Raw genomic sequence first — 59,547 nt, 5'->3', positions numbered from 1 at the left:
GAAACCTTCGTACTCACAGAAGACCCTGATTCACTGAATGGCTCTGAAGGAATGGTCAAGTACAGAAGGGAGTCTGAAGAAGCACCTTATCTTTCCACTTTCTAATTCAAGCTGAGTAGATTTAAAGACAAATGCCTTTGCTGTCCATGTGATGGCACTATTTGAACATGTTTTCACTTCTGAGTGTTGCTGTGTAACTTGCCTTAACAATTATTGAGTTCTTTTTTTTTTTTTTTTTTTTTTTTTTTTTTTTTCCTTCCAGTATGAATTTTGCAGGATAAAAGAACAAGACCATCAGAGCTTGCATAGGAACAGAATGGTCAGCTGGGGCTGCAGAGGAACAAACTGCCAACAAGTAGCCTGGCAGGTGAATGGCAAATTGATAGAATTCCAATCGCATGCCAAGGGAGGGAAGCCAAAGAACCAACAAATAGCAAACTGAAGGTGCCCAAATTCAGACTGCACGCCAGCACCTAAAGCTGAAAGCATGAGAAGTACACCAATGGGAGGAGGAAAAGCACCAACAAATGAGTACAGATTGCAGACTGAGGGGGCACATAAATCAGTTTGCCAATGCATGTGCCCAGCAGCCCAAACAGCACAGCAGCAAAGGGCAGACAGCCTGAAACACTGTGCCAACAGAGAGGAATAGATCACATATGGCACAGAAAGAGGGGGAAATGGAGCAGCTATGCTGTGTCAGCCACCAGGAGCTACATTCTGCTGGAAACCATTTATTTCAGTCATGGCTCACAGGTTATCATAAAACAGTCTTCTGGAAAAGCATAAAAGGATTTGTTCTTTTTTTTTTTTTTTTTTTTTTTTTTTTTTTTTTTTTCTTCAGCTTTGAAGAAAGAAGAGTTGGAGAAGGATGATCCACAGGGAAGCAGTCTCCAAATGTAAAAGTGGGCCTGGTTTTAGCAGCTTTGAGAGAGGTACTTCTGCTGTAACATTAAGTTACTCAGGGGCAGCTGATCCAGAGGTGTTGTGTATGAATACGTGTGTCCCACCATCACTGGTGGGACATGTTTAGTAATGTGGGTATCATGTTTAGTAATGGCTGGTGGGGCCAAATTTGCTGTGCTACAGTAGACACCAAGCCAGCACTCTATAGTTCTTCCCAATGCCAGTCAGTCACTTCTCAGGTCATTATGCTAAAACAATTCAAGGCTCCTCAATAATGCACCGAGGCAGGAACAGCCAATTGTAACCCATGTAGTGGAGCTGTTGGTAGCAATAAATGGAAGCTGGTAAGTACTGATCCCAGATGCAGGAAAAACGGGGCAGAGGGACTGCTGAAAACCAGGTTGCTTTTATTTGCACTTTGTTCCCTCTCACAAACCTCCTTTGTCCTTTGCATTCTCTTCTCACTCCCACATGTTAGAAAACACAGTGCTGTGTCTGTTCCCTTTGCCCATCTGATGGGGAGAACTTGCTGTTTTGTTAGCACAACAGCTGCTTCTTTGGTCAGCTTTCTGCTTGCCTTCCACTGAGATCACCCCTTGTTCTGTGTAGGCTAGGTTATGTCAACCACTGCCCCGGGATAAAATCCTGCCTTGAAAAAAATTATCCCGAGTCAGCAGGACACTTAGCACTGCATGTAACACCATCACAAATGCTGATTGTTGGTGTACAGCAAGCTGGTGGCCTATATTTTGGGTCTTTAGCCAGATGAGATGAATAAAGCAAATGCCCGGAGGGAACCAGAGTAGAAACATTCCAGCTTCACCCACCCATCGGCAATCTTCCCATGGGTAGCATCAGCACGGAGGGCAGGCTTGGCTCTACCCTCACCCTTGCTGATGGCTGAAGGTGGTGGGGTAGCAACTAGCAGCTGCTGGAGAGTTCTCACAGTCCCATGGGATACTTCTGCTGGACATACCCCTAAGCTACTGGAGCTACCATGCTTACGAAGCAAACACAGGGCACACTCCCCACCCTCCGTTATCAGTCAAACCACAGCTGTAATTTCTGGGCAAATAGCTTTATTGCAGTAAGGACGAAAGCTTTCCATATCTCAGTCTCCACCTTCAGCAAAAGTGCAACTCCTGAAGCACACACACAATGAGGCCAGCTCTCCTCAGAGAGAGGACAAGAGAGATGAACACTAACAACACTGGGATGTGGAGATGTACAGAAACAAAGTATAAACCAATAAGATGAAAGCCTGCTTGGAAGTGATTGTCCTGTGTTTTGGTTAACATGAGAATCCCAGCAGATGTATTTCGGTTTCACTCTCAAGGGTTTATCTCCATTAAAGGAAGAAATGTGGAGATTTGCCCTGTAGGGCAAAGGCAGGAGTAATTATTGTTGTTGCTTCTCTTAAAGGACACTTATACTGTTAAAGTTCTGTGCTGTTGTGCTAACCTGAGCAAGTGAGATAAAGATTTGTGACCTAGGATTATCGTCCCTGTTTTACTGAAAGTTTAATGCTCAACAGCCCATGTCTGCCCTGAGCTAGTCCCCAAGTGGAAAATCCAGCAGCAGCACAAATTTTGTGTTGATCAGAAGATTCAAATGCACACTGCCTTATTCTCAGTCAGTAGAAAACATCCTGGTTTTTGATTGCCAGCTGGAAGAAACAATTTGCTGATGGGAAGTGTGAATTCTGGACCAGAGCACCACTCCCCATGCTGCCAGGCAATGGAGTGCTTTCTTTGCTGAATTGATGGCAGGACCACAGCTGAAGACAGGAATGCTGAAAGATGAGGGAGGATTGAGGGAGAAGGGGTCCATCATATTAGCAGCCTTTCTAGCTCAAACATGGGCTCAAAAGCTGCACACAGCAGAGATGACTGCTCTCAGCAAACTACCTCCTTTTTCAGGCCACAGCTCGGCTCTCAGTGAAGCCTGAAGATTGTACTTCAGCAGTAAAAGAGCCTGCTGGGCTTCTTATGAATGGAGAAAGTTGGGAATGCAAAGAGGTTTGCATCCACAAGCGAGGGGCAGAGTGACGTCAGGCACTTGGAAGCAAATGCTGACCTCCACCTTCAGCAGCAATTAAGTCCCTTTTATAAGGGACACCTTGAGTCCTGCTGGACAAAGGACACAATGGGAAGCAATGTGCTGACCTACATCCAGCACCCCAGAATGACATCTGTTGCTGCCAAAATCCCAGGGAGGTGGAAATACCTGTCATTTTGTAGGCAGGTTCTGGCAGAAGCTCTTATCTGGCCCACAAGGTACAGCACAATTAGTTGTTTTATGACAGAAAAATGCCTGGCAAAGTCCTCATGAAAGAGCATGTGATCCGTCCTTACTTATCAGTGATGGAGGAAACAGCAGCTCCTGAGCATTTGAACGCCCGCTTTCTGGCAAAAGGGGGACCTGTCATGGCACTCCCAGTCCCCGTGGATGTCATGCTAGCTGCTAGTGCTGGGGTGCAGAGAGCAGAGCCAAGCCCTGATGTGTGCTCCTGAATGCAGTCATATGAGCAGCTGCAGGGTCAGAGTGACTTGTGCTGTCTTACACCCTGCAGCTGGCATCAACCTGCAACACCCTAAAGGGAACAGCCAAGCAGTCAGTGCTGGCTCATTTACCCACCAAGAGGAGATGAGAGCATTGGATTGAGCAATTAAATTGCTACCATGAGCTGAGCTAACTGCTTCAAAGTCAGTGTAGCTATATCTCTGCTATTCCTGCAGCCAGTCTGGGAAATGTGATGTAGGGGACTCCAGGGCAAACAGGCAGAAGGGTGGAGAGATGGGACATGTTTTTCCCATCCAAAATCCCACATGATGTTTCAAGATCTTGTTAAGAGGTTAAATTAATTGTAATCTCTTCTGGCTTTAATCTCTGCATGCAGGAGAGACAACTGTGTCCTCCTGCATTCCAGTTACCCCCGAGCAGAAAGGTGGGCTCCATCTCAGGAAAGCAGCAGAGATTCCCACATTTCAGTGGGGAACATACAGACTTATTCTCATTACACATTAATGTCTTCTGTCGCTGTGCTAGACATGTTAATCATCACTTCTGCAGCTGGGAATGATGAGTTGCCTGAATCAAGAGATACCCCTGGCCCTCTGTGGTGATCATCCTTGTCATCTTCTTCCTCATCCTCCTGCAGATCTTGATCACTGCCATCATCATAATCTGATGCATTGTCCTTAATCACTTCAACCTTTTCTCCAGCATCTGGATCCACATCGGTCTTAAACCACACAGCTTTGTAGCCATGGTCCCCCTCATTCCTGTCTGTTTTGAGGATAGACTTTACTTCTTTCTCTTGCTTAGTGTCTTCTTTCACCTCTTCCTCTTCATTTTCCTCTTTCTCTTCCAAGTCAAAGATGACTGTGGAAGCTGTGGAAGCCTTTGGGAGGCCATCAATTTCTTCTTTAGAAGAGGACAAGAAAAATGATGGCTGCTGTAGCTCAGTTGTACCACCATTTTCTGAGCTCTCCTGCTCTTTGGCACTCAGATCTGGGTGTTCATCTTGATTGTAAGTGTGGTTCTCATAGCTCTCAGGGAAATCCTTGGAGAACTACAGGAGGAGAGACACCTTGTGAGTGCATTGAAAGAAAATTAAATGAGATGTAGGTGTGTGACTAAAGTTACTCATCTGGCCTTTCTTGAGTATGTGCAAGCAAGACCCTGGACCCTGTTGATGCTGGTGGAGAAATGTTCACTGATACCAAGTAAACATGCTGCCTACCAAGTCCAGATCAAATTTCCTGCTATTAGGCAGGAACTCTAATTTTTCTGCTTGTTTTTGTTGCTGTTCTGTGTTTGTTTTGTTTTTAGTGTTTTTTTTTCCCCCTCCCTTCCTTTCAGGAATAAAAATTAAAAACTTAACAACTGCAACAACACACCCTAAGCAGTTAAACAGTGCTGTTCTTTCTTTACATGTAGATGACTATTAATGTGAAGAATTTGGCCTAGCAAATGACCTTAATGACAGCTTCTCAATCTCAAAACTACTTTAAAACCCAGAGACCATGGAGAATTACTGGGACCATTGGTGATGAAAGATATGTTATTGCCTGTCTATTGTCTAGTGGCATTGTTCCTGCATTTTAGGTGTTCAAGGTTATCTGCCAGCATCCATTTCTTCCTATGCAAACTATAATTTGGCCAGCACTTTGTATTTGAGAATACAAAAGCACTGAGTATAGCAGGATATGTCATATGCATCATATACACTTCAGATTAGGTTAAGACAAATTCCCTAGGTCTCCAGTTCCTAGGTGTCTAAAACTTGGTTGTCTAGGGCCAAGCTTTAGGATAGGATAAGAAGGGCTCTTTCTCTCCACTGTCTATAGAGAAAGGATGTGCAGTGGTTTACACCACAGGCACATGATTCTCAGAGACCACCTCTGGTATGTGTCACATTCATCCCAGATTTTGTGCTCTGTGGAGCCGTGCTCCTCTCCTTACTATGCCTGTTCAACTACCATATGGCTCCAGCCTCAGAGGACAAAAAAGATCAATAACAAACATCAACATCACCAAAGTGATACTATCTTTGCAAATATTGTCTCAAGAATGATTCAGCACCTTCACACAAATGTGTAGTATTTGGACAGCCCATCCATACTTCAAATCCTCCTCAGGTACCACCTCCTACCTCTAAGAAATTCTTAATGCGAGTCAGGTACAAACAAGGCACTTACCTTTTTATTTATCAGGAATTTGACCGTTTTCCCATAATGTTTGTATATCATCAGTCCAAGGAAGACTAAGGTAATCAGCAACAGTGCTGCTAAGATACCACCTAAGATACCCATATCCTGTGCAGTGTATATCTTATCAGAGGTGGTTTTATCTACAAGAAAAGCAAACCAATGTTACAAAGCCTAAAAATGGCAACTAGCTTTTAAGCACAACACTTCATTGTGAGCAAAGCTCTAAACAGTTTTTGAAGGGCAAAGAAGCATCCTGTGCAGTAGAATGTGGCAGTGATATCTTTAATGTCATAGAAGGCCATTCATTTTCTGTCCTGGAAGCAGAGGTTTCTATTAAAGTGGCCACTCACGGAATATTACTGCTTGCAAGAAGTTACATAAAGTGGAAATAGCATCTATTTAAAAGACTATGATGTTTATCCTATTATTTAAATAAGCAAATATGTACATGACTGTATTAGGCAAGCAGAAGTAGAGCTAGGTTGATCTTGTCTCTTCCCACTTCACGCATTTCCACAGCATGCAAAAATGAGGTATGTTTGTATATATGTATGTGAAAATGCAAAGCTTTCTGGAATGTGGAACTTCACCTCTGATACTAATGAGCATGTTAGAATAGGAAATAAAAGCAGAAAAACAATGTGCACCTTGGAAGGAGAGGAATTGACTCTGGCATCAATATGACCAGCCAGGTCAGGTCTGACTTCTTTGTGTATTAACAGATGAGGGTACAATAACATCTTTGTTATGCTGGTAAATGCAAAGGTACTAGGAACCATGTTTATGCCCAAAGAAAGGGATTATGTCATGAGGGTGTTTGTTGGAAGGATTTTTGCTGAATTTCTTATTGTAGTTTCTTTCCTGAAACTGAGTCCTGTCTCCATGCTAGAACTATCAGGCTCTTTGTGACCAGAGGAAAGTCCCTTTCCCCTCCAGGAGAAGACAAGTAGTCGCAGAGCTCCCTAGGACACATACTTTTCCTCACATAGCAGACTTTTAGTGACTCTTTTTAGTTAGTGACTCTAACAACACTGATGGACACATGGGCACTATTCAAGCAGGAGCTAGAATATCAGCCTCCTCAGGAACTGCATATGTGTTCAGCCACTGGTCAGCGTAAGCATATTTGAATGGAGATCAACATTACAGTGGAGAGACAGTAACTTCTTCAGGGTTAATCAGCTGTACTTGTTGTCACTGGGATTCTTTGTTTTTAAGTTTTTCAGCTTCATTTTGTAATGTAAATTAATCTCTTTAAAGTTTAATGATTAATGAAACACAATTTCTTCTCCTGCTGACCTGTTTATGACAATGAACTCTGAGTACCCTCTCTGCATTTGATTGCACCCTCGGTTTATCATTAATATGCTGGTGAGGCTTTAGGACGTCAGTGAATTTTCACTTCTAAATCATGTCTCCTAGGGAGCCACAGCCCACAGAACTGATGTGAAGCTCCACCGCCCTTAACTCCTTCTGTGCTGTGCAGCACCCAGTGCCTCCATCAAAGCTAGCTCAGCTTGGTGGGATGACTCACTCTGAAATCCACGTAGGCTGGCTCTGGCACCAAAGTCTCAGAAACCAGAGGTCAGTGTACAGTCACCACTTCTCGGAAGGAAGGTATACTGAAGAGGACTCTAGTTTCCCCATGTATATTGCGACACTTAGTAAAGCACCTTCTAACCTGTTGCACACACACTCCTTAACACCACCTATTCAAGCTGAGGGTTAAATATCCTACTCTTTGGCCAGGCAAATGGTAATCTCAGCTCTATTTGAGCTATTCCCGGGTGCTAGCTGTAGTACAGAATAAAGCACAAATCCTCTCACAGGTTCAGACCATTCAGTGTAATTTCCCTCTACTTTGTTGTATAGTCACCAGCAACATTATTTTGTGGGGTTTAAATAGCAAGTGCAACATTTAAAAGATGCATTGACCTGTTGGTACATCTGCTTGGAGCATTAACACCTTTCTGTACTGACACCTGAGCTAGCCTTCTGCTGAGCTGGACTGTGTCACCTAAAATTGTGCTTAGGTGATTTTAATGCAGACAGTGTTTTCAACTGTGAAGTGACACTACCGTCAGGGAATCCAGATTTACACCCAGGATCCCACTGTTTCATCCTCCAGTAATCCTCACAATGGTGGTGGTTGTGAGGATGAAGTAATTGAAAAGCCCAACTGGGGCATTCAACCACACATCAGGGAGAAGTCAGTGAAGTCTGGGCATTATCTACTTGCCCTGATGTGAAAATGCACAAGATTGATTAGTCTCCATTCAAATTGTAAAAAGCTTCATAAGCCTCAAATCTAACTGATTTATAAGAGAAATTTCTAAGAAGTACAGAAGTGTAGGCTATTTTTACCTCAGCAAATCCAAATGATAGCTGGAGGGTTATGTGTGCAGCCTCATGTCTATCATTTCTCATGGATCATTTTTCCTGGAAAGGCCTTAAAATCTTGGAGTATAAGAACTTGGTCTGACCTGAGTAGAAAATGCCATGGCTCTTGAGGAAGCCTGGCTTTGTGGGGGTGTGCCTACTTCTGTCTGCTCTTGCATAAGACAGGAAATTATGCTGCAGTTTTCTCTATTTTTAGTCAAACAAGGAGCAAGGATGTACCAAGGTGTCAGGGCAATTCTCCTTTGACATTCTGAGTAATTTTTGACTCACAAAACACTATGAAGATTTAATTTTGGAATAAAAAGATGCTACATCACACAGCACTGCTTAAAGCCTCAAAAGGTTGTTTGAGGCACGTGGTTACCATATCCTAAAGATATCCTTTGAGCATTTTCTCTGTCATAGCCACCATAGGACCCTCCAGTAGATATAGAGTTGGCCTTAGTCCAGGCCCACAGACTTCACTGGGTGACCTATCATTGCCAGTTTGTCCATGAAAGCGGAAGACTCCCCAGTCACCTCACTTTACCAGAAAACGAAGAGATACCCAGCCTACCTGCAGAAAAGATGATCTCCACTGTGATGATGGTGCTCGCCGCCTGCAGACTCACCATATCTTTTGCAACAGCCTGGGAGAACATGGGGAAAAGATATGTTAGGGACTTTCTAGATTTCTATCTTTCTCTCAAGGGAAGTAGTGGACTCTTTGGGGACAAAGTACCTCAGCTGTATCCTTACAATATCTTCACAATATCCCAATATCCTTGCATTGTAGCTGGGGCAGTCTGGTCACAGAAGAAGAGTTCTGAAAAGTCCCTGTCCTCAGCCAAAACCACATTCACCATTTGCAAACAGCTTTGCAGTACAGTGCAATGCTGTGCACAGGCAATGAGGTAGTGTGGGGCAGTACCAGCATGATGTTGGCACACATTTTTGCCCTGCAAGCAGCTGTCTACCCATGTAGCTAAAATATTGCTGTAGTCAAGCTGTGTCAGATAGCTCTGGAAGACATGGTATTGTGCCAGGCAAGCTTTAGCATTGCCATTTGGCACTGGCAGGCAGGTGGGCAACATGAATATGTTCTTAGAAAAGTCTGGAATTATTAATTGCTTCTGTAACTGTCTTGATCTGAGAAAAAAAAAAAAAAAAAAAAAAAAAAAAAAAAAAAAAGAAATGTATTGGATTCACAGATTCACAGAATGGCTGAGGCTGGAAGGGACATCTGAAGATCCAACCCCCCCACCCAGCAGGGTCACCTAACACATGGTGCACAAAATTGCATCCAGGTGGGTTTTGAATATCTCCAGAGAAGGAAACTCTACAACCTCACTGGGCAACCTGTCCCAGTGCTCTGTCACTCTCACAGTAAAGAAGTGCCCTCTCATATCCAGATGGAACCTCCTGTGCTTCCGTTTTTTCCCGTTGCCTCTCGTCCTGTCGCTGGCCTCAGATGAAAAGAGACTGGTTCCATATTCTTAACACCCTGCCCTCAAATATTTATATGCATGGATGAAGTCTCCCCTCAGTCTTTTATTTTCCAGGCTAAACAGGCTCAGCTCTCCCAGTCTGTCCTCGTATGACAGGAGCTCCAGTCCTCTGATCATCTTAGGAGCCCTCCTCTGGACTCTGCCTTGGCATTTTCTCCCTCTGAAAAAAACTTAAGCAGCCCCTGTTATGTACCTATGAAGTCTTCTCTTAGGTGGTATGTGTGGGGAGAAAAAAAAAAAAAAGTTTCTGGTAGGTTTCTCTTTTTGGGTAGAAATTGGGGGATCAAATGATCAAATTAGATTTCATGTTTTCTGATTTATTTATCTTTTAGTCCAAACCAGAATGTGGGACAAGGGTCCTAAAATCTCCCCAGTTGACCTTTTGCTCGTCTCCGATCATATTTTCCACAGGAGGGCAGAGGAAACATTTTTTCAGCTAGCATCACCAGATGGTAGCCTATGTCATGCAGAGTGCATTTACTACCACTACATCTCCCTCCATCCCTATACATTTGTGATACAAACGGTTGGGGCAAGGACTGTCTTTTCATTATATTCCACATCTAATGGAATTCCACCCTTGGTGCTTCTCTGTTAGAAACTCCGTCCTTGCACAACCCTGGTAGAATATGAAGAAAGTTGTCCTACCTCCATGATTACAGTCCGTGGTGACAGCAGATTGACATTTGTCAGGATGAGTCCATCTTTGGTTGCAATGAAATCAGTGCTGTTTTTTATGTAGTATTCAATGTTTGGGTTGAATTTCTGAAAAGCCAGAAAAGTGAATGATTAAACCACACTGTGCTTTGCATGCATCTCTGTAACAACCCGTCAGCAGAACTTGTCAAATATGCCTTAAGTATAAGTGGGTGTATAGTGCAGTAAATAAATCTGAACTGAAGGAAGGTTGAACTCGGGTGTGTTCACCCTTTTGCTCAGAGTTTAAGAATGTATACTAAAAGTTTTGCCTCAAAAAAATAAATAAATAAATAAAATAAAAAATCCCAAGTCTTATCCACCTCGTGTTGGTATCGTTAGTTTCCCCAAGCAAAACACATTTGTGCAAGGGACCTAGTAAATTTGATCAGTTCTGCCTTTAATACAGTGCCAAAGGGGGATATAAATGGAGAACAACCCCTGTGCAGAGGTCTACATATTTTTTTCCTTTGCCTCTAGATTGTTATTCCAGTACTAGATCCGAGTCTTGTTATGGAAGCTTTGCCATCAATAAACTAGCACATTTGTCAGGGGGAAAGGGAACGGCTGGTCAGTGAATCTCCTCCACTTTCCTTCTCCCAGAACTTTTTCCGAGAATGGCACTCTCAAAAGTGAGTCACTACAGGGAGAAGGTTAACTATTTCCAGCCCAGGACTGAAGACTTACCAGTCTGTTGTCTTTGGAGAGTCTCCTCTTCCTAGGCTAGTCACAAATAGCTTTTCTTGACCTGGCAGAGAGAGAACACCTCTGCCTGGGATCCTGCCTCCCTGATCTCTTCTCAGAAACCCTAACCCAGATCTGGACCTGTTCACAGGATTTGCTAATCCTGGGTTTACTTGGCATGCTGTTTTTCAGTGAATCAGCTTACCTACGTAGATCTGAGTGGCACTGGCACTTGGAAGAAAGAAGCCCAGCAGCTTCTCCAGATTACGCCATATTATAAATGATTCTGATCTATGTAGAAGTCCCAGATAAATATAATTTGGGACAGAGAGGAAAGGTAGTGTTTGTATCTCCCCACATCCCCTTCCTTATGTTTGCTTATCCTGCTTTAAGGCTGAAGCAGTAAGGAAGAATTCAGTGCATTTTCAGTTTCTTACATCTGGGAAGTCATTATCTGTTGCTTTTATCATCAGGGGACTTGAAGAATCCTCAACTTGGAAAACAAGGCTTCTTGGGGCCACACCAACAGATACTATTCCTGTGTAGGTATTGGACTCAAAGCATGGTGCGCTGTCACTTTTATTGATGACCTTAATTTCCACGCTGACTACGGAGTATTTCTGTTTGTTGTTGACTTGGGTGGCCTGCAGACACACACAAACACAGGAGAGAGAGAGAGAGAAATGTTAGTCTTTTCCTTTTAGTGACAAGACATAAGAGGTTAGGTTTGGACCAAAATGTGTTCCAACATGTGGGGTTCTTTCCATCATTTTCAGTGAGCTTTGGGCCAGGCCTGTCACAGGGGACCTTATGTTTTGGGGTCTGTGTGCCTTTGCTTGCTTCTGCAGTTGGCCATCCACATTATCTTGGTCTAGCCCTAGAATCCAAATGTGGCTCTCAATAAGGGTCAGCTCTGGACAAATTGTCATGCCCAAGTACAAAGCAGTGGGATTCCAACACCAGCAGGCAGAGCCTGTTCAAATTCATGAGGGACTGGGTCAGTTCTGATACTGTCTGAGAGTCCACATCTTCCTGGGTGCAGGGAGTGCTTTGCAACTCCTCCTTTCCTGAGGAGTGTAACCGAAAGAGGAGATTAGGAGAGAGCTACTTTAGCTACTTTAAGACAAGCCCCTGTGACGTCTTCCAGTTATGTTCATCTATACTTCGAACTCAGCAGGAGAGACTTGCTAAGTTAACTTGTTTTGATGGTGCAACCCACACATAAGGGAAAATGCCTCAACTCCTGCAAGGGTTTTTCATGTAGATTGGTATAAGACACTGCTCAAATACTTGGTCTAAATACTTCCAAAATAAAGGGTGTGAACGAGTTAGCTTTCATTATTAATGTAATTTACTCCTGGCACAGCAAGATTGATGCTTCCTAGAGAGTCAGCTATGCTGGATGGCTGAATGCAATGTCAGACTTACCATGACCTGCAATTGGTACGAGTCTGGGGAAGATGCTACTTTGTTCATAGTTAGATTTCCTGTGTCTGCATCCACTGAGAATACATTATCCGCATTCCCTAAAGAAATTGAAAGACTATTCAAATATTGGATACCTTCACAAAGTGACTTAGAGTTCATGGCTCATTTATTCCACATATTGGTGACAACAACCCCCAGACAATGATACCATTGTCCTTGCCTCTCCCACCTTGTTGGGTGGGGGTTCATCTTAAACAGCTCTAGGCATCTACCAGGCAGACATCTCCACCTGACCTTGTTACCTAGACTGTGAAGAGAAAGGGACATCTCAGTGCATGGTTTATCTGACTCATGGACATTGGCACCATGAGCTGCATTCAGCTCTGTAAACCCTTATTTTTCTCTGCTGACTACAAAAGGAGCCTAGACACAGAGACCTTCTTGTCTTGACGTAGGGGTAGAAATCAACCTCCTACATCACCAATCTGTCTTTGTATCATAAAACCATCTCTGTTGGATATACATTAATATGTGTTCAATTTTTGCTTATTTTCCTCACTTAGAGATACTGCGGGCTTTATTTAGACAGGGACCCTCAGTATGAGGTTCCATTTTTACTGTGGGGAACTGAGGTCACACTACCTCCAAAATACCAATGGAATTTGAGGTTCTTTAGTGTCTTTGTTGTCAGGAGTATATTCACAGATATGGTGCCATGTAGAACAAATAAGAGAGATGAACAAATGATCACTCCACCTGACCAATATGATCTGCCTTTGCCTTGATCGTTAATCAAGAACTCACTGTTAATAATAATAATAATCCCTTGAATTAAAATGTGGCCCAGTGTCCCAGTCAATGATTGGGCAATCAGTTCACTATATTCAAGTAACCTTTTGAAATCAAGGTTAAAACAGGGCAGATTAGACAGTGGCAATGCACAGTGGAATAAGAGCATTATTTCCAGTGATGAAAGAAAATGATGCTGATGATGTGGGAGTTTTTAGGTTCAGCTCAAAGACTACAAAAGTGGTGTGACCAGACTGGCAAAATCAGGTCTAAAATCTTAAAGATAAAACATGTCATTCTCTCCCTCAAAAAAAAGAAAGAAAAAAAAAATGTCTTTCTGAAACAGATTTCATGGAGCTCAGCTTATGGGTCTGCAATTCTCTTCCTCTTCCTTTTTGTACAGCCTGTTTTCCTCTACTTAATCCACAATGTTCTGTGTACCTAATTATTTTTCTGGGGCAGAAATAGAGGGGCAAATCTCCAGGCCCTCAACGCTCAAGTGCTGTACAGGGCATCCCCTCTTGGCAGGTAAGGTAGGAATGTACAATTAAGGCAGCTTGGAGAAGGTGACAAGTTCTACTCACCACCAACAATACTGTACACAATTTTTTCATTTATAGTGTAGTCCGGATCTTTAGCATAGATGGGCCCCGGATCCAGGGTGAGTGGTTCTGTCTGCAATAGAAAGGCAAAGTGTTACACAGCACACTACAGCACCAAATGCTATTAGCACTCTTCCATCCCATCATGGCTCTGCTGGTTCAAACTGTGAGAATGACATTTGTTACATATTAAGTATATTATATATTATGGGGGATGGATGTAACAGGGGAGAGGTGAGGAGGCCTAGAGCAAAGAGTTTTCCATCTCTTGCCTCTCCTGCAACATGCTGTAGGAACAAGGACAAGCAGTGCTCCTCTGTGTGAGGGGAACTTCCACCTTCCAGGATGATGAAGACTCCTTGTCACACTGAATTATCTGCATTTATGTCTGGAGACCAGCACAAACTCTTGAAAATTATTAGGCACTACCCACTACCAAGAAAAGAGCAGAGATACTGTTTGGTCATGCCTGCTTACCGACATCTCGGACATATTGACTCTCCCAGAATAGGGGCCGCTGATGCAAATGCTTTCATCCGCGTCAATGAAGCTACAGGGTAGGAACCAGGGTGGTTTGGTGTCAGATTGCTCAATAATTATGTTTATTGTTGCAGTAGCTGTGTGGGTGGTTTCACTGCTGCCCATGGGCCTGTCCTGTATCCAGAAGCAAAGCACATTTGTAAGCTGCAAGTTTTATTGCCAAAAGGGCCCACCTGCAAAAGCCAGTGAACCAGCATCTTTTAACTGTTTTAACTCCATTCTCTTTGAGGAGAGGCAGTTTATATGAAATTAGCAAAAGCAGTGAATTATCTGCTGACGTTCTCCTGACAAAGGTGAACTGAATGCAAGTCTGGATGCAGTGTGGTTATGGAGGGTGGAAGGCTGCTCCAAATCCACTGCCCCCAGTATCCACCCTCCCTCCTGCCACCGCAGAGATCTCCCGTTCAGATTTGCCCTCTAGTCAAGAGAGGTTGTGGCATACGAGGCATTTTGTTCTGCCTGAAGAACTTACCTTTGCATACAAGATCAATGTTGTTGAGTTAATTTTAGCAAAATCTAATGCTTTTTGCAAATATATTTCAGGATTGTTGGTTCCTTTTATGGCAAAATAATTGGTGGTGTCCTGGGTAAAAATAAATAAATGAGAAAGCTTTATTAGCATACTTGATCACAGACATTGAAAATTCTGCTCATTTCTGTGTTTGTCAACCCAGTCAGAGCTTCAGTCCTGGGGATCTGGAGTGGGGTCTGGGGGCAGTGTAGGAATGTGAGTCCTATGTAATCACTTAGTGTGGCAGACTGTCATTGCCTAGCTTGTCAGAAAGGTTTCTTCATGTTCCCTTGACTTTTCTTCCCCAAGATCCCCTGCTTTAGCCTGCCTAGTTGCTTGGCAGGTGCTGGGTGAAATCTACCTCATTTATTTCCTATACTCAAATAGGTTTCCAACAATCCTGTTTTGGATCCATGACAGCCAAGCAATTTAACATCCATGCACAAAGAACAGCCTCTGAGAGCTGGCAAGATCACTTAGCCTAGCACAGCTGAACTTTGGAAACAACTGCAAGGCCAAACTGGAAGAAGTATAAATTGCTTTTTAGTATTTAACGTTTTGCACTTTGGGCTTTCTTTAGTCTCGTGTCTTGACTAGAACTCTCCTGGATTTCTAAATTCCTCTGGATTTACACCAATGTGAGTGCAAAGTCTGGTCCCAGAGCTAAAATTCAAAATGTGGTTTCTGTTCACGGCCCTTAAAATTCCAGAGCTTAATCCTAGAGTTAATGGAGGCAGGATGTTGGACAGTACCTGCTCACTGCATGATGATGTATAAAAATGTAAATATATATTTAGTTTGTTTTTCTCTTGAATTTACTTATTATTTTTACTTCTGGCAGACCCTTCCAGATTTCCAGCCTAGCCTGGCATCAGTTTAACTGTGCTTACAATTTGTTTCTCACTTTATCAAGCAAACCCCTTAAGATCAAGCAAAATAAGGCACTAAACTAGCACCTGGGGAGAGTCAGGCCTGCCTTCAGCTTTGACAAAGACTTTTTCTGTGATCTTGGGCAACTCATATCTCTACTGTGTATAGGCACTGTAGACAAACAGACAATAACTCCCTTTTTTCCTATCTGACTCAGTGCAATTCTGAACTCTGTAAGGTACAAAGGTCTCTCCTGGTATGTTTACAGACCATCCCAGCATGACTTCCCTGGATCATATGGTTCAGAATATCCCAGATGAATGTGTAGTCAGTACAATGTAATAAAAGTGTGAACACTAGAAGAATTCAATACCAGCAATACTGATTGCTCCATTCTGCTAGCCAAACCAATGCTTGTACTTAACAAAAATCTTACTTAACAAAAAGCTTTTACTTAAGAAACACCTCTTCCAGAAGGTCTTGAGGAGCCAAATGCAATACAATGCTCCCTTAGCCTCAAAGCTGGGGTTCATCTGAATTAAACACAGACTTTTTTTTTTTTTAAAAAAAAAAAAAAGAAAGATGCACACCTGCATAGTTGAATCGAGTTCATAATAGATGGTGTCCAGATCAGCATCACTAGCACTTAAATCTTCACGGGCTACAATGGTTGCATTCACTTTTGTGTCCTGAAACAAAGTTGAGATTATTTTCTCTGTGAAATTGGCTGAAGACTTCTCCCTGGTAATTATTCCTTAGTCCCATAGCACTGCCAGTGCCCTCTTCATTTCTGTGAAATCCTTACCTCAGGAACAGTTACGTTGACATCCGTTTGCTTAAACACTGGGCTGTTATCATTCAGATTGATAATGCTCACAATAATGTCCAAAGTATCTCTCTGCAGAAATGGTAAAATGAGAGAATCAAACAGAAAGGTAAGATTGTTAGGGGCTGATCCCAGTTTGCAGAGTGACAGAAGGGAAGGTTTGAGAGGCACAGCTGGTGGGTGCTGAACAGGGCTAGGGTTTGCAGACAGCCCACAGGGTGTGGGGTTTGTAGTTTGCTCCCACATCTCCCCATTCACAGAGCCTTGAGTGCTCTTTCTTTGACTATTAGAGGACTGTGTATGCCTGGAAAGAAAAGGATGGCTCTTAACCCTGGTCCGTGGACTAGGAAGAGACAAGGAAAGTAAGTGCTTCCCTGCAGTACCTTGTAAGAGAACTGAGTGTTTGGAAGAGCACTCACCTGCCCAGCAGTGTTCTGGCAAGCCACAGTCACTATCAGCACGGGATCATTCTGTATGCAAAAACAAAACCCAAGCCATTTTAGAAACAAGCCAAAATATACTGTCTTTTTCTGAAGTAAATGAGACAAATGCATGCATTGTAGAATCAGAAGGGCTTTATCTTGTTTTCAGGCCTATCTAACATTTCCCTTCTTTTGCAGCCATCCATCAGTGCTGGGCCCTTGCTTTACTGGGGTCAAAGCTGACTGATTCACCATCTTCTCTCTTTGTGATTCCTGTAAACTGGTGGTAGAACTAATCGACCATTTTCTCCTGTTTAAGGAAAGTTCAGATAGATTTCTTTTTAAATCGAATGAAACAGAAATATGTCATGCAGCAAGCGCAGCATTGCCTGCAGGGTATTACCTCTGTCTGCTGTTCTTCATGCAAACATGGGATTTTACATTAGGGGAATGGCAGTTTAAGGACACTTGTGGCTGCATACATAACTGTGCAGGTAGGTAAAATAATTTAGCTGCGACCTAACTGAACACATTGACCTTTTATACTGCTTTTATGCTCAAAACAAGACTACCTCACTGCTCAGCACTGTATTTTATACACGCAAATAAGGATAATTTTATATGCATCCTGGAGAGCTCTGAACACCACAGTTGTCACACTTCTGTTTTTAAACCTCCACCTTGCTTTAATTCATACAGATTCATTGAAGAAAGGTAACATCAGGCATACAATGCAACCCCCTCCTCCCTGCCCTCTGCCTGTGAAAGGGCTGATCTCCCTGGTAGTGAACTAAAGCACAGTCAAAATATTTCCTAGATACTTTATACACAGACTACAAATCCCTGGAAGTCCAAGATCCCAGGTTGAAACTCACTGCATCCCAGCATTATCTATCTCATCCTTACAGCCTGCCAGCTAAAAGCTTACCTCATAGTCCACACTTTTGACCAGTTGCAGCTGAGACCCCTGGATGGTAAAATAACTGCCATCTTGCGAGGAAGGATCGATTGTTGCAGTGAAACCTACTTCCAAATTGATAGTGGTCACAACGTATCCAGGAGGGTTATTTTCAGCAACACTTACTTCTTTGCTGGAGACGGAACATCCTGGAAAAACACACAAATGAGATACAAATTTGCCCAGGTATTCATGTTGTGACAGAATTGGGTGGGACATGAGACCCTGCTGGTTACCACTGAAGAAAAAGCCCTTGAACAAAGCTGTCTTAAAGTAAGACTGTAAAAATCCTTTGCCAGCTGCAATGGTACAAGCTGGTGCCACAGGGGTTATTATCCTGTGGTCACAGACCTCCTGCGACAACTTACCTGGTTGTGCTGAAACTTGTGCTATGAATGGCAGCAGAAAGAGCAGAGAAGTGAGGAGCAGGTAAGAAGCATTCATGGTGAGCTGCTAGTTATTGAAGAAATATGTTTCTAATTAAGCTAATCCTCTTCTCTCCCTGTTTCTCCCAGTGCTGTCTCCTGCATGAACTGCTTCACAAAGGCAAAAAACATTGGCTGGCTGGAATGGACTGCTCAAGTTCAACCTTTGCCTCTTTGTCTCATTGGATGACTTATAAGACATTAACTGGTCACAGAACATGATAACGCATATATTCTCATGACTACTTTGTTCCTGGGTCTTTCCTCCCTTAAATTCTCTTTAGCAACAAGGGAATATTTGAAGCATTTCAGAACTCAGAGCCAAGTTTACTGAGACAAGCATTAGCAAGAAAGAATATGAGAGCTGACAATTCAGAAACTGTCTACTCCAGACTTTCCTGTTGGGATAGAAGTGGTGAAATATATTTTTCTTATGTGCCAGAGATATTGTCTGCTTTGGCCAGATCACTTATTGAAAGAAGTCATAATAATGCTAATACAGCCCCTACGCCTTACTTATTTTATTCAGACTTTTTCTGCGTGGCCCACATCCCCCTTTATAACAGCTTTTGCTTTCCAACCCATGACTTCTGGTTTCTCTCTTCTAGTTTCAGTTTGTCATGTTGTTGTTGGGTTGAGACAGCTGCTCTGGAGGAGCCAAGAAGGTGAGTTTTCCTGGTTATTCTATGGCTTGGACCTGTTGTTTCCACAAGACATTTTATTTTATTCTCTCAGAATGTCCCTACCAGCTGAAATTTTTTAACATAGCTGGCCTTGGCATGCTTCTCCTGTCCCTTCTTCTTGTCAAACAACATGTCAAGACCTGATGGGGCATAGACATATGATTCTTAACCAGAATTTTGCCCAGTACAGGAGCAAATCTCTTCAGAGGGTTTGTTGGTTGAAGATGACAAAAGTCTGGACTAGTTTAAGAGAGTAGGAGCTTAGTAGTGGTTCCATCACTTTCTCAGAGAGTCTGATTTTATCATGAAAACAAAGAGGGGGTTGAAAGTAAGGGCGGCACCATGCAGAAAGCACCAAGCGGTGGTTTATTGCCTTACTGTGCTGTTGTTTACATAAGCTGGACTTTGGCCAAACTGCTTAAGCTTTTGCCTTGATTTCCCTATATTTAAATGGCAGGGATTAGCCACCATTTTTCTGTTTTATTTCATTGCACAGAGCATGGCCAGAAAGTGCTGCAGAGAAGGGAGCCCTTGTTGCCAGGTGGTTAAACGCATAATAAGATGGGTAAATAATTGGCTGACAGGTCGGGCCCAAAGGGTTTTTGTAAGTGGGGTTACATTGGGATGGTGACCTGTCACTAGTGGGGTTCCCCAGGGCTCCACTTTAGGACCAGTCCTCTTCAATATTTTCATAAATGATTTGGATGTAGGACTTGAAGGGTTTTTGAGCAAGTTCAGACAGTACCAAGTTGGATGGAGCTACTGACTCCTTTGAGGGTGGTGAGGCCTTGCAGAGAGATCTAGACAGGTTGGAGAGCTGGGCAACCACCAACAATATGAATTTTAACAAGAACAAATGCTGGATTCTGCACCTGGGAAGGGACAACCCTGGCTGTAGGTATAGAGTGGGGGATGAGATTCTAGATATCAGCCCCACAGAAAGGTATCTGGAGGTTTTGGTCAACAGCAACCTGAACATGAGACAGCAGTGTTCCTTGGCAGCCAGGAGGGCCAACCATATCCTGGGGTATGACATTACTAACCACTGAGGGAAGGGATTGTCCCACTCTACTCTGCCTGGTATAGTCTCACCTCAAGTACTGTGTGCAATTTGGGCACCACAGTATAAAACAGATATAAAACTGTTAGAGAGTGTCCAAAGGAGGGCTACAAATATGGTGAAGTGTCTAGAGGGGAAGACATATGAAGAGCAGCTGAAGTCCCTTGGTTTATTCAGCCCACACAGAGCAGGCTGAGGGGAGGCCCCATGGCGTCCTGCAGCTCCCTCACAGGGAGCGGAGGGGCAGGCGCTGAGCTCTGCTCTCTGGGGACAGCGACAGGACCCGAGGGGACGGCATGGAGCTGGGACAGGGGAGGGTCAGGCTGGGGGTTAGGGAAAGGTTCTGCACCGAGAGGGTGGTCGGGCACTGGGACAGGCTCCCCAGGGCAGTGGTCATGGCACTGAGCCTGCTGGAGTTCAAGAAGCCCCTGGACAATGGTCTGATTTTTGGGTGGTCCTTTGGGGATCCAGAAATTGGACTTGGTGATCTTTGTGCATCCCTTCCAACTCAAGATATTCTATGATTCTGCCAGGCAGCATGGTGCAGGGATAACATGTAAACCTCATTAAATCATGGGAAAAAAAAATCCTTCCAGCAGAGCTTTGCCTTTAGTGGCAGTGATAAGGTTGGGCCAGCAAATATGAGGGCAGAGTAGAGTGAAAACAGTATTTACAGTGTGTATCTGTATTGTGTAGTTCTCTTTACAATTCTTTGCAATAAAATCTAGCACCCAAGTTTCTGCTAAATGGAGTCAACCCTGATGCTGGCTTCTTTGTAAAGCTGAGTTGTGGGCAGTGCTGAAACCCAGACATAGAAGATGTGGCCAGAGCCACCAGCTAGTCTCAGCACGCTGCTGTATATTGGTGGGGTAAGCATACCAAAACACTCCTCCCCCCTTCCCGACACCTAGTAATGGTACCACCTTCACCACATTTCCCAAATTGCAGCCAAAGCAAAGGCACAGCTAACATGTCTTTATTTGACTTCAGAAGTACACATCCAGATGCTAACACAGTAGAAGTGATATGCTTAACTCAGGCTCCACCTATTGACAACAGCTTACACTAACATGTATTTTACTCTTGATTATCATCTAAGAGGTTTTATTGTGCTTTTTTTTTTTTTTTTTTCTTTTGACTGCTTTCCAGAATTTTATTTTATTTGCTGATCTCAAGAATTTTTACTAAGCAAAATACAATACCTTTCCTGTTTTTTTCAAAGTTGTGCGCATGCAGAACCGTGCTGTTTCTGACAGAGCATTGACTTTCCCTTTGCCTTCAGTCAAAACTGTTGATATATTGCTTCATGTCTGCAACCAGCTGCTTGGAGATGGGGCAAATGTACTGGCTGGTAACTGCAGCAGCTTCCCTGGCATCACTGTCCGAATGGCTGTTGGGAGGGGAAAAATGAGCAATAGTTTGTTATTCCTGTGGGAACAGACTGTTGGAATAGTGACAAGACCACCTTGTAAAATTCAGAGCTGATACCCACAAGTATGACAGAGGGGCCCCAATCACAGATACCTGATGCAAGGTACCTAAATGTACAGACAAGGTTATTGGTCTCATCAGAGAATCACAGAATCATAAAATCACAGAATGGTTTGGATTTGAAAAGACATTTAAAAGTAAACTAGTTTATCTCCCCTGCCATGGGCAGGGTCACCTTCCACTAGACCAGATTCTCCAAAGCCCCATCCAACCTGGCTTTGAACACCACCAGGGATGGGACATCCACAGCTTCCCTGGGCAACCTGATCCAGTGCCTCACCACCCTCATAGTGAAGAATTTCTTCCTTATATCTAATCCAAATCTACCTCTTTCACTTCAAAGCCATTGCTCCTTGTCCTATCACTGTATGCCCTTGTATGCCCAGCTTTCTTATAAGCCCCCTGTAATTACTGAAAGGCTGCAGTAAGGTCTCTGTGGAGCCTTCTATTCTTTAGGATAGACAGCCCCAGATCTCTCAGCTTTTCTTTGTAGGAGAGGTGTTCCAGCCCTCTGATCATCCTCATTTATTCTAGGCAATGTGGACAGAAAGTACTAAGGGCCAGCTTACTCCTCCTAGTTTTAGTGATTTAAAAGTGAGGTGTCTAGTTGAAAGTGGTTGGTCATTGGGAAGACACAATATCCAGGTGCTGGAGTAGCCATCCTGAGGTGTGTGTTTGAATCAGTAACTGAACCAAAACATGGTAGCAAAGGTTTTCTATTTTAATTGTTGGATCAGGCATCCTAGTGAGATGTGCATTTATTATTTTTTTTAAGTCCAGAATAGCAGCTTTGCAATTAGAAAAGAATCTTATTTCATTTCCCTGGGTTTTATTATTTTTAATAACTGGCTTTTATATGGCACTACTTAGCAGTAAATCTCAGTGTCAACATTGCTTTAGATAAAGCAAAACTGAGTGCCAGGCAGGGTCGGCAAGTAGAAATTGAGATTACTGTAAATGAAGGCATGGAAATCAATTGAGATTGCACACAGCTGCCTGCTGTCTTGCAGTTAGACCAAAGCATTTGCTTTGCTAGCTCTGCAAACCACCTCTGGGAGTGCAGTTGCTGGCAGAGTGGCAGGCGGTACAGAACTGTGTGATGGAGGGCTGCAGTTCAGCAATGACGCTTCCCAAGACAGTGCCTTACTGAGCTGATGGGGAGAAAAGAAGTGGTTTTAAAAGATGGGCAATTTCATAAATCCAGTGGTGTGGATATTTTTGAGGATATCAGCTGAGCCATTTGGAGCCTGTAGTGCAAGGACCCACAGACCCCACAGCTACTGCATTACATCAGACTTCTGCAGTCAGAGCAAAAAACTGCACATTTACAAATTCCTGAAAGTCCAATTCTGAATTCAATACTGTTGGTGGTTGGGGCCATAGAAGTGCCAAGGTGACAAGTCTGTCCCTCCTACCTTGTGTTCAGAAAGCTCTGGTACAGCCACATAAAGCAAAGGTCCACATTGCTGTCTTCTTCCTCTCTCATCTGCACATCTGTGTTGACTAGGCCTGGAGAGCTGTTTTAGATAAAGAAAAATATTAATTAAAAATAAAAATATTGTGACCACCACAGTTCTAAAGCAGCACTGCTCTCTGGAAGGCAGGTACACCCCACCAGCAACCTGCTGCATGGGCCATGCTCTGTTAACCTGATGACTGACACTTAGCTGTGTAGGAAAAGAAAGAGGTATCCTCTTCAAATCAGGGTCAGATGTTCTCTAACTGGCAAGAGGATAGGTTTTAATAAGCACTTGAATGCTGCCTCATTACCCAGTACCATCATGTCCTTCAGCCCATGGATATATACTTGCTTCCAGCAACTGGAAATTAAAAATCTACTGCATCTGCCAGGATTTGGTTATTAGTGCATGCCCTAGAAAATATCAGAACACCCTGAACAGATGGGGAGGAATCAATGTGCTATGTTTCTGCCTTGGAGAACCAAGCCTGCAGGATGCCTCTGCAGGCAATTCTCTCTCTTCATAACATACCAGAGTCAAGGACAGCAGCAGTTGTGGGGTGTATCGCCCTGAGGGCCATGTATTGTAACTGATCATGAGCTTCGGTGGGAGCTAGTGGTTCAGTATTTCAGCTGGCTGAAGGAACCCTCTTGGCAATGTATATAATTATGTCTAATACCTGCCCAGTTTGGCAAAGCCATGGCTGGGGACTCTGAAACCCTGAGGTCTCCCTCATTCTGCAAGAGACCTTTTTTTTCCTATGAGCATTTTCTCAAACACTTTATTTTAAGCAGGTAAATCAACTGCAACATTCCCCAAAAGACTAAACCAAACTCAAACAAAAAATCTCAACCTGTGATCTGGTGTCAAGTTTTCTGTCCTATGGATTAAGCTTGATACTGGCATATGCCACAGATAATGTTGTCTTATGCTTAGAAATTGCCACACTCAGAAGGTTTGTGCTGGTGGGGCGTCTCCACTATTGCACAGCAGCTCCACTGTGGCCTCGCAGGAGGACACCAAGCCCCAGCCAGCTTGCTCTTGTCTTGAGTTTTCCAAACCACTGTCTATGCCATCCCCCTTTCCTTGGAGCTGGGGCCTGCTCCCTGCAGCATGCGATGCCCACGTTGCCTTCCTCTCCCTGAAGAAGCTGAGCTCTTACCTGCGCTTGTGGCCCATGAGATTTTGGATGAATTTCTGAACCTGGGCATTTCCTCTCATCTTGCTGTATTCACTGGTAAATAGCCCATCGGAGTGCCTCTGGGACCTGCATCAGGCAAAATACAACAGCTTCTCCTCCCAGCCATGAGACTTATCCCAAGACTCTGAAATTTCTCTCGCCCCAGTATCCAGGAGCCCTGTATCCCTGCGCTTCTGTCTCCCCTCATCAGCAGCAGCCTCTGGATGAGGCCAGCACTGAGGCTGGCTCTGGAACTGGAGGCATCTCAGCCCCATGGGCTTCTTTTCCCACCTCCCACTGGAGACTACCCTGCCCCAGGAGCCTGGTTTCAGCTCTTCCCTACCTTTCCTTGAGGCCCACCAGGTGTTTCACTAGCTGCTGCACATAAGCATTGTCATTCATCTTGCTGAGCTCACTGTGGAACAGCCCATCCGCATGTCTCTCAGTCCTAGGTTGTTAGAAAATAAAAAATGGATGAAAAAACATGGTTTCAAAACTGGAGGAAAATGGTCATTTAAAACTGCTACCTGAAGGAAAGATAGACAAGAATTTGTAGTAATTTGGCAAAAGTTTTTTTTTTTTTTAAAGAATATTTACTAAGAGTTTAAAATAAATGCCTGTGATAACCATCGCACAGCAAAAACACCTGCCCTTGCTCTAACATGTTCACCTCAAGAAATTGAACACACAGATACAGAAACCCTGAGGACCTGGTAGGTAATGGCAGCAGCGCCGAAGACTCACAGGTGGCTGATTGACAAGGCATTGAAAAAGTGCTCAAAGCCTCAGAAATGTTCAACCAAGGCTGGCAAACTTCAAACCAGACTAGACAGTGGGTAGGATAAAAGGTCTTGGATCATGATATTGGTCTGGATGAGTCTCAGGAGCGACCCTTTTGTGTGACTGTGTTTGTGCTAGTAGTGGCACTAGGGCAGCTGGACCAGGCTCTGATGGTGACCATGGAAGGGCTGCAAGGGTCTCAGCTGTGTCCTCCTCCAGCCTGAGTCCTTCGGTCTCTCTGAGCTTGAACTGCCCCCGCACAAGCAGAAGGAGAGGCAACTCTGCCTCGGTCTTACAGGTAAGATTAGGGTTACTTTTTTTTGACACTAAAACAGAACCTTCCACCTTTACCATAAGTATCTAGTAGGGAAACAGGCTCAAGAGTGTATTTATTCATTTATTTATTTATTTTGCTGTAGTTTGGTCTGTTTGGGTTTCTGATTTTTCTTCTGAATCACGTCAAATCTTCTAATCTTAAGCAAGAAAAAAAGTATTTACAACATTTGTATTCCTTTAGCTAAATCAATTTAGGGGAAAAAAAAAAAATAACAACCAAGCAGCTGCAACTTCTGGAAGGAAGATAAAAGGCTGGCTTTATAGTTAGCAGGCTCTTTGAACAAAAAGCCATGGAGAAAAAGGAAGCAGAGGCACAAGAAATGCTTACCTCTCCAGGGATGGAAGAGATGCTGAGAAGTGAGACAGGACAATCATGGGAATAATTAGCTGCCACAGACCAGTCATCAGGGAAAACATGTTGGCTCCTAAACTAAAGCACAAGGTTTTATGACCAGCAGAACAAATGACCTTGATCTTTGGTACAGTTCACGTGCCACACAGAAGACAAGGCTTTATAAATAACATCACTATAACTAAATTAGCAGGAATTCTTGCCAGCAAAGATAGTATTTATTTAAAATACAGAAGATGAACAATTCATTCATGTTGCCAGTCATCTGTAAAATGTTTGTAACCATTATCCCACCACCACTACCACCACGTAGTCCCAGTGCATGGATCTGAGGGGCCCGTTTGAGATGATGTTCGTGCTGGAGTATTGCTGTGAGTCAGTATAATACACCTTGAATAAGCAGGAAGGTATCACATTGAGTTAATCCATCGGTGGCACAACTCTGTGGAATAACCTCCACTCCACTATGAGTGTCTGAGAGATGAGTCTTCAGGGAGAGGATTTAAAACACCCATTAAAACATCCCGCACAGACAGTTATTAATATACCTAGAGGGTGCCCAGGAGAAATCTGTTTTTTGCTGTTGTTGTCATTGTTTGTTTGTCTGTTTTTGTTTTGTTTTCCCCTAAGTTATCAGGCAAAAAGATTGGCATGTAGCAAAGAAGAATTCATCCACTCACAGGGGAAGGGAAGGACTCTTGTGTGCACTGATATCTGCCTATCCTCTAATCTTTCAAGAGGGAAAAAAGAAATCGCACATTGTCAGTAACAGCAAAACCTTGTATTTTGTTTTCTAACTGAAATAAAAAGAAAAATGCATTTTGCTTATCACAAGCCATTGCATGTTCTTTCTTTTTATTTCCAACCTCATTTCACAGCACTATGCCTGCAGAGATGTGTATGTGCCTTTATAAGAGGGTGCTCACATTTTCCCAAGGAATACGCAGAAAACATACCTGTAATTTTCAATAATCCTGTCTTCCTCCTGCAAAGAAGCAAACCTTGATTTTTAGTCACTGTCCTGGAAACTCTCAGACTGTACTTGCTAACCCAAAATCAAAGTCTTCTCACTTTGGTTTTATTCTAGTCTGAAACTAAACGGAACAAAGAGCATTAAAGGACTGACAGTTTCCTCAACACTTTCTAGCCACCCTCCTGGGACTGTTTTCTAATCCAGAGATACCATAAGATAAGATGAGGCAAGATGAGGAAGGAGAAGAGTGGGGGATTTATGCAGAAGTGCATTTGCAGTAAGCCACAGCACAACTGGGGGCTGCAGAGCAGAGAAAAGAGGTCTGGCAGAGAAGTTCGTGATTAAGAATCTGTAAGCTTCACCTCACACACGTTTTTGATGCTTTTACATTGTTTTCCTGCCTGATTTGGTTTTGAGGGGATGAAATAGAAAAGAAAGACACTTCAAAGATCAGTTTCTTACGGCAGTCCAGACAGCACAGACTCCACATTAATGCTTCCCACTCAAGGAATGTGAGGGAGCTGTAAACAGACATCAAGAATAGACTGTGCCACCCCTCAGGGAAGGGTAACCTGGACCCTGAGCCCATCCTTAATCAGTATAAGACCTGCCATGCAGTGCCTTGCCCCACCCGGCCAGCATCTCAACACAGCATTTTGGCCTTTCTTGTGCCATCCCTGGGCAAGTTTTTGTCTTGGAGCACCACATTTAACAGCCCACTTTAAGCACCAGCCCTAGCTCCAGAGTCTCCCCTCTCTTCACGATCTTGCTGGCTGCTAGCCAAGGGGATCGACTTGTCTTTTCCCTTTCTGGACATGATCTCTTCCGCATGCAGATTGTTTGCTGAAGTCTCTTGGAACGGTAATGGTGGTTGAGGAGCTTCCTTTCTGTGTCAGTAATGATTGATGATTACTTTGTATTGCACAGTTATTTTATATTTAATCAATGAGACAATGCGAGACGGTAGATTTTGAGTTTCATCACTACAACACTGTTTAACTTCCTTGACTTTCCAATCTTTTATTGCCCTCCCCAGTGATGCTGGCTCTCAATAAATGCAAACTCCTTAGATTGCTAGTACTTTTAGCTGAAAGAAGTGCACACCGACTCAGCCCAGGACCTGGGAACAGCTCAGCCCCTTGTAGCAGACAAATCCTGCTGCTGAAATGTCACATTGCACCCACAGGCTTTGCTGAATCAAAGCTGCCGTCACCCTGAAGGAGCACTACTGCCAGGAGACCTTCCCAAAAGGGACATTGCAAGCACTACACAGCCAGTTGGTGCACCTTCTTGCTCTTGCCTATCCCTCCCTAAAACTAAGGACCATGTATCTCCGGAAACCAATCTGTTTCAGCTGCTGTTTGGCTCTGTTCTTCCCACTGGCTGTTCCTGAGGAGCAAAACCATCTATCATCATCACTGCTGTTCAGGAGAGGGATGAACACTGGCAGTAGCTCAGCAAAGCATCGCGGAGGCCTGAAATACACCACCCAAGCCTTGCAAGCAAGGGAGAGGCAGCCCATCCAGCCTGACAGCGTCAGCACAGCTGTACTCACCACGCCGTGGTCACTCCAGGCTCCCAGCTCTCCCACAGCTGACGATGCGCCACTGGCCCACTTCTCTCCGCAGCCCCCTATAAATCTGAAGCCCTTATCAAAAGCAATTATTTGAGTAAAGATATGAATATGAGTAATCATGGTTAACAGCAAATAACACATCCGGACAGAAATGTCCTTTTAATTACTCTCTAAACCCAATTGGGTCATTCACAACTGTTCAATAGACCATATTTCTGCTGATGTGTAATAATTCCTGTTTGTGTGTTTAATGAGAGTAATTTGTAGGGCAAACATCCCTGTACCAATTGATTCACTATGGTTGTCATCATTATCTCTCCTCCTGGCTTTAATTAGCTCTTGATATGAGCTTAATCTTCTGCTCCTCCTTTTTTTTTTTTTTCTTTTTTTTTTTTTTTCTTTTATATTCTGTCTCGGGTTTTGTTTGCAATCACCAGGATGATTTGATGAGTGTGATTTGGCTAAACAACATGTCACGTCACTTTTCTTAGGGCAAACACTGTCTGATCAGTAGGACTGGTCTGGGTTTGCAGGAAAGGACAATATTTTTCAAGCTGTGGTTTCACAACCACTTCTGGGAAAGGTTTGGTGAGAATAAATTGTATCACAACTTCAAAGAAAGAAGCATACTGATACATGCAGGAAAACATCCTGGATATATCCCCTGCCTTTGCTGGGTTTCAGAGCTGGTTGCTCTCAATCTTTGCTACTACAGGTGACATGGAAATGGAGGGAGAAAATAGGATTATGCTCTTTCTCTCCACTTTTTATGTTGTATAAAGTAGCTTGGGAGGATTAATTGTTATAAATAAATCTTCATATCTTTCTACTGGAGAAATAGAAATTATATTACACTTTATCTCATCTACTTAACCTTTTTTTCTTTTGGGGAAGCAGAGGGCGTCCCCATGCTAGAGGGCTGGGAGGAACCTAATTTCCCCCCTCATCTTTCCCTTGGAAGAATAACCCACACACTGATGAGCAGCAAGCTTCAGCACTGTGACTGTAGGCTGTAGCTATACCCCTACACAAGACAGGGGACTCAACAGCATGGAAAAGCTGTCCCTTTCCAGGACAGGAGGACAGGGAGGTGCCATGGCCACCGGTTGGATAGAGAATCCATTTTTTCCTTTGAGACAGTCCAGGTCAGTCCTACACGCATTCAAGCATTTCCCAACCAGTTTTCTGTCCTTTCTGCAACACATAGCCCTTGCAGCTGCTTTCTTCAGCACTGTTAGAGTTGTCATTCCTCTGCAACCCTTCCACTATCTCCCTGATGCCCCTTTCTGTAGTGTTACAGCCCCAGTCAACACATTTCCTTTCTGTACAACCAGGTGCAGATCCACTGAGTCACATCCTTCTCTCACAGCATCTGAAAGCTCTTCTGAGCACCCAGCCCAGCTCTGGGAACCCTCAGTGATGCTAGCAATGTCTGCAATTCTCTGGAATTTTGTTTACATCTTTATATTTTCTGTACTTTTATTTTATGATAGTATCACTGGTGGAAGGATCAGCTGGGACTGCTGGTGTTGCTCCACTGCAAACATCTTCAGCTGAGAATGGCAATGCAGGAACAGAACAAAGAGGGGGGGAAAGTTTATTAAAAAAGCACAAACAACATATAGGGAGCTAAAAATGACTAATGCTATTTCCTTTCATTTGCAAATAACGTCAACGGGTCTGAAATGCCCCCACTATAGGGGAAAATCAGTGTGCCTGTGTGCCTAAATGGGTCTAGATAAGAGGCACGCAGGAGAGGCTGCACAGATGCCTGATGAAGTGGCCCCAGGATGGCAGCAGAGGGTGAGTAACAGGAGAGAACAAGCTTTTCGAGACTGGAAGAAACAAGAATTGAAGTAACCCGATTTATCTACTTGGCAACAAAAAGTGTTTTTTGCCTTGCTTCAGCAGTGGCAGAGAGTGAAAAGGTGACGGGGTGGGAAGGTGTGTGGCCAGGCCCAGCAATGCTGCAACATAACTGTGACAGGTGACAACCGTGGGCTTGAGCTTAATCACAGCCTCTGAGGCCCCTGGTGAGGAAATTTAGGGGCATACAAGGAAACTCAAAAGTTTTTGCAAGCTCTAGTTTATACCTGAATAAAGCCCAAAACAAATCGTGATTCCTGAAAGAGCATATGATCCTCTTAACCAGAATTAACACTAAACTCTCATCAGGAGACATTGAGATAGAAAAGAGAAACAACAGTACTGCTAAGCAATATCAGCTGTCCGGATTTTTGAGAATTTGCACCTTGCTTTTCCCATTTTCCACACGTGTGGAGTGAAGACTCCCCTTACCTGCAGGCAAAATGCACAAAGTGTGATTAAATCACCCATTGATCACTGTAATCTGCTCCATTGTCTCTTTGCAACAGCATTGCAGGGAAAAGCTCTCCATCATTGACTGGAAGAATGACAAAAGAGAAGGAAATTATTGGCCTCATGTGATCCCCAACTCACACAGATGTCACAACCAAGGCTGCAAGAAGTCAGAGCTGAAATTATCCTCGCTGCCTGATGCCAGTGACTTATGTAGACATAGGCTGCACCAACTTCATGTTGTCCCTGGCTGGAGGAAAGGTTGGGGATCCCCTTCCAGCAGGCTCCATGTGGGAATTTATGGATGCTTTGCTTTTAAATAGTATGGGGCCCTCCACAGCATCACAGGACCAACCCCAGAGCAGTGCCCACAGCTGTCTATGTGCTCAGGGAAAAGCTCCTTAGCCAAAATGAAAAGAGATGGCCTCACTGGTCTTACATAGCTGGTCACAAGGTGTTGGTGAAGATGGTTCAATAAACAGCCTGAGTTTGGGAGCAGAGCCAGGTTTTGTGCCTGAGATAGGAGCAGGACAGGCTGGGCTTGGGTGCCTTAAGGCTGGGCCTCTCTCAGATGAGGTCCAAGCCTGGGTGCTCCTTACTCACCCTGTCCCACTGAAATCCTCACAGAGCCCACGACTCTCAGGAGGCAGCCTGCACCTGAAAGTGTTGGTTGTTGTCCTCTTCCTATGGACCTGAACAAGGCAGCCACATTTATGGGACATGACACAACATTTACGGGATGTATATTAAAGTCTGCAAACAGGCAAACTAAGGAGGTCTGAGGCTGTTCATCGGCACCCCATGAAGAAGGCAGGGAAAGATGCCCTAAGGCAGGAGGGAGATGGGGTCTCTGAGCCTCGGGCCATCCCTGAGCGGGAGGTGAGCTGCCCTGAGCATGTTCCCAGGTGTAAAGCTGCCAGGATCTTTGTGCAGTCGCCTGTGCTTAGCCTTGACGCCGGCTGACACATGCAGCATGGAGAGACCTGTGGTGAGCTGTATTAATTAAATCCACTTGCCACGGGTGAAGGGCTATTCTTGGCAGCCACACTGTCAGCTGGGGACACCCTCATGTGAGGCAGCAAGCAAAGGCATTGACCATCCCCACCTCTACACCGAGGATACCTAATTTATCCTAAAGGATACCTCATGACTGGTGCACACCCTGGCCCATCTCAGGGGCACCAAGGCTGGGTGGTAGAGAGGAAGGTCTTTTTTCTCGTCCTTACAGTAGGATGGAGGGGTCACCAAGCCTGCCACGTGACATGCATCACCTTATAACTACACTGCCATAAATTTGGCAATATTTAAAGAAAGCACGAGCCTGTCCTTTTGCTGTGGTGTAGGAGAAGACAAAAGAAACGGCATTTTGGAAAAGACAGGGTTTCATCATAACAGCAAGTGTTCTGATCCCACACTGCAAGGAAGACTCAAAAATTACCACACGCAGCTCAGGGGGTTGTTCTGAGACATAAAGGGAGAGAAATTCCCCTTCATGCTTCAAGGAAATCGATATAGGAAAGACTTTCTAGCTGGAGGAGCAATGTGGGTGCATCTCCAGTGATCATTAAGAATACGTTGGATAAATGCTGTTATTGTCGTGTGGGTGTTGTAGCCACTGCCTTGGGTGGGGAAAGCCTATCCAGCCTTTGGGGTTGCCGTTTATCCAGGACAGCACTTACAAGGTAGCATTCATGCCTGCTTGTCCACCACCCAGACCCCAGATGTGTTACTGCAGCAACTCAGGATCTGCTGGGGCTGTTTTTCTTCATGGATACACCTTGCTTGGCCAAAACATACATTCCCAAATGCTCCTCCAGCCTCTGCACTGCTCTGAGATATGTGGCCTTGAGAAGGCTGAGTGCACTGGGATCAAAACAGGTTGAAAATTTTGCCAAAGACCATCTCACCCACTGCACATATCCAGCAATGACATCACAAGTCCTGAAGGTGTCTAGGTGCAGCCTTCCTTCAAGGAGCCCTGGCACAGGCTGTGACACCATCCAATGGTGGCATCTGCTGATGGCATGGGAGTTTATTGAGGTCAGATGGTACTAGGAACTGCATGGCTAAATCCTCCCTACGTAAAAGTAAAATACCCTTTAATCAGCTTACAGGGTGTTCAGGAACTTCTACCTCCCCCATTCTGTTTTTTTTTTTTAGTATGTGTATGTGTGAGCCCATGTGTGTAGTGAAAATTTTCTCTTTTATGTTTCCAGGTGAGCCTACTCCCATGGCAAGGAGCTGACCACGCTGCTGCTATCTACTGAGAGCAGATTGGAGTCATTTTCTTGAACCACCTCCAAATCTGTTAGAGAAAGGACACTAATTGGAATAAGGGGATTGGGGGATTTAGCTTTCCAAATGCTCCTTTCTTGCACAGGATGGTTTCAGGAGTGGTTTTAATCTTTACCACCTGATCTGTAATTTTGGCTGCAAAAAAAGGAAGAATGGGGTGGGGTGGGAGCAGGGGCAGGGGCAGATGGAGGTGGGCTTGAGAAGTGAAGGGAGAAGGAAAGTTACAGTTTCATACGGCTAAGTGAGACCTCAGAAAAATACCCACCCTGCTCCCAAGCCCCAAGGTGAACTCAGTTATTCCAAGATCCTGAACAGAGTAGGGATTGTTCCCTGTCTTGGAATAAATCCATGTCACAGAAACTGACCCTCATGGTCCCTTTTGGTGGCTTGTGCTTAGCAGTGCACAAAACAGAGGGGAATGCCATGTTTCCTTTCTGTGTTGGTGGCTTCCCAGTGCCTCTGTGTGTGTAAATGGTCCACAGCAATCCCTAAAGGGCTCCCTCCTTGAGCAGGAAACATGCACCTCCCTATGCCCAGTGCAACAAAATATCCGGGATCCGTTCAAGTCCCAGCCCTGAATGGGAGAACCCCTTCCTTGTGGCTACAGATCCTCCCACAGCAGCATGTGATTGAACAAGGGGCAAATTGCTCTAAGCAAAGAAGGTGCCTGGATCCAGGAGCCACCAGCAGAGACATCTCTCGCTGCTGTACCTCTGGGGAGGTGAGGGATGGGTGCTCCTCTCTGTCTATTTGCTTATATAGTACTCACCTGCTGAGCTGCTCTTGGATTCCCTTATATTGCTTATTTCTCTCCTCTGTTTTGTTCAACAGGGCAGCAGAGGTCAGAGATGCGTTGTGCTTTGCTGTAACATATGGCAGCCTTCTGGATTTGCACCCATCTAGAAACAAATTTAAAATTTGGGGGGCAAGAGGTAATCACTCATTAAAAATATCACATTCCTGAAACTGTGCCCATTTGCTCTGAAGTCTGGAAGGTGCTGGACATGCTAGTTATCTCCACCATTGGCAGCTCTACCCACAGGCAAGGAGAGCAAACACTTTGTGCTGGGAGCTCTGGGCTCTGCTACAGCAGACCTCAGCCATTTGTATCAAGGTCGTGTCTGCCTCGAGCCAAACCCTTGGGTGAAATCTGCAGCAAAACCTGGCTCTTTCAAAAGAAAACATGAGGCACTCTTCTCACACTGGAAAAAACCCAAACCTTTAAAACATTTTGCTAAGAAATGAGAGGATGGAGAGGAAAAATAACCAGCTGGCAGGTGAGTACCCACCTTGGGTGCTGGTGAGTGCCTTGGTTCTCCACGGGATGGGATAATAGAGGTGCTTTGAAAGCAAGCCAGAACATCCCTTATCCACCTGCTCCAGAGCAGGGCTTGCTGCTAACCCAAAGGGTCCCTTGGGGGTGTGAGTCTGCCCCCCTAGAGATGCTCTGCCCCGGGACGCAGAGGCTGAGCCAGGCTCATCCTGCAGGAGCTGCTCCCCTCTCCAGGCATATCTGCAGCAAGCAGGAGACAGCCTTGAATTTGGAAGGGCTGCATTGAAGCACTTCCCTCCTGCAAGTAAATCTTTCCCCCTGCTTGAAGCTGGACAAAACATCGGGAAACAAAGGTTGGTTTTACTGGGGCTGGCACTGTGACCCAGAAAAGCAAAACCCAGGTTCAGGGGATGGTGTCATTTTGAGAGGAAGAGGGAAGCTGCTTTCCCAACCTATGTGCACATCATGGCTGTCACCAAGGAAGCACAAAGAACTTTCTAAAGACCCGTAAAGGCAAGCAGCTCCCCCTGACAGTCATTTGCTACCTTTTTTTACATCCTATGATGCTTCTTCCAAACCTCCTCGAGGCCTGATGAAGTGAGCACACACTGCCTGTCCCCAGGTCAAATCCGCAGTGTGGGATGCGTGGATGGGACAGCACACACCGCTGCAGGGACACGGCTGGGTGGCTTCTTCCCCAGGGCTGCTCTGCCTGTCCTGGCATTTGTCCTGGCATCGCTCTGCTCATCTGGAAGCTCCCTCGTACCTTGACACGGAGGAGATCCAAGGACTGTCTCTCCACTGCAGAGCTGCACACTAATGCTCCCCATGCATCTGGACTTATCACAGCTCTAATTGGCATAAGCATCCATAATCTCAGCCTCCAGCTGTTTGCTATGTCTGGGGAAGAGGAGAAAGCACTCTAGGGAATTAATTTTAATTACAAGGATGACACGCTCTGCGTCCTGGCTGGCAGGTCTGGCCCAGCTGTTCCAGGTGTGTGGTGTCAGCAATGAGCAGGGCGGATCCTGACAGCCACACAGCCACGTGGACATTTTGGCTCTGTCCCTCTACGGCCACTGTCACGGACCTGGAAGGCTGTCCTGTCCAGGTGGAAGGGAACAGGCTGTGTGAGATAAGGGAGGAAGGAGGTGCACTTAGAGGTTCTTGCTGCTCAGAGGCATGCCTCTTACCTTGCAGCCTCCCCAGGAGGTTTTTCTTAATGAGTGGCTCCAATAAGCTCATTGAAGTTTTAAAAGCAGGAGAGACTCTTGGGGTATATTCATTTGATTTGTCCTGTGACACAAGCCCTTGTATTTCACCACTCTACCCCCACATGAGATCAATTATATGGCTTAGTCTGAAACCAGGCACCCACAAAAACATCTTGGTGTGATTACAAGCTAAAAGAGACAGCAAAGCCAGCCGTTTTCTCTGTAGTTTCATTCCCAAAGCTAATCACCATTAAAAATGCATGAGATTTTACATCTTACATGGATTTATCATAACTTGCCAGAACGGTGAATGTCAAAAGATCTATTAAGTGTGTACATAAATCCCTGCAGCTTCTTGAACGGGGACTCAGTGAGCCTGGGAACCAAGAGAGCCCTGCCATCCTCTTCCCTTTCCTGCAAGGGTTAACCCGAAAGGCAGGATGCTGCCTCCGTCTCTTTTCTTGGAAATGCATTACAGGCGGATTGTAAAGCAGGACGGCTTTGCTGTGGATGATACTTTCACAGAGAATTGCTCAGCTAAATATGTCAAGTAAAAGGAACAGGACTGGCCATAAAAGCTCTTTATTTTCCTCCCTTTGTTCTGATCCTGCAGATAGCCCCAGTGATCTGTTGCCTGGCTATCAGGGCACTATTCAATAGCTGAGTTTAGGCACATCTGTGCTGAAACTTTGGCAGGTAATTTTGTTCTCCTTTTCTATTTAAAAATTCAGTGTGAAAAACTACGGTGATAAAAGTTCTGTGTCTTTTGGGAGACTCTGACAGATGTCTCACTTTGCAACCTTTCTGGTCCTTTGAATTGGCTAAAAACCAAATCCTCTATCAACTCATCCTGGGAAGTCTCTGGAGGACTTCTTCTGCCTCCTTGACTAGATGTCAGGGACCAGCTCCACCGCAGCAGCCCCTTTCCTGAAAGCTGACCGCACTACTCATTCACCTCAAAACATATCAGAAAGGCAGATCTTCCACTATTTTGTCATCCTGTGCAAGAAATGGGTGCTTTCCTGGTGCTGCTGATCCCAGGCAGAAGTGGGAGGCTTTTGGGTGGCAAGTCGAGCCAAGTCTTTGCATGCCACAGGCTGTGGTTGCAGATGCATGGCACTGAAGGTCCTGCGAAATGCTGAGTGCCAGAGCCTCGTTGCCCCATATTTGAAATGAGTTTATCAGATAATCTATTCCTGGCACAGGGGAAGGAGCCTACATAGGCAGATGTTTCTTTGATGGTTTGGCTTGGGCACCAGACTTATTTGAGACTGAGGTGCCCTGCTGGCAGAAAGTGCTGCTGTTCACCCCTTGTGTCCTTCACAGCACCTGCTTAGGACAAAATAAAATGTTTTTGATGTCACAAGAAGTGGCTGTGGGTGACTTTCACAACCTCCCCAAGCCCTGCCCTGAGCCAGCAGGATGTCACAGTGTGACTGGTGAACCAGGACGCTCTGCCAGCTGCACATCCAAGCAAGAAAGGATTCTTCAGACCACTGATTGCACCAGAAACTCTCTTCAAAGCTGCTCTTAAACACTCATTGTCCGTTGCTCAAACATCCCAGCTGAGCGACAGCAGCGAACACAGGGGAACCGCAGGACGTAGTGGCAGTGAGCAAGGATCACTGCAGCCTGGGAGTTTGCAATGGGAGAGCCGTCCTAATTAGTGCTTTGCGTGGCTGCTCTTTTTTGGAAGTCAAAAGCCTTCTTTCACATTAGTTTAATCCACTCCAGGATTAAACTGGTCTGGGATTAAAGTACCGCTAGTCTGGAATAAGGGTTTCCACGCTGAGAGTTAAGAGGCATTCTGCGCTAACCCACAGGGAAAATCAAGATAATTAATATAAATTGACTGTTAAAGGAGATTAGATAAATGGTATTAATCCCTGTGGGAAGGCAGGAGGCCTGCAGTCACAACTCAATCCTGATCCCTTTGCTGCTCAGCTTGTTTAAACATAAATAAATTAAGGGCATTCTGTCCACACAGGAGTTCGGTGCAGTTTCATTAATGCGCTTCAAAGCTGCCTTTGGCTAGTTTGGGTTGATGTTTTGGAGCACAAGAGCTCTAGTAAAAGTGGTCCCACTGTACCCACTCCTCGCTGAGTGAAGGCTACAGCAGCAGCACGTGCGCCAGCACTCAGGTCTTAGGATCCGACCAGCAGAGCAGAAAAGCTGTGATCAGCAGATACAAACCACTGAGCTGATGCAAACTCCCTCTGCCAGGACATGTGGGTTTAAGAAGTTCTGACGGGGTAGTTTTGTCCCAGTTCACTGCACTGGATGATGTATATCTTCTTAACCTGACAGATTCGCAGCCCTGCTTGTGCCCACCTGAGCCCTGAACTGTTCCCAAAGGGACGGGGGACTACAGGCAGACGGGACGGCGTGGAAGTACCCACCGCTGCTGGAGCTTTGTTTGGTCTTTGCAGGACAGAGCTTTGTTCACTGATTTGAGTTCACATCAAAGCTGGGTCAGCTGGCAGAAGGAGGGGAGTAGACATACCCACGGGTACTGGGAGCAGTGTGAGGATGGCACACCTGCTCCGGGGACAGGACACAGGCAGCACAGCTCAGCAGCTACGAAGCTGATGGCATTCTTGTGAACTTTAGAAAGAACCTGGAAGTCACACCTCTGGAGACAACATGGCAAGACAGATTGCCAGCTAAGTACTTAAACCAAAGTAATTTTCTCCTACCCATGTATGAAATTGTGAAACCCAAGGCAGCTGGGTGAAACAGACTGCAGGATTAACTGCTGTTAGCCGCAGGGAAAGGATGGTACCGAGGTCCAGGTCCCCATTCATGGTAAACGGGCTCTGGCTTTTCTATGCTTCACATGCTGAGGATTAATTGTGTCCTTCTCCAAATAAGAGTGAAGGGAATCGGTGGGGGCAGACACTGGAGAGAGGATTTCTTCTGCCAGCCTGTTAATAGATCAGATAAAACCGATATCTGGAGCAGGTAATGTACTGGTATCTATAAACAGCTCTAAGAATCTTCTTGTCTTATAAAAAGCTGGCAATAAAGCAGTTCCCACTCTCCACATGGTATAAATTATACTTCTCTTCCTACTGCCTGCCACAAACACCAAGCAGAACTGACTGGTTAGTTCACCCCAAACATCTGATCTGAGGTTTGGTGGCATGGCTGGAAAGGTGCCCACTGAGTCTGGATCAGGTCCCACATCTCCCAAACCATCTGGGCTAGGAACTGGGGGTCACAGCTCCCCCCAACCTCCCCCATCCTCCAGCACCATCTCTGCAGGACTACACTGAGCTTGTTTGTCAGCACAGGGGTGAATGCAGTGATGCATAAAACAGTAAAAATGCACAGTTGTTGGTATCCGAGATGAACATGTGTGGTGTCTGCCTGTGGTGTCTACCTTGCTGCTTCCAGCATTGCAGTCAGGAGGTGTCCATCCTAGGGAGTGAGAAACATCACCTCAACCCCTGCTTAATCTCTGTCTGTTATTTTAGCTGGCACAATTATGACAAGTATTGTGAAAAGTGACTCTGAGTGTGGCTGGCAGAATGAAAGCTGCCTGAAGCTGCAGGTGCACAGGTACATCTCCAACAGCATTATTCCAGGAGAGCTTTAGCTTCTTTCATTTACAATAAGACATCCTAGTCCCCATGTGCAGCTTACAACCTGCTACAGCACCTTTGCTCCTACACCTACTCTCCATCTGGTTATTGCCTCAAATCCTGCATTTCTGCAGCTGATTATTCCTGACCAAGCACAGGACAGATGCAAAATTCCTTTTGAATTGCATCCTGCATTTGCCAGATGTTTTTTGCAACATAACATTTTGAATTCTCATCCTGTGCTCCAAGATGCTCGCAGCCTCACCTGTCTTGGCAGTATCTTCAAATTTAATTAGTGGGCTCTCTGGACACTCACTCAGGTCAATTATGCAAATTCTAAACATTACCAGATTCTGCACAGACCTCAGAATACAGTTTTCCAACCTGTTATTCACCCAATCCATAATTTCAGCTAGTCTTCCCCCTTTCATTGCTTAAGACAATGCCATGTGAGATTGCAGCAGAGCTAAAGCTGAGATACGTGATATTTCATTATTTCCCTCCTAGTTCTAGCATGGAACAAGCTCTATTACTTGAAGCAACACAGATTACTCTTTAGTCCCTGGTTTCTTGTCCCTCTCCATTTAAAAAGAAGCAGTTTGCCATTTTCCGGATGGTTATAGTCTCCACAGTCCTCCAACTGCTCTCGGGGATCCAAGCTAACAGCACTGATTTCTCGAATTACCTTTCATACTATTGCTTTGAATCTCCTGGGGAAAATACCTTCAGGTCAGGCTGACTTGAAACAACCTCTTACTCTGAAACTTGCTGTTTGTTTCCCTACGGTGTAGCTTCGTCAAGGTCTGACCGATCCGAGGGTGCTTTGGTCTGCCACAGCATTTGCAGTGCAGTGCTCGTGGGGCCAGTGCCTCCGCTGTTTCAGAGACATATAAAAGTGGTCAGCCTCATACCGAGGAAAACATTATGCTCAACATACGGACCTTGTTTTTTATTTTTTTCTACTCTGCCTCACCATAACGTGCCGCCGCAAAGTCTTTTAAATTCGTTTTCTTGCCGTTTTTCGCTCTGAAGGGCACGTTGCCTTGCTCCAGCTCCGCTCCCGGAGCTTTGGGGTGGGAAGCCCGGGGAAACTCACACCGACCGAGCGATGCTGTGCAGGCGAGGGGGCGGCTGATCGAAGACGAAATCTCAGCGGTGTCACCGAAGACTTGGCCTTTTCCTCCAGCTCAAAACCCCGGGGGAGAAGGAGCCTCCCCCAGCGGATCTCCGGCCAGGCACCCCAACTACAGCAATAGCTGGGGGGCCTCCCCCCGACTCCAGCCTCCCTCCAGCCTCCCCAAAAGCTGCGGGTGCCCTGCGGGGAGGGGACACGGGCAGAAGGAGGGGGACACGGACACGGGGAGGGGACACGGGCAGAAGGGGGGGGACACGGGCAGCCCGCCCCCTGCCGCTAAGCCGCCCGCTGACCCGCTTGGTGCCGGGGCTGCCTCCGGGAGGCTCCTCCCCGCTCCTCGCAAAGTTTGGGGCCGGCTCTGCCGAGCCTCCCCCGGCCTCCCCCGGCTTCGCCCCGGGGCCGGGCAGCTCCGTGAGGCCGGCGGCTCCATGAGCCCGGCTGCCGGGGCAGCGCCGCGGCGCCATGGGGAACGGCAGCGCCCCGGGGAACGGCAGCGAGCCTCCGCCGCCGCCTCCGGGAGGCCACAACGTCGCCGCCCTGGTGCTGGGCATCGTCCTCATCCTCCTCATCGTCGGCGGCAACGGGCTGGTGTGCCTCAGCGTCTGCACCGAGCGGGCGCTCAAGACCACCACCAACTACTTCATCGTCAGCCTCGCCGTCGCCGACCTGCTGCTGGCCCTCCTCGTCCTGCCCCTCTTCGTGTACTCCGAGGTGAGGCCGCCCGGGGGGGTCGTGGGGGTCGCGGCGAGCCCTGCGAGGGGGCTGCGGGCTGAGCGGAGGTCCTGGGGGGCGGCGAGAGAGCGGGGGTCGGGGCTGGAGCCCCTCGGTGGGTTTGTGCCCCCCAGCTCCCTTCGCTTTGGGATGGCCACGCACCCCTCAGCGGGCACCCTGCCCGCTCCCCGCCGGGCTGCGTGTGTCGCTTTTGATCCCTCCTCATCTCAGGGCATCGATCCCCAGCAGCCCAAATTGTTCTCCCTTTTCCGAACAGAGATGCATAAGACACGGCGGCTTCTCGCTGGTGGCCCCGGTGGCATCGCTGTTCGGCACAACTTGGTGGCTCCCCTCGTCCTGCCGGGCTGGAAAACCCCAGTGCAAATGTCCCGGGGTGGTCGGCAGCTCTGGGGAGCCGCCGCAGCGTGCACGTCCCGTTTTGCCATCAGCAGGTGTTTGGGAAGGGACAGAGAGCTCAGCTCCTCTGCTGTGCTCCGCCTGGTGCGAGGTGAGCAGGGCTGGGTGAGAAGGGAGAGGAAGGAGGTTGCTGAGACAGGCTGAGTAGGGGAAGCTGCCTTTTTAGGGACATTTTTAGGGATGGGATCGCCCCACCAAAGTGGCTTTGGTGGGAGGCGTTGAGTTGGGCCTTCAGCCACCCCTGAAACCTGTCCGCCTCCAAAACTGCGGCAGCTGAGGGAAAGAAAAGCGGGAGCGAGGGGCAGGGATGTGCAATTCACGTGCTCCTGAGGCAGAGTGGTTTTGCATCTCTCTCCGTTAGGGAGATAAATTTGTGCTGCCTCAGGATCGATGATCTGAGATGGGGCATCTGTCGGACCAGGCTTGCCACAGCCTGCAGCTCCGTCCCTGCAGCACCCAGAGGTGAACGGAGGACAGCACCCACAGACCAAAGTAGCGGGTGTTGTGCCCCTGGCCTTGTGGTGGCCGGTGGTGTGGAGGACAGAGGAGACCTTTCCCGATGTGGGGAGAGCCAGGACGCAGTGAAGGTGGGCAGCCCCTGAGGGTGGGTCAGTCAGACCTGACCTCGCATTTTTTGGTTTGACACATGGTTGGGTTTTGATTTGACACATAGTTTGTAAGGTGGTGGCTAAAGTGTCACTCAGGAGTGCCATGGGGAAGCCCCAGGAGCGAGGCAGCGTGGGGCTCCATCTGTGAAGGTTAACACAGAATCATACCCGCAGAGTTCAAGCCTTAGTGCTTCCTCTCCTCTCCACGCCAGGGCTGCTGCTCAGTGCCTGACCGGGTTGGGTCTGTATTTTCTTAAGCAAGGAAGGCGGCAGATTAGAGCTTAGGATGCTTTTAGCCTCTACCTGGTCCTAGGATTTGGCAGGACATTGTGACCTCTCTGGAGACAGACGACTTCCAGAGGGACAGGTTCAGCTGGGGAACCCTAGGAAGAACCAGTGTCGGACAGGAGCAGTAGATTCCCCTCTCTCTTTCCCCTGCACTCAGAGGAGCCCTGCCATGCTGCTTGGTTTTGGTCATTTGCTTCTCCCTTGTCTCAGTTTTGGTGGTTAAAAAGCCTCTGTCTCTATCATTCTTCTCTGCTTCTTCTTGCTAATTGGAATTCTTTTTTTTTTTTTTTTTTTTTTTTCCATTGCTCTTCCTGTTGTTTCACCGTGCCTCCTGTTCATGAATCTGTGGGCAGGCAGACACCAGTGTGGTTTCCTTCAGCCTGCAGGCTTGGGCTTTGCTGGCATACATAAAATGCTGGTTGACATATCCTTGCGTACTGGTAAAAGTGCTTCCTGCTGGGCACGAGCCTTGTGGGAGCTTCCTTGGGTACCACGGACGATTTCTGGGTGCTCAGGCAGAACACAGAGCACGCAGCAGGGTCTGTGCTCCTGTAGCAGCCACTGCCAACCCACAATCGCACGCAGAGTGGCCGTGGAAGGTGCCAAATGGGCATGGATGTGCAGCCTCCTGGAGCAGGCAACGGGGCATCTCCTGCTTGGGGGGATTTGCAGCTCATTTTGTTGTGAAATATGGTAAGGAAAAGTCGGAGGAGCTGTTGTGTTAGTGCCGGGGGACAAATTTTCATTTTTCTCAGAGGCTGATGTGAAAACTGTAGATCAGAATCAGCTGCTCAATCTGCGTGTGTAAATGCAGATGTGTCACTTGTCATGAAGGGTGACACAAAGGGGGAACATCCGCTTGTTAATGAGGAAAGGACAGTGACCCGGGCAGGCAGCACAAGGGACACAAAGTGTAGTGATCACTGCTGCTTAAAAGTAGATTGATTTCACTTTGCACTTTGTACTACTGCATTTAGCCACTGCAAATGTTGCCTGAATAGTCCTGAAGGTTCAGTACAGCTTCTATTCCTTCTTGTGGTTTTTTGTGTTTATTTTTTTAAACTTCCCTGCAGCTTCTCACAGAGCAAAGGTGGACTTTGAGGGTGTATTGGAAAACGTGAGAACCTGATGAGAGGGGATTTTTTGCTCCTTGCTTAGCAGAAACAGAACAATAAAGTCGAACTGCTTCCTTCATTCAGCAGGAGAAGCTTGGCTGTCCTGTGCCTTTTTCTTCTGAGATGATGGGTTTTTGGAAGCATTCCTTTGAGTCAGGGCTTTAGAAGACAGGTGGAAGTTTTAAAAAAACTCTTCAAAAACTTTTGAGGTGACATCTGACATCTCAAAACAACAGATCTCTCACGAGCTTCAGCGGGGATGGGATTCCTTCCTGTGAGATGTGGATTATCTTTTACTGGTGTTCACAGAAGCCTGAGCACAATGGGAGAAGTCTTGGGTGCTATTACTAGTCGTTAAGAAAGCTTATTTCAGCCCATTAGCAGCGTTTGTTGACACATGCACCCCTTTTATACTTCTGAAGGAGCCAGCATAATGTCACAGCTGAACTCCTAGTCCACCCTGAGCATTCAGAGGTCTTGGCTGTATGGAGCCCAGTTGTGTCTGCTCCCTGCGGGCATCCCTTGTTTGTCCCTGCAGTGTTGGAGGCCTGCTGAAGGCAGGTGCTGGGTAAGGCAGAACCTGGTGTGTGTGGTCACAACCATTTCTTTTCTGTACCACTTCACGACCACTGCAGTCCTGACTGGAACCAGAGCAGAAGGGCAGGGAAATGGGGCCACCTGCTGCAAACCTCCTCCAGTCCTGTCCTCCCCTGAGCAGTTTATGAGAAGCACCAAAGCATCATCATAACGGTGAGCAGGAGATGTGTCTGTCACTCCTGGCCAATTGCCCTGCTGCGCTAAGCTCCCTCAGCCATACTGATAGGTGAATATATACCATATATACCATAAAGAATAAGCAGACAGCCCTTGGAGACAGGCTGGTGGTGCAGGAGGTCAGCGTATTCCCCTGAACTGGGGCTGTGGGGCTCTCTCCAGGTGTGCAGGGACACCTTGAGTGATGCAGGCCCCATCTCCCCATAGACCAGCCTTCACTGTGTGAGATGAACATTTACCCCTGAGTCCTGCCCCATCCTAGTATTGACTGTGTTGTTGGGAGTTCTTCAGATTGTATTTCTTTTCTCGCTAATTTGTCCTGTCAAATTTACCTACCTTAACAGCTCGAGTTAACGCTTGGGGCCGTAATGAGCAAGAGTGTTAAAACTGATGTGATGAAGAAATACACTATGGACGGGGAAAGAAAGAAACATCAGCTTTCCACTGGCTTAAAGCATCCATTTCCAAACTGAGCAGCTCCAGAGACTGTGGATGTGAAGTGAATTCCTGCCAGGGCAGTGGTTACTGCCAGTTTCTCTCTTGCAGAAATGCACCATCTTGAGGGGAAACCAGAAGCACTTCTGTACCCTGATCGTTCTTGGTTCTCTTTGGAGTGCTGCTTTGGATGGAGGTGGATTGACAAGCCAAGGGCAGCGGAGGTGGATTAGTGCTGTTCACCATCTGCCTTTCTAGCTACTACGCAGTGGTGCCAGAGCCAACGTGCGGGTATCGGTGCAGTCGTGTGCCAGATCATAGCACGGGGATGCAGACGTGTCCAGCACTTTCCACTGAACTTGTTCAAACGCAGACCAAAGAGATGTTCTAGTGTTTGCCAGGTGTTAATTACCACACAGAGGACTGCCCAGATGTGCAGAAGGAGTTTGTAATTCCAGCTTGCTTGGGAAACACAGCTTTTGGGTTTGTAATCGTACTGACTTCAGCAGGAGTTCTGCCTCAGTAAGCAGTATGATGGGGCAAAGTAAAAAGCCATGGGAAAGGCAGACTGCTCTTTTACAGCGTCCTTGTCTTTCTGATGGGAGTGTGAAGTCATGCTCTCCTAGCAATCTGCTGGCAATGTAGCAAAGATGATGGGAAGCAAAGGGGAAGGAGGTGGCCTGGGGCACACCCAGGGGTCCATGGTTCCCCAGGAGCAAAGTCCTGCTTCTGTGTGAAGGGAAGCCGGGAAAAGACACAAGAGTCTGCCTGGAGCAGCAACAGCACTGAGAATGGGGGTTATTGCTCCCCTGTGGCAGTGAGAACACATGAGAAAGTAGAGCTGTGTGGAGGTGTGGAGGTACTGCAGAATATTGTTAAGCTCTGAGGGGCTTTGCCCACTAGAGACCTGCAGTGTGTGGCTGTGTGGCTGCAAAGACTCGCCTTTGTGCTAACTGCTTTGTCTGCCCCAAAGGCTCTGTGAGGATGACAGGAACCAGCCTTTCAGTTTCGGAGACATTCCCAGCAATTAGGGCAGGCACCAGGCTGAGCGACTTCCACTGCTGTAGCCAGCTGCAGAGCCTACCTCCTACCTGCCTCACTGTGAGCCTTCCTCTGATCAGCGCTTTCCTTAATCCGCGCCGAGGGCCTGAGCCGTGAAACGGGTCTGATCCAGGAAGCTGCTGGCAGGAGCCGTGTAAGGCACAGTTACGTAAACATCTTTGCCCGTAAGATCCGTGTAACTGATTACGAAAAAGAGGAAACGGTTTTAGCAGATCTGCGTGTTTACCCTGCTCCTCTACAGGTCAGGGAAGATGGCTCTCCCCAGCAGGCACTGGGCCTTGCGGATCCTCAGAGCGATGGAGCGACCAGCTGTTTTCATGCTGAGGATGACGCTGTTCTGCATAAAACTTTGCAGGGTGTCAGTGTACCAAAGGAGCAGGAAGAGCTCTTCTGCAGCAAATTGTATTATATGTGTGCCTGTGATACCATAAAAGTCAGTCAAAGAAGCTCTTTGGGGCTTCAGAAGTCAGACATTCTTTAATTGCAGCACCGGCTGGATGCACAAGGGATCGCTCCACCTAATGTGCGTGCCGAATTGTCCAGGCTACAGGGGTTACGTACAATTAAAACATAAGTATTTCCAAGAAATAATGACTTCTTTTCGTAATTTGTTATAATATGTAAATGTTCCTGATGCGTGAGCATTTATTTCCACTGGTGGTCGTTCGGGGGTCCCTGGTGGTCTTCGGTAGTCTTCCTCACTGTGTTCCCTGCTTGAACCCAGTCCCTGTGCATGCTCAGGCCATCTCGTTCTTTCTTATCTTGTTGTTCCAGCTTAGCCGGGCATACTAAACTAAGTCATTTACACATCCAACGATTTGCATGCCGTGAGTTCCTCACCTATTCTTTGCAGGCATGTCCTCCAGGCCTAGGTTATCTTGCCCACCTTCCGCAATCCTGTTACAATTCTGTATGGTCTTACAGATAAGGCTGATTCTTTAGTGAGTAAGGTAGCATTAGGCATACAAAGTTTCCGGTCTTCCTTCTCTCTAGCTAAACATAGTAAAATATTTCAAATTCGATTCTATTATTCTATCAGGGAGAAAACCTAATGTCCTTCTGACTTGGTATCACCTGTGATGCAGTGCTTCTGATGAGAGGAGACCTCTATCGTTCTCCAGATTTTCTGTGGCTCTCTGTAAATGCATGTCATCCTGTCTGCAATAGCACCTGAGATTAAAGTCTTTCCTGGAATCTTACAGCTTCTGTGGAAATAGATGTTCTAGCCTGAGTGATACCTGAGCCGTGCAGTCCCTGGATGAAATAGTGGTGATGTGGTATGATATGTGCCAGCAATTATGAACCAGTGCTCAGGATTTTATTTTCAGGACCTTCAAATCGGTTCAGGTAAACCAGACTTACACCTTCTTTTTAACGGATATTACTGCAGGTGTGAGGCCAACTTTGTCTTGTGTCCCTCTCCTCTCCTTACTCTCCCTTTGCAGGCTACATTTTGTCTTCTGGAGGACGCAGCAGCCAACCTGGCTCATAAAAAAGCCCAGAGTCAGCTTCTGGTGGGCATTCAGATTTTTTTTTTTTTTTGAATCAGATCCTGGATTTGCCCACATGCAGGGATTATTGCTCTTCTCATCGGTGCCATATCTTTCTTAGCAGGCTGTGCTTTTAACATAGGAAAAAAAGAGCAAAACCTTTGGCCCTGCCCTGGCTCATGGAGCACTGGTGGTGTAAGAACTCATTAGGCTTGTATGCACCAAGGCAGATTTTCCTTTACAAATTGGCTGTACTTAGGAACGGGGACATCAGCATGACCTCCGCGAGGAAGGCAGCCTGCAAGGGCATTTTAGTCTGCCTTCTGCCTATAAAATCTTTTCCATAACTTTTTATTCTTTATGAAGAGAAGTTGGAGTTTTTCCTCCTTTCTGCAAGGTGGTTGATCCAGAACTTAAGTGCCATTTGTAGTGAGACACCAGTCCCTTGGAAGCGAACACGGTGGCTGCATGTGAATTTCCTGGTGCTAAAGAAGCATGCAGTCTGTGCCTGGAATACCGCTTTGAAAGGGCTTCAGCTGGTGTCCAGAGAGAAGGTGATTATCACCATCCTATAAACCCTCCTTGTCTTCCACAAAGCGCTGAGCTAAGGGCAAAGCATGCCACACACATACCGTTTTCCACCTTCTCCAACGAGCGATGCCTGGAGATTTTGAGCATGGTCATTAATGTGCCTATCCTCACCCGTTTGGGTGTGCAGAGGATGGCTTATAAAAGATGTAGCAGGTAGGCTGCCTTGTGGGGCTATATTTGCAGCTTTGTTTTGTTTTGTTAGGGGAGACGACTTGCCTGTAGAACATGTTTTGCTCTGCAGCTGGCTGGCTGTGTCTTCTCAGCGCCAGCACTACTGACCATGTGTGTGTTTCTGGAAAAGAAAACGAGGGGCAGAGAATGGAGAAAAGAAAGAGGAGAAAAAAAAAAAAAAAAAAAAAAAAAAAGGAGAGTTGCTCTGGAGCACATAAAGGCGGCTTGAGCTGTTTATGATCCCTAAAGCCTTACACTGTGTACCTTGGTGGGCTAATCTTCTGCAACCTGCTGTAATTAGGTACCACTTAGCCACATGACCCAGCAAAGCCAGCTATGCCTCTAATCCAAAGTCACTCACCCATCAGAGAGGTTCTTGGCACATTTTGCTATTGGTTCCCAACTTTCTGAGTGCCCAGCGTGAGTCTCACGGCAAAGACTGTGTCCTTGGAAGGTGCTGCAGCCTGACGGATCTTGTCCTTTGCAGAATCCATTCATTCTCCGAAATCACAAATGGGTTTTGAACACTGTGGCTCTGAGTCAAATTTTCTCCCTCATAATCTGAACTGGTGAGGATCCTGGTCAACTTTTGGCAAAAAAAAAATGAGGGTTGTGTTTCCTGATTCAGCTCCCAAATTCTGTTTGGAGTGGCTGATCTGCAGTAGAGAGAAGCCTGAATGAAACATGCAGGTCTGAATCCAGACCTCATCTGGAAGTTCAAGCTGCCTCTCAAGGAGATGGGTATATAAAAATAGCTAAACAGTTTCTTCTGAGTGTACTTTGGCTTTACGGCTCCACTAATCATAATCCCGTGCGTGACATCACTACTGCCTGATATTAATCCTCGCAGAGCTGCCTGCTCCTGTAAATGTGAACAGGGAGGACTGTGAATATAGAGAAAGATCAGTTTTGCTCAGGTCACTGTGGATGGTCAAAAAAACAAGAGGGAAAGAAAAGTGCTGGTTGGACTTAGAAAGACTGTGCTTCTAGAAGACCTCTGAGGAAACTGCAGCCCTAATCTCTTCCTAGCAGAGCACCAGGTAGAGACGTCTCAAAGACCGGTTCAGAAACAAGTGCCATGAAGTGATACCAAAGTCCTCAAGTGCAGGAGAACTTGTTGCCTTGTAGGGTTGAGGTTTCCTGTCCTGGTTCTGCATGATGCTGACACTTTGACTTTGCAGAACTTGAGAAAGAACAAGCCACTGTTTTCCAGCAGTAGTTATTATTTTATGAAGAGGACTGACAGTGTCGGTTCCATCCCAGGTGCCCACTGAGATGTGCCTAATAATTGCTAGTTGTGATTGAAGAGGATTCTTTGCCCCTGGACCCAGTACAGGCAGTTTCTGACCTGATGAGCTTGCTTTTTGCTCCTTCTCCTTGGACCAGTGGGTATTGTCGCTTTGCAAAGGCTTGTGTACTCTGGGGGTAATGATGTGGTGCATACCTTGCTGCCGCAAACAGCACGGCCCAAACTGGGAGTGATTTCACACCCGAGGGCAAGGGGAGGTTGCTGCAGGAGGGGAGAACCACCAGCAAAATGAACCGCTGGGTGCGGTGCCATGCAAATTTGGGGCAGGGCACCCAGAACAAAGAGACTGGAGAGCAGCCCTGGGCCTGGAGTGGAACAGCATGGACTGCCCTAAGGACTCCTCTGGCAGCAAGCCCTGGGCACATGAAGCTGCTCAGGGCCATGGCCTGGGGGGCAGACAGGCCCTGGGGGGTGGCAGACAGGCCCCCAGTGTGCCCTCCAGCCTCAGTCCTGGTACCCCCAGGTGCTGTGATGTGACAGCTGCTTCCCTGGGTGGCTTTCTTTTGGGTTACTTAGACTAAACAAAAGCCCTTCTCTCAACTTCTGGTTTAGAATGAGATACAGTGGAGTTATTTCTGTTCTTGACCTCATGCCGATACCCCTCAGGTTGCATTTGCACCTCAGTCGGACTCCTCTCCCAGCCCCTGGTACCTCCCTGCTGGCCCCATGACAGGCATTCTGCTCTTCTTCTTCCCAAGATGCTGAATCGCTCACTCTGGCTCCCCGCCAGTTTTTAACTGCTGCCTTCCCAAGTCAGTCAATAGTTTTCTGGTACCAAAGTGCTGATTTTGGAGCTAATCCAGGAACAAGGGAGCAGGAGCCGTGTTCCTCGGCTCGCTGGCTGCCTGGGGGGGCTCTGCAGGTCACCCCCAGCAAGCTGAGGTCCTTCCATGTGCACAGAGCAGCTCATCCGCATCCCTCTCTGCCTGTGTGCTGTGTCATACATGCACATATCCTGTGTATTTCATAAGCATAGGTAGTGCTTATCATATTATTATGTAGCACATCCCCTATTATTACTATATATATTCTATCATATAGACATTCTATATACTTGTTCTGTGATTGTATGATATTATGATAAATTAATACATTCTACAATATATCTTAATGAATCAATGAATTATATGAATATACATTTTATATATAGATAAAATACACACAAGCTCCAGGGGTTTCTATGTATATAAAATATATACACACATATATGAAAAGATACATGTAACACATGTATGAAGAGATAAAAATATACAGTAAGTTATATATATTACATATAGTAATATAAAACCATAGTAATACTTTATATATATATTATAGCATAATAAGATTATATACACGGTGTATATATTGTATAATATTTTCTAAACTCACAGGAACATTTTATATACATATTTATTTATTTATAATCTATTAGTAATAATAATTTTCATAATCTAATGTATAGATGCATGTATTGCAAATATTACACACACAACATCTAGAGACGTGTGAAATATAAAATGTATAAATACAAGTTATATATTGCATTAATATATGTAAAATGTTAAAAAACTATATATTCGTCATATATATAAATATATATATTAAGTATATCATATATCTTGCCTATACTATAGCAATATATATAATATATAGTTCATATGTCAGTATAATATATGTATGCTATATATAATTTTATCTTTATATATTCTGTTTAATATATAGTAAGTATGTAAAGAATGTATGTATTCTGTATGTATGAGAAATGTTTTTATGTACACGTACATGTATGGATGGATATAAAAATGCCCTTGGGACTTTGCAAAGGGGGGAAGTGTCAAGCTGTGCTCCAACACTGTATATAATATCTCTGAGGTATGCAAACTGCTTTTAAAAGACCTGTTTGGATCCAGGATGACAAGCAGCCAGTGCTACCAAACCTTTTGTTTTCAAGCTAAAATCACACCTATTTGTACATCGCGTTGAGTAGAGAGTGGGGGTTCTCACCCCAGCCTCTCTCTGCAGAGGCACCCAGAGGATTGCAGAGTTTGCCTGGCAATCACAACGTAGGAAAAATTCTCTGCTGCTGTAGTAGGAAGAGCTCATTGAGACTTTCTGGTTTGCCTGCAAGCAAATCTGTCAGTTCCCTGTCTGTGCTGACCAAACTCAAGGGACTAATGACATGCTGGCAAGGAGCAGAGAAGGTTTGAGCTGACACTTTCTCTGTATTACACTTAAAAATGCTTTAATGCTGAAATAATTGGCTGGTTTTACACCCAGACGAGACTGAGTGTGGCTCAAACAAATTTCTGCAAGCAGTTTTTGGTGGCCGTGCTAGTTGAAGGTGTTGCTGTCCTTCCTTCTGTCCTCGGGCTTATGCTGTGCAGTCTGTGCCACTGGCTGAGAAACAACCCAGTGAAAACCAGAGAGCCTCGCCGTGCCTTCAGCAAAAGGGTAAGCAGCCCCTTGGAAACTCCAGAGTGCTCAGTGCTCAGCCGCTCTGCAAGTGCAAGTGCCAGACTTGCTGCATGGGCAGCGTTAGACCTGGAAGCATCTTTTGCTCCTGGTTTGCCTTAGCAGGGATGAAACAGGGTGATGCCTAAGAAGAACACCATCATCTCATAATATGGTTTCTCTGAACCTCCAGGGAAAAGGATTTTTTGCCTGGCAAATGAAATATGTGCTTTCTTCTTAAAAAGTCTGACAGCTCAGACCATTCCTTCAGGAGATTGTGTGTGTTTCTTGCTGAGGCTATCTGGCCCACACCACTGCCTGTTCTCTGCCAGCACTACTGCTTCGTGCCCAGCTCCTTGCAGAAATAACATCCAGGCTTAAGGTATCATTATGCCAGATACAAGAGGCTCAGTTTGTCGTGCCTGATTCTTTTTTTTCAATATGATTTAGTTTGGACTCAGTCCTTGCAGACCAATTACAGCCTTCTGGTCTTCTGGCAGTGTGGGTTGACAGAGCATTATTATCCATATATATCCATATACACATATACATGAGCCCTGATTATGTGAGTTTAATTTGTGGGAATGAGGGAGCTGTTCTTCTAAACTGCTAAATTGGGGTGGAGGGGCTTAGACTGAGCTGAGAATTAAGTGATTTGAGCCTCTCTTTTACTGACAGGGAAAGACAAAAAGGTACCCACCCTCTCAGTTTTACTAAAATTATATATTTTTTTAATAAAAATTATGTTTATGGTCTTGTCCTAAAGGCAGGTGTCCTGGTGCAAGCAAAGGAATCTGACATTCAGTTTCTCAGCTTTGGGTGCAAGACAGTCTGGCAAGTATTTGGTGTCACGTGCTGAGAAAGGGTTTAATGAATCCTGATGCACTTCTGTTCTCCTTGAGCTTTTCCTTCCATTCCCATTTTCCTTCCATTCCCATTTTCCAAGATACAGGTTCACAGCACACTGCTGAGGAAATGGTCCTGTTCTACAAGCTGGTGGTCTTGGGAGGTTGGCTTTGTGCTTAGCATGACAGAATACAACAGTCGCGTAACACAAAAACTACAAACAGGGCATTGGAGTAGTTCGGAAATAAAAAAAGGAAGAGGAGCTTTAGGTTCTGTGAACTGCTGGGGAGCCCCTACCTGCTTCCTCAGTGACTTGCAGCTACTGATGCATGGCTGGGGAGATTTTTGGGGTGGCACATTTGATGAGTCTGGGGGTTTTGAGTCTGAGGGCTGTCACTACATCTGTTATTCTGCCCAGAGTGACTTGCTTGGCAACACCGATTGTCTGAGCTCAATTCTCCAGCCAGGCAGAACTGCAAAGCCCTAAGGAGGCTGTGAGCCTCACGTGGGGCTAATTCTCTTGCACCACTGTTTAGCTGGAAGGGGGAGTACCATGCTGAGAGGGGTGGACTGCTCGACTTCAGACCCTTTATTTGAGTGGAGGAAGACGTGAGGCTCCCAGACCCCAAGTTGTCTCCCTGCATTTTAAAGGCAGTGGGATATGGCCTTGCTGACCCCAGGGATCTTGTCCTTCAGTTCCAGGGAGGCGTGTGGTCCCTCAGCACTGTGCTGTGCGATGCCCTGATGACCATGGACGTGATGCTGTGCACGGCCTCCATCTTCAACCTCTGTGCTATCAGCGTGGATCGGTAAGTGCCTTCCTCCTCCTCCTCGTGCCAGCAGAGAGGGAGCATGCCTGGCTGGAGAGCTGTGTCCTGGCTCCAAACTGCTTCCACACACATCCTTGCAAGGATCCCGCGCAGGGAGGCTGCATCTTGTTTCCCCCAAAGGAGGATGCTCTCTGCTGCCATCCTGCCTTGTTGTCAGCTTTGTGTCCCATCTGTACCCTTGTGGCCAAGCTAAAAGCACAGTTGTGTGACTAGGACAGAGCTGTCCCTTTGGGTGCTATTCTGAGGGGGGAGACTGGCTGTAGACCAGGCCTTGGCTGTGCAAGCAAATCTGGGGGGAAGGAGCTCACTGAACAGGGAAGGACAGCAGCAAGCAGCTTGGGAACCACTCACTTTGTTACCACTGACTCACCCGGGGCCTTCTGCTGGCAGGTTTATTGCTGTTTCAGTCCCACTGAACTACAACCGGCGACAAATCGACTTGCGGCAGTTGATCCTCATCTCCACCACCTGGATATTTGCCTTTGCTGTGGCATCCCCAGTCATATTTGGCCTCAACAACGTTCCAAACCGGGACCCCAGCTTGTGCCAGCTGGAGGATGACAACTACATTGTGTACTCCTCCATCTGCTCCTTCTTCATCCCTTGCCCCGTCATGCTGGTGCTCTACTGCGCCATGTTCCAGGGACTCAAGCGCTGGGAAGAGGCCAGGAAGGCCAAGCTACGGGGCGGCATATACGGGGGCAACAGAAAGCTCTATCACCCCTCGCCCTTTATCGAGAGGGAGCAGGCTGGACTGGAGCCAGACGACTGCAACCCTTACGCTCACTCTGACCACCCCCTGCCTGGGGACTATGTGATGAACAATGGGGTGCAGACTGTCTCCTACCCGCACCTCCAGTACCCACCCCCAGGACACAGTCGGAAGCGGGCCAAGATCAATGGTCGGGAGCGGAAGGCCATGCGGGTGCTGCCTGTCGTCGTCGGTGAGTTACAGTCGGCAATGGCTGGGAACAGGGTGGGTGGGAAACGTGCTGCCTTGTCCCACAGCAAGGTTCAGTCTGGCAGAGCTTGCCTGAACCTGGCGAGGCAAACACACGCCGGTTCTTTTGCAGACTGCCAGGCCGGAGCTGCATGGCCTGAGCAAGGGTGTTTGTGCAGGGACAGGAGCTGTCACTCTGGCCTGTGTAATTTTCATTCCTGCAGGAGGTGAGGGTAGGGTAAAAACCACCTCCCTCTTGTTCCACTTTCCCAGTGCAATGCCTTCACTCTCCTCACATGCGGACTCTTGTGTTCGCTCTCACCCTCCCCTTGCTGCTGCAGAACAGCCTGGCTGCAGCTGCAGACCTGCTGAACCCATCTGAGGCTGTGAGAGGTAACAAGTACCCAGAGAGCAGCTCTGTCTCCCATTGATCCAGGGTAGCATCAACAAACATCACCCTTGGGAAAGAACATAAGCACACTGTTTATAACTCAACCTTTTCTTCAATGTAAGCGTGAATCCTGATGTCTTAAATGCTAATTCAAAACGATACATAGCTTACACTTTGCTTCACCAACATCTATGATGAGAAAGATGTCCAAAAGTTTTTGTCATGGAGGAAGCCCAGCTCTGCACATCTGCTGCTTTTCTTACCCCCCCAACACACTCTGAGCTCTCACCATTTTTGTTTGGCTCAGGCTGCACTTGTTAACTTAAACCCTTTTTAACACGCCACTTTCTCTCTTTAATGTCCTCCTGGCAGGTGCTTTCCTCTTCTGCTGGACGCCTTTTTTTGTGGTCCACATTACGAGGGCTCTCTGCAAGTCCTGCACCATTCCCACTCAAGTCACCAGCACTGTCACTTGGCTGGGTTACGTCAACAGTGCCGTCAACCCCATCATTTATACTGTTTTCAACGCCGAGTTCAGGAACTTCTTCCGCAAAGTCTTGCACCTGTTCTGCTGAGCCCATTGGAACTGGGAGAAGGAGCGACCAGGACTTTTTGTATAGTTCATTAAAGATCTATTTCTGCCTAAGGTTTGCTGTCTTTGCTGGGGAGGAGGGAAGGAGGAGAGATGGCAGCTATGGGATGGTGGTTCCCAGCCCTCTGTGTGCCCTACAAGGAGTTGTAATAAATTTAATGTTACAGGTAAGTACCAATGGATACAGCTTGGATAAGCTCTCCACTGGCAACTGCAGGTGTAGCCACATTTTTAACATTTGGTGTTTGACATAAGCAGCAAGAGACACCACAAGACAGCATGGCTGGTTCTCAGAAAAGCTCTTGCTTTGGATTTATCTGTCTGGGCTTGTCTTAGCTATCACTAAACAAAATCACACCACCCACCACCCCCAGACATGCTCCAGGCACACAGCAGAACTTTGAAGCTTGCAGCTGCTCTGGCCTCGAGACTTGAAGACATTCACTACCTCACCCCTGCACGGGGGACATCCCACCAGCTGCCATCTCAAGGGGTTCCACTGAGGGCACCAGCCCGCCCTTACTGCAACCCATCTCCAGTCCAAAGACTGGTTTGACTCATGTTGGACAAGAGAAAATTAAGGTCCTACAAAAAACGGCCTCTGCCCAATAGTGCTAACACCCACAGGGCAGAAAGGCTGGCCCTGGCTAAAAAATGCCAAAATTTGGTCAGGACCTGGAGAAATCAACTGGTCAATGTATCATCTAGGTAAACGCTGTGAGGTAGCACTTTGTGATCCCACAGCTCTAAGTGCAGCAGGGAGTTGTGCAGACAGCTCCCGTCTCCAGTGGCCTTTCCTACCACACAAGGAAGAGGAGCATCACATCGCTCATCCCTCCCAGCAGGCAGCAGCGCTGGGCTGGTGAGTCCTGACCACGACTGACAGCTCCCAGCTGCCAGCTCACCACCAGCTCACAAAACAATGTTCTTGCCTTGCTCGTCATCCTATTTTCCCCGCTCAGACATGGTGACTGTTTGCACTCAGGCTGCTGGAGCAGAGCATGCAAAAGTCTGAACAGGGAGAAGAATCTTAAGTTTCTTGGAAGAGTGCATGCGGCTGCCTGGTATTAATTTTAGATGTACACATCCAAAGGCACAATGATGCTATTGCTGTTACTCACCAGGAATTATCCAGAATTTCTTACTGAGCTGAACAATACCTGCCAGGAACCATTTCCAAAATCTTTTATCCCTTTTGGTAAACCTGAGCACAGTGACACCAAGGGTAGCCAGCGGGAGTAGACAATGCTGCTCTCTGAGGCGCAGGAGGAAGAAAATGATTATCACACAAAACAACAATCTTCTGACTAATGATTTTTGCATAGGGTTCTTGCTTTCTAAGGGGTAATTTGTTTGCTTAGAAATAAAACGAAGAAAGCACTGCTGGGAGGTCTTGAGATTTTCTTTGACTAAGAATAACAATTGCTCAATGAATTTATCATCAACAAGCAAACACATTAAATTCCCACAATGATTATCTTGTAAATTTTCAAGTTCCATGGTTTGCTATGTTGGGGCCAGCTGCCCCAAATGCCAGGGCCCTGATGAGAAGCTCCCCAAGAGCTTTAATTACACGAGTCATACCTACAAATTTTTCATTTAGGAATGTTACCTCACTCACTCTTTCAGAATTGTTTTTTCCTTAATCAAAAGATGCAGTAGAAACAATTCAGACCATAACCAAGGAATCGGATATACTCATCCATAAGATATTTAATGACGATAGTGGAGAACTTAGGTGTGTTGCTGCTACAAATTGCTCCTCAGTTACCTACACGAAGAGGAGACGTGGTAAGCATGTATACATTACATTACAGCTGTGCTCACTTCTTTAAGTTGCTATAATTGTCCTTGAAGCAACACAGAGCTCTACTTCTCAGACCAGCAGTACTCTGTAGGGATGTTTCTCTGTGGAGAATGCAAGGTGAGCCAAAGGACTGAAGCGACAAAAATAATCATTTCCCAACTGAAAGGTGAGTTTGACATTCAAAAGCGCAGCTTTAACACACCAGAATTGCCACGTTAGAGCCAACCTCCACTGCATTCTAATGCGAGACGCTGTCATCTCGCCCTTATTTATTTTGGGAGTGAATTGATCCACAGATTCACTAGATTGTGACTTTGCAGCCTTCTCTGAGAAAAGCACCTCTGCTCAAAGATGCCAGCACGGAGAGGAGTTCAGACAGAAGAGCCCACTGCTGGCAAGTCTCCCTTCTCGATGCTGGCCAGCTCAGCGACTGGCTCATGGATTGGGTGAGCACACAGACCCTCACTGACGCACCTCTGTGCTGAGAGCTTTGCACGTACCCAAAGATGCTGCTGAGGCAGGTTGCTGAAAACAAACTGGTACTTTATCCACACACAGCGTGAGGTGTTCGACATACTGCACGGTTTGATTTAGTCAGAACCTTAATGGGCAATAGATGGAGGCAAGAAACGCTGTAAATTAGTTGTATTGCTGTGGGTTCAATTAAGACTCTCTTTTCCATTAACTAAATCTCTTAAAGATTTAGAAAACAAGCAATCATCATGTAACTGTGAGAAGAAACTATAAATACTGAAGTATTACTTTGGGGAAGCACAAGTATGGTGCTTGCTATGGGATTCTAAAGAATTGCCTATTCTTTCCTTCCCTAGAGCTTCACATGTCTGTTCTCTGCCTGCTTCAGTTTGTGCTTGGCTTTCCACTAGAGAATGATCTCCTTCAGAGGAGGCAGGCCTGCTGCTAACTTCCTTTGGCTAATGCCAGTTCCTTACCCTCACTGGGCTGTGGCCCCTCCTTTCGCAGGCACTGCCTCCCTTGCCCATTAAGCTCTGTATTACCAGGAATAATAATAACCTTGCCAGGACACAGCCAGAAAGCAACATCAATCAAGTGCCACCAACCTGTGCTGGAGATCTGCCATCCTCCCTCTGCGGACAGGTCTCATCGGCTGCTTCTGTGCAGCTAGTGCTGCAAGCAAAACCGTGCCAACAGGTGTTTTCCAAAGAGAGTCCTTGAAAGCACAGCAAACTGCTGTGTGAAGTGATCCACCACCGCATCTCCTTGTAACACATGGCGTGTAATGTGTCAAGACCTTTAAGATTAACTGTGGAAGCAATGGACTTGTTAGAAACCACCAGTGTAAAACAAGTATTTTTCCATTGCATTTTTCTCTACTACTACTTTGGTGACCCCTCTGATGGTATAAGCTACACAATAATCTTGCTTCCCCAACAATACTAATTTGCAGTGAATAACTACACAGGATAAGTAGACATGTGTGTGCTTACTGGGCCTCCTCCAGTCTGGTACGTTAATCTTCAATCAGGAGTAAAGGTGCCAATCAGGAGTAAAGGTGCCTTATTAGCCTAAATTATTAAAGAAGTACATTAGTAATTAAAGGATTTTGTTGTAGTGATTGAAGCCATTAATTTCTTAATGCTCACCACTTCTTTCGTTAGAAGCTGCTAAACAGCAATGAGAGGCCAGCGCTCACTCTATTTATCTGCTCTTACTTTGGGTTTGATCAGATCTGATTTTGGCCAGCCAGCTTCTGCAAGCTCTAGCCAAGGCATGCCAACACGATGAAACTGCTCTTCCCCTGCTGACCAAACCACATCCACGCCATCATCCTGCAGAGACAAAGAGTGAACACACGTGTGTGTAACTGCACTGACTCCTGACAGCCACACCTGCTCACACGCTGCATTTACTAGCACATTAAAGTGCTGCCATGGGAATTAAACAGTACCGCCGGGCACAGTCATGCTTTCATTGCATTTTATTTAACAACATGTTATTTTTCACTCGTATTCAAGTGCAGAAGCTCCAATGTGTTCCAAATTTGCCCAGCACAGAGGGAACACGGGGAAAAAAAAAAGTCCTTCCAAAGGCAAATTAAGAGTTTGTACTTTTTCAAGGCAATTAAATAAACCAAATGAAGGATCATTCCTTTTTTTCAAACAAGAGGTAGGGAGGCACGGGGGAAACAAAATACTGGCAAATCTCATTGCAGCAATTGTTTTAAATCCATCTCAAGAGAGATGACGAGATTGTTGTAATCCACACAGTGGAGGTTTCAGTCTGGCAAAGTCGAAGCTTCCTCGAGCTGAAGGTGGCTCCCAGCTGGTAGGCTGCAGTTTGCTTTTTCCAGATCAGGTTTTCTCAGTTCCCGCATTACTCAAAGTTTTGGAATAGGATCGGGAGTAGGCAAATGCTATCACAGTATTAAAAAGTCTTTCAAAAATGAGTTTGTGTGTAAAGGACAGACAATTCACATAAGGTTGCCGATCCAGCCGGCTGCACCACATTGTTCATGGAAGGTTAATGAGGTAGGTTTGTTCAGACGGAGACTTTCTCTATTACGTTGTCTGTGACATGCACCTCGTCGGCTTGCACCGTCACTGTGGTTGACTCACCGCAGATGTGCTGGTGCTCCTTCCAGTCCTGCGAGGGAAGAGCAGACAGAAAGGCCATGAAGAGAAACGGCCCAGGAAAACCGTACAGCCTGCCAAAGCACACCGGGCCCCAAGAGAAGCTGTATTTGTTTGAGAGGCGCTTTCTCCCATGCAGACGGGACGCAGCAGGTCTC

The 59,547-nt window shown here is 46.1% G+C and overlaps 4 protein-coding genes across 10 annotated transcripts in view; 1 reads left to right on the top strand and 3 right to left on the bottom strand.

Annotated features, from left to right (window-relative positions):
* Positions 1-1,968: 1,968 nt before the first annotated feature.
* Positions 1,969-18,636, bottom strand: CDHR5 (cadherin related family member 5). Its single transcript, XM_035326637.1, has 15 exons — positions 18,203-18,636; positions 17,805-17,983; positions 16,874-16,924; positions 16,434-16,526; positions 16,219-16,317; positions 14,720-14,830; positions 14,185-14,361; positions 13,690-13,780; positions 12,317-12,414; positions 11,326-11,532; positions 10,157-10,273; positions 8,578-8,650; positions 5,610-5,761; positions 4,013-4,480; positions 1,969-3,979 (listed from the first exon to the last, which is right to left on the bottom strand). Exons 1-15 carry the CDS (start codon positions 18,276-18,278, stop codon positions 3,923-3,925), a joined length of 2,049 nt encoding a protein of 682 aa, XP_035182528.1. The 5' UTR covers positions 18,279-18,636; the 3' UTR covers positions 1,969-3,922.
* A 2,328-nt stretch (positions 18,637-20,964) lies between these two features.
* LOC118167369 (glucagon family neuropeptides-like) lies at positions 20,965-28,199 on the bottom strand. 3 transcript variants are annotated; one of them, XM_035326694.1, is made up of 6 exons: positions 28,130-28,199; positions 25,578-25,679; positions 24,477-24,581; positions 24,116-24,220; positions 22,909-23,010; positions 20,965-21,392 (listed from the first exon to the last, which is right to left on the bottom strand). In XM_035326694.1, exons 2-6 carry the CDS (start codon positions 25,664-25,666, stop codon positions 21,281-21,283), a joined length of 513 nt encoding a protein of 170 aa, XP_035182585.1. In that variant the 5' UTR covers positions 25,667-25,679; positions 28,130-28,199; the 3' UTR covers positions 20,965-21,280. The 3 variants fall into 3 exon arrangements, with proteins under 3 accessions (XP_035182585.1, XP_035182584.1, XP_035182583.1); XM_035326693.1 differs by having other exon boundaries at positions 22,909-23,013; positions 25,578-25,674; positions 28,130-28,166; XM_035326692.1 differs by having other exon boundaries at positions 22,909-23,013; positions 28,130-28,145.
* A 9,492-nt stretch (positions 28,200-37,691) lies between these two features.
* Positions 37,692-55,027, top strand: DRD4 (dopamine receptor D4). Of its 3 annotated transcripts, none has more exons than XM_035326654.1 (5): positions 37,692-38,212; positions 39,868-40,681; positions 52,917-53,029; positions 53,441-53,994; positions 54,754-54,956. In XM_035326654.1, the coding sequence occupies exons 2-5, from the start codon at positions 40,433-40,435 to the stop codon at positions 54,954-54,956; spliced, it is 1,119 nt and encodes a 372-aa protein (XP_035182545.1). In that variant the 5' UTR covers positions 37,692-38,212; positions 39,868-40,432. The 3 variants fall into 3 exon arrangements, with proteins under 3 accessions (XP_035182545.1, XP_035182546.1, XP_035182547.1); XM_035326655.1 differs by lacking the exon at positions 37,692-38,212 and adding an exon at positions 39,382-39,564; XM_035326656.1 differs by lacking the exon at positions 37,692-38,212 and having other exon boundaries at positions 40,433-40,681; positions 54,754-55,027.
* A 3,694-nt stretch (positions 55,028-58,721) lies between these two features.
* The window catches only part of DEAF1 (DEAF1 transcription factor), a 24,791-nt gene continuing 23,965 nt past the window's right edge, over positions 58,722-59,547 (bottom strand). For all 3 annotated transcript variants that reach the window (XM_035326640.1, XM_035326638.1, XM_035326639.1), the window contains one exon: positions 58,722-59,402. In XM_035326640.1, the coding sequence (XP_035182531.1) occupies positions 59,298-59,402 (105 nt within the window). In that variant the 3' untranslated portion in view covers positions 58,722-59,297. The remainder of the gene's footprint in view (positions 59,403-59,547) is intronic.

The sequence above is a fragment of the Oxyura jamaicensis genome, chromosome 5 (genome assembly GCF_011077185.1).
Source record: "Oxyura jamaicensis isolate SHBP4307 breed ruddy duck chromosome 5, BPBGC_Ojam_1.0, whole genome shotgun sequence".
NCBI lineage: Eukaryota > Metazoa > Chordata > Aves > Anseriformes > Anatidae > Oxyura > Oxyura jamaicensis.
Note: the sequence above shows the minus strand (reverse complement) of the source record. Positions and strands in the feature narration are given on the sequence as shown.

Excerpts from the sequence above, each read along its gene's own strand:
- DRD4 (XM_035326656.1), top strand. The coding sequence starts at position 40,433 with ATGGGGAACGGCAGCGCCCCGGGGAACGGCAGCGAGCCTCCGCCGCCG. Across the intron at positions 40,682-52,916 it reads CCCTCTTCGTGTACTCCGAG|TTCCAGGGAGGCGTGTGGTC; the intron begins GTGAGGCCGCCC and ends CTTGTCCTTCAG. Across the intron at positions 53,995-54,753 it reads GGTGCTGCCTGTCGTCGTCG|GTGCTTTCCTCTTCTGCTGG; the intron begins GTGAGTTACAGT and ends TCCTCCTGGCAG.
- CDHR5 (XM_035326637.1), bottom strand. The coding sequence starts at position 18,278 with ATGAATGCTTCTTACCTGCTCCTCACTTCTCTGCTCTTTCTGCTGCCA. Across the intron at positions 13,781-14,184 it reads TCAATATGTCCGAGATGTCG|ACAGAACCACTCACCCTGGA; the intron begins GTAAGCAGGCAT and ends TTTCTATTGCAG. Across the intron at positions 4,481-5,609 it reads AATTCCTGATAAATAAAAAG|TTCTCCAAGGATTTCCCTGA; the intron begins GTAAGTGCCTTG and ends CTCCTCCTGTAG.
- LOC118167369 (XM_035326693.1), bottom strand. The coding sequence starts at position 25,666 with ATGTTTTCCCTGATGACTGGTCTGTGGCAGCTAATTATTCCCATGATT. Across the intron at positions 24,582-25,577 it reads TCTCTTCCATCCCTGGAGAG|GACTGAGAGACATGCGGATG; the intron begins GTAAGCATTTCT and ends CTAACAACCTAG. Across the intron at positions 24,221-24,476 it reads CTGGTGGGCCTCAAGGAAAG|GTCCCAGAGGCACTCCGATG; the intron begins GTAGGGAAGAGC and ends TGCCTGATGCAG.